The 70,482-nt window shown below is 46.5% G+C and overlaps 3 protein-coding genes across 4 annotated transcripts; 1 reads left to right on the forward strand and 2 right to left on the reverse strand.

Annotated features, from left to right (window-relative positions):
* Positions 1-11,315: 11,315 nt before the first annotated feature.
* On the reverse strand, positions 11,316-36,389 carry CDC25A (cell division cycle 25A). 2 transcript variants are annotated; one of them, XM_036869932.1, is made up of 15 exons: positions 35,769-36,389; positions 34,684-34,757; positions 33,134-33,176; positions 32,452-32,488; positions 31,846-31,944; positions 29,650-29,769; positions 26,342-26,476; positions 25,758-25,832; positions 22,904-23,077; positions 18,210-18,308; positions 16,270-16,332; positions 16,084-16,182; positions 15,257-15,387; positions 13,459-13,570; positions 11,316-13,248 (listed from the first exon to the last, which is right to left on the reverse strand). In XM_036869932.1, the coding sequence occupies exons 1-15, from the start codon at positions 35,936-35,938 to the stop codon at positions 13,108-13,110; spliced, it is 1,572 nt and encodes a 523-aa protein (XP_036725827.1). In that variant the 5' UTR covers positions 35,939-36,389; the 3' UTR covers positions 11,316-13,107. The 2 variants fall into 2 exon arrangements, with proteins under 2 accessions (XP_036725827.1, XP_036725826.1); XM_036869931.1 differs by having other exon boundaries at positions 12,613-13,248; positions 31,846-31,947.
* A 16,178-nt stretch (positions 36,390-52,567) lies between these two features.
* Positions 52,568-54,406, forward strand: LOC118903783 (cathelicidin-5-like). Its single transcript, XM_036869227.1, is given in 4 exon segments — positions 52,568-52,765; positions 53,372-53,482; positions 53,626-53,697; positions 54,305-54,406. Coding segments are annotated over 4 exon segments (483 nt in total).
* Positions 54,407-54,900: 494 nt separating this feature from the next.
* LOC118904274 (zinc finger protein 124-like) lies at positions 54,901-63,237 on the reverse strand. Its single transcript, XM_036870178.1, has 3 exons — positions 62,937-63,237; positions 62,313-62,422; positions 54,901-54,906 (listed from the first exon to the last, which is right to left on the reverse strand). The coding sequence occupies exons 1-3, from the start codon at positions 63,235-63,237 to the stop codon at positions 54,901-54,903; spliced, it is 417 nt and encodes a 138-aa protein (XP_036726073.1).
* Between the last annotated feature and the right edge of the window lie 7,245 nt (positions 63,238-70,482).

Here is a 70,482-nt window from a genome sequence, read left to right on the forward strand (position 1 = left end):
TCTCTAAGGCCAGCTCTGTTGAGAATAGGGAGAGCCAGAGAAACACGAAGAGAATAAGAGAAATGGCAGCTAAGATAAACATGAAATAAGCGCATGGAAAAGCCCTTGGGAGAGCAGAGGAAGAGGTGATTAATGCTGCCTGTGGGGCCTGAGAACGCTGGGAAGGAGGACCGAACCCAGTGAAAAGGATCGGCAAAGCGGGGGAAGGAAAGGTGTTTCACGCGAGGGAACAGAGTTCAGGGACACAGAGCTGTGAACAGGCAAATCACTGAGGCTCGCTGAGGATGCATGGGAGGCAGGAAGCAGGGAGGAAAGGCCAGCAGGGCAAACCGGAACGTGAGACCTTGCTGTGACCTTCAGACAGAGACCAAACTGCTTGGGAAGTTGAGGCATTTTGCATTTGAAAGGAAAATGAACATTTGGGCTGAGAAATAAAGCTGTGTATGGAGTGCCTCCTCTGTGCCCAGTGGCTTACAGGCATTTTCTCCACATCACGCAATGTGCACGTTTTATAGGGGCAGACACGACAGAGCCATGGTTTTTCTACGGTATAAGCCCTGTCCGAGGAGGGGGCAGGGCAGAAGGGAGCTCCGCAGAGCCATAGCAGCTCCTTAAGGGTGACGACCCCCTTACACGGAAGGAAGCAAGTTGGAGCTTATTAAAGAGTTCACTCTTCTGATCTTAAGACCTGAAACCTGGGTCCGCACTCTGGGCCACCATAGCGCCCGTCCAAGGTCACCACGCCCAACACCATGAATGAGCCACCTGTCAAGGAACACCCACACTGAGGCTTCTCAGTGGCAGGGCCCATGTGCCTGGTGCCTGGCAGGTGCTCAGTGATAGCTGTTGGATGAAGCTTTCTGTAAAGAATTCTTTTGGTTGTCTCCTGGCTTTGGCCAACACCTCAGGAAGTAACTCCCAGTCTCTCTGGTTCACCAAAGTCATTCAGAAGAGGAAGGGGCCCCTCCACTTCCACGGGGCCGCCCAGCGTGGGAGTGCCGCCAGAGCCCTGCAGGCAGCTGAGTCAGGGTGGGGGAAAACTTCCTGGAGCAGGAGAGGCCTAGGTGACCCCACCGGGGTGGGGACGGGGTAAGTGGAGGGGGCAGTGGGAGGTGGGCTCAGGAGTGAGGACCGGTCTGGTGGAAGCCACCTGGGGAGGCCTCTTGGAGGAAGGAATGTCGGCGCCGCCCCACCTCTCAGGGCTTCGTTTCCCTCTGTGAACGGCAGCTTCTCCTGCCTCAGCAGCCTTCTCCAAGGTGTTGGGTTTAAGGAGAGGGTGGAGGGAGGGAAGGAACCAGCTGAGCCGGGGTATGGACCAGGTCCTCCTGCTATGTGCCAGCCTCAGGTGTTATCTGTGGTGACTCACAGCCCCTCCAGGCCTGTTTACCCATCTACAAAATGGGCTCCATTATGGGGTTTCCTGAGGACTTGGTGTTAGGTGATTTTTGTTGCTCTCTTGATTTTGTCTGTTGTTTTTGAGTTCTGTGGAGGATAAGAGATGAACTAACTGGACCCTCTGTGTTGGACTCACCATAGTCAGACCTGGCATTTTTGAGTACTTGCTAGAAATATTCTAAGTTCCTTCTATGTATTGTCATTTCATTCTCAAACCACCCTGCTATTATCCGCATTTTGCAGATAATGAATGTGAGCTTTCCATCCACCCATTCCCTCACCCAGCACTGCTCATCAGGTGCCTAGTGGCCTGGGCTCCAGGTCAGCCCACACTTGTCAGCACACCCGGCCTCCCAAGACAGCCAGATGTCTGGGCAGGACTTGCAACTCTTAGACCTGTCGCCACACCCTGTTTCAGCCCCGACTGGCCTCCTTCCCTACCTGCCTGGATAGCTCGGCAGCTGCCAAGGCTTGTCATGCTTCCCCCCCAACCCAGTTGTTTGGGTGCCGGCAAATGCCAGGCAGGTGAGGAGCACCAGCTTCCACCGGCCCAGCTGCCCTCACCTTCCAGGTGCAGGGTAGGTGTGGGGCAGGGAGTAGGGGAGAGACAGGGTAGGTGTGGGGCAGGGAGTAGGGGAGAGACAGGGTATCTCCCAGGCTCAGAATTGCTGAGATGGAACCTCAACTGAATCACAGCATTAACTCATCTAGAACTGGGGCTCAGGAAAACAAAACACCTGTGCGTGTCCAGGGAGAGACCCGGCATCCTTGGAACATGAGTGGCCAGGAGGTGTCCTCCGCCCAGGTGCAGGCGCAATTTACTTTCCTCTTCAAACTTAAATCAAGTGGTCCCAACTTCTCTCTTTTTTCAGAACTATTTGTTCAGGACCCATCACGAGCCCAGGAAAGAGAGGGAAAGTGGGGCTTCCTGCATAAATTAGGAAATTAAGTCTCACAGGAATTCAGCAATGTTGCAATCACCCAGAGGTGGCTTCTGGGCTCAAGAAGCTGAAGCCCAGATCCAGAACTGATGGTCTTAGGAAGGGGACTTGGACGTAGTAGGAGAAAGTCAGGAAAGAGTCTTGGACTTGGAACCTGAAGCACAAATGTCTACTCCCACCTCTGCTGTTTGGTGGCCAAGTAAGCGAAAATGACTCACCCATCGATGAGCACGAGTGTCCGCATCCCTGAAATGGGGGCAACCCCACCTCATGAGAATCTAGCGAGAATGGCCACACAGGAGAGAAACCAGCGTCCACAAAGCCAGTCCTCAGGAACCCAGCTCCATGGAAGAAGGGCTCTGTGGGCAAATAGGTTTGGAAAATGCTCTCTCCTCTCCTGAAATGTGCGCCACAGGTGAAGGATTCGGAGAAGCCCTGCAATAAGGAAAGCAGGTGGAAATTGTTTAACACAGCGTTTCCCAAACTTGGCCCAGGAAAGAAGTGTTCTGTGGGGTGGTGCTATGAGTGCCCTGAACGCGAACATTAAGTGGCTGTGGTGTTTGGAAAACGGCAAGTAGCCCACTTTCTTGGGGGAGAGGATTCAACCAAGAGAAGGATGACAGCAACGTGGAAACCAGGGAGGCCTTCAACACGCTCCTACACAGTGGGTGGAAGTGGACATGAACATGGCTGCGTTGAAGACAGTTCGACTACACTGATTAAAATGTCAAAGTCTCTACCGCTTGACCTGGTAATTCCACTTCTAGGAAATTATCTTGCATAAGTACTTGCACTTAATTGTATGTACAAGAATGTTCACTGAAGCATCACATGTAAATATAAAAAGAAAAAAAAAAAGAAGTAAACAATCTAGACATCCAGCCTTAGGGGAGCATTTGAGTGATGACTGTTCTGTGCATATGGCAGCCTGGGCCGATACCACGGATAAAGCGTGGCTGCGCACTCTGACATGCAAGACCTCCTAGATATGCGTTTCAGCAGAAAAATAACTTTGTTTTCCTCTCTCTCTCTCTCTATGTATATACACATAGATATAATATATGTCTGGCTTTTTATATTTATGAATAACACTTCAGTGGACATTCTTGTACATATAGCCCATGTAAGTATTTATATAGGATAAATTCCTAGAAGTGAAATTGCCATATAAAAAAAAATTTAAGATATATATATAGAGAGAGAGAGAGAGAGACAGACAGAGACAGAGAGAGATACAGACATATAGATATGGATGCATGTATGTATCCATATATCTACACATATTTATTTGTGTAATATGTATATATACACATATGTAATATATATGTAAACACACATATACACATGCAAATATGTATATATACATATATTTATACAAAGATATATGTGTGTATATGTATCTAAATAGAAATGACACATCCATATCCATATGTACCACATATCATATATTATAAATACATAGAAAAGTGTCCAGAAAGGGACATGACAAAGTTAACAGGGGCTTTCTCTTCAGAGGGATGTGGGATTAGGAAGAAGGGTGGGAAGGACAATGAGACTTATCAGCATTTCCATGCTGTTTTTATTTTTTACAGTGAACGTGCATTACTTTCGAAATTTTGAAAAATATGTCTTTTATTTTTTATTTATTTTTTTAAAATTAATTAATTTATTTTTGGCTGCATTGGGTCTTCGTTGCTGCACGAGGGCTTTCTCTCATTGCGGCGAGCGGAGGCTTCTCTTCATTGCAATGCGTGGGCTTCTCAATGCGGTGGCTTCTCTTGTTGCAGAGCAAGGGCTCTAGGTGCGCGGGCTTCAGTAGTTGTTGCACGAGGGCTCAGTAGTTGTGGTTCATGGGCTCTAGAGCACAGGCTCAGTAGTTGTGGCGCACGGGCTTAGCTGCTCTGTGGCATGTGGGATCTTCCCGGACCAGGGCTCGAACCCGTGTCCCCTGTACTGGCAGGCGGATTCTCAACCACTGCGCCACCAGGGAAGTCCAGATGTCTTTTAATTGGTAGAAAAAAACACTAAAACAAGGCTCAGGAGGATAGCTTTTCTTTTGTAGCCAACTCAAAGCCTTTGTTTTTTTGTAACCTGAAGCCATGGGTGTTTGTTATGAATATAAGCACTGAATGACTGTTGGATCCCCAGATTCACTGCTTTTGGTTTCAAAATAAAAACACTTTTTTTTGCTTGTTTGTATTTGAAAAATACTGAAGATTGCAATAATGTATAACACGCCACTTAAAAAATATCTTGAAAGAAAGATGTCAGAGCTACCTTCGTTAACCTGACCAGTCCTCTCTCTGGAAATAACCCTAGTAATAATCTCCAGTGAATAGGGTGGCGCAGATTCTGCAGTGGATTTTGAATGGAAGTATTGTGATGCTGTGGGGCACCCTCAGAGTCAGTTTGTCTGTTTTTCATTCATAGTCCCCGGTCTCTGGAGCACACAGCCTAGAGGGAGCATGTGAGCCAGCAATGCCCACCTACCCTGTTCCCACACTCACATCTGTATGTTTATTATTGTTCTTTTCCTCGGCCCCTGTTGCATTACTGACCTTCTGGGATCCTTTCCCATGCTTTTGAAGTGTATCCTTTAGAAGTTCACCTAGTTCAGTTCTCTTGGTGGGGAACTCATTTCTTTTGTTTATCTGTGATTCTCTTTGTTTTACTCTCATTCTTGCAAGGTGGTTTTGCCAGTTACACCATTCTAACTTGACTTTCAACAGGTTGTGCACAGCCTCCCAGAGTCTTAAGTCTCCCATTGTTGCTGGTGAGCAGCTGCTGAGTTGTCCCTGTGTTAAGGGCTCTAGTCTTCGATTCAGTGTGTGCTTAAGATCCTTTGTCTTTGGTATTCTGCCCACATTACATGCCCAGCAGCGGATTTCTTCTTATTTACTCTGCTTAGGATTCATGGGGTTTTCTTGATTTTGTGGATTCTAATTTTTCATCAGGCACTCTTTCTTTAAAAATTAACATTCCTCCATTTTCTCTCTTCTTTCCTTCTGGGACTCAAATTTGATGTAGAGAGACCTTTCCATTATGTTTTATTTCTTCTCTCTTTCCACCTCTTTCCTACTCTCCTGATCAGTGTAAGTATGATAAATACCTGTTTTACAGTTACATTCTAAATAATTTCCTAGCACATTTCTCCAGTGCATTATCTTTTCAATTGGGTCTAATCTGTAGCTTAACCCATCAATTGAGTTTTAAATTTCAATGATTATATTACTCATTTTTACAAAAATAAATGAATTCTCTGGAAAAAGAAGGGCATTCCCCAGAGGTGTCAGCAAAGGTGAGAACATGAGTGCAAGAATGGGAGAGGAGCGATGGGGGTGCTATCCAAGCCCATTCTTTATTGATAAGACCTCTGAAGTCCAGAGAGTCACACAGGGGTCACACAGCTAGCTAAGGGCAGAGCCAGGATTGGAACATAGGCCTTGTTCTTTCTTTCTTTCTTTCTTTGGCTGCATCAGGTCTTAGTTGCAGCATGCGGGATCTTCGTTGTGGCATTTGGGATCTTTCGTTGCGGCACGCGGGCTTCTCTCTACTTGTGAGCTTCTCTAGCTGCCACGCGCGGGCTCTAGAGCACACGGGGTCAGTAGTAGCGGCACCCAGGCTTAGTTGCATGTGGGATCTTAGTTCCCCCACCAGGAATCGAACTTGCATCCCCTGCATTGGAAGGCGGACTCTTAACCACTGGACCACCAGGGAAGTTCCCGCCTTCTTATTTCTTGATTAGAGTCTAGCAATTGGTCAGAACCATGCAAGAGGGAAGGAATTAGGTATTGAAAAGACTGAGATGGATTCCACCCTGTGTCGTCCAAAATAAACTACGAATGAAGTATAGAGAAACGCAACAAAAGTCAGTTGTTCTTCCATGATAACTACTTTGACGTATTTATTAAAAATATACACTGATAAACCACCCGAATCCTCCTCTTTTTGTTTCCCTTTTTGGTGCCCCTGCTTTGTGGTACATGAAACACACGCTCAAACTAGGCTACTGGGAACTGCAGCCTGAAAAAGAAGCCACAGCTTTGCCTGCACTGGGGCAGGCAGGATGTCCTTGAATGCAGCTGTAAGGCAGGGCGCGGTGCGGGGCTCCCGCGGACACCCCCAACTCCTCCCAGTTGCTGATTCCGGGAAGAGAGGCTGGAGGGCAGATGCTTGAGGAGGCTAACCTTGGGGCACCGTCGCCACCTGGTGATGTACTCCGGTTCTTGCAGTGGTCGCGCCTGCAAGCGCCGCGAGGCGAAAGGAGAGAACAAAGAAAATGTGGGCGGAGGGGCCAGGGTGGGCTATTTGACTTTGCCCGAAGACCTGACCCGCTTTGTCCATCACTGGAAGGTGATGCGCCCCCCGGAAGGGCTGAGCTCCCTGTCCTGAGAGTGTGCAAACAGGGAGCCCTAGACTGGGCTTTACACTACTTCCAGGAGTCATCACTTGGAAATTAGAAAGGCCAAAGTCTTAAGATCTTAGAATCATCGAGGAGGTAATCCCCACTCCCACCCCTGCCGCCAGGTCACAGTCACTGAGAACTGCCCGAGATCACTCAGCTCCTGCTGTTCCTCCGCCCCCGCCCCAGTGTGGGCAGCCTTTGTTCATCAAGGTCTCAGAGACATTCCGGCCACAGGCAGCAGAGTTTACCTTATCTCTGTGATCCTCCCTAGGGCACTTGGCCTGCAGCTCCACGCCCTCTCCTTCCCCCTCTCCCTGAGATCTGACCTCCCTCCCGCCTCCGGCTCCCCTTCCCTCGGGTCCCCGCCCCCACTGGGACCTCTCTCCACCTGTCCTTTCAACTGCCATTTGCATGCCTGGGACAAGTTGCTGTCACCAGCCTGGATATTTCTCCAGAGGAATCCCCGCACGTTCACCCCCTGACCACCCAGGAATCTGGACAGTCCACTGTCCAAATCCGCCCTGTCCACATAGGAGGAGCTCAGCACTGCTGTCCCCTCCTCCTAAAATGTTTTCTTTTGAAATATAATACTTACAGAAAAGCTGCAAGAGTAGTACAAAGAACTCCCCTACCCACTTTACCAAGTCATTTATTTTTTAACATTTGCCTCATTTGCTTTCTCCTCTCTCTGTTCTTGTCTCTATAACACACACACACACACACAGTTTCTTTTGTGAAACCATTTGGAAGTAGGTTACATCATAGTCCTTAACCTTAACCTCAGTGTGTTATTTCCTGAAAATAAGGATATCCTTCTATAATTACCAAATTCAGGAAATTTAACATGGAGACAATATTTTAACCTAATCAATAGTCCATATTTCCACTTGGTCAGTTGTCCCCAAAATGTCCTATCTAGCACTTTTTGCTTTTTTGTTTGGTCCCAGATCCCATCCAGGATCACGTATTTCATTTACTTGTCATGTCTCTTGAGTCTCCTTAATCTGAACAGTTCCTTAGCCTCTCCGTTGTGTATGACACTGACATGTGTGAAGAATCTAGGCTGGTAATTTTATATAGTTCCTCAGTGCAGATACTTCCTTTCCTCCTGCATTTTTTTGCTCTAAGTGCCAAGGGTCTACCCAGTTCCTCAGGTTAGGAACCTAGGTCCCTCCCTCCCTCCCGCCCAGCCCTCATCAGGTCCTCATGCCCACTGCCCTTCTCTTCATCGCCCTCATCCTTCCTCACCAACCAGCCATCCTCCACCCTGCCATCAGCGACTGTACTGCTTCACACAAGCTGGCTGTTTAAAGTGTGGTCCAAGGACCTGCAGCATCAGGAGCTTGTTAGAAATGCAGAATCTCAGGCCCCAGCCCTACAGAATCAGAACCTGCATTTTAACATGTTCCCCAAGTGTTTCTTCTGCTAAGTCTGAGAAGTCCTGCTCTCAGAGATCCCTGAAGCAGACCCCTCAGCTCCATATTGAAGGAGTGTCCCTCTCTACCACCCCTGACCCCCAAACTTCATTCTTACCTCACCTACGTTCATGAGGGTATGCTGTCACCTTTGTACCATTTAGTCCTTCTTCCTGGAATGCCCTCTCTCTCCTGAGACTTCTACTCGAGATTAGGCTTAATGGTCACTTCTGTGGTGTGCTTCCTGCCACTCCTCTTGGGCGCCATTTCCTCTGAACCTGTCTCTTATCCTAGCTTCAGTTACATGCAAGTGTTACTCCCAAGGGCTCCTGATCTTTAAGGAGCTCCTCCTCCCATTAGTTGGTGAGCTCCCTGAGGGAAAGCCTGCATCTCACACACCTCCTTATCTGCAGTGCCGGGAACAATTTGAATGTCTGTTGAATGGGCATGTAAAAAACCAGCTCTTCTTCCACAGAGGTACTTCTTCCCAGTAGATCCTGAAGTGGGTACTGGGGTATCCAAAGGGCCATCCAAATACCTGAGCCACAGAATGTTGGGACAGGGGTGGCCACAGGGAAACATCTACTTCAAATGCCCTTTGTGATCCATGAGAAAAGGCCCCAGAGGAGGAGGAGTGGCTTACTTGCAGTTTCATCCCCTGGAGTGGTTGGCCCAGCGAGTCACTATTGACCCATGTTTTGACCTTCCTGGAGCAAAGTGCCCTCATGTGGTTTAGTGTGAGAAGCAGAGTAGTAAAAACCAGAGTTGCAGATGAATGCGCACAAAATGGAGAGACTTATGTAGAAGTTTTAAACATGAAAAACTATTCTGTATCTTCTTGCTTAGGAAACAGTCATGCCAGTGAAGGATAATGGTTACCTTGAGGAGGATGCAGGAAGATTAGAGGGTTTATAACCAAGCTGGGGTAGGCAGCGGGGGCGGGCTTCAGCCATGCTGTTTACTCCTAAGCTGTGTGCGGAATATGAGTGTTTAATTATTTTTTATACATCCTTATGTCCTTTAAAAATTCTTATCTGAACCAAGGGATCACGCCTTGCACACAGTTGTCCTCAAATTTTTTAATGAGTTTTTTTGCTGAAGGTTTTCAGTTAACCAGCCCATAACCTTGTGGGTGCCCATTAGGTTTTTTTTTTTTTTTAATAGTAAATGTAAACTTTCTGCATGGCAGGCTTCCAGCTCTAACAAGCAAGGTTCAGAGGGCAGGGTGCATTCTGGAAAACAGAATACCACCCTGTTATTGGAGCTTAATATGAACACAGATAAGGCTGGGGTTATATCTTAGCACATGGGCTAGAGTTCAGGTTTCATTTTATAGGCAAAGAAACACTAAATTCTCAAGGAAGAATGGTTTGAACGAATTATTCATTTTAGCAAGGTGACTGTGGCAACAACGGGCCAGACAGGAGACCAGCTAGCTTTGGCAACAATCCAGAAGTATTACCGTGTGGCTTGCGGGATCTTAGTTCTCCAACCAGGGATCGTACCCCTGACCCCTGCAGTGGAAATGCGGAGCCCTAACCACTGGACCACCAGGGAATTCCCTCAAAGTAAATTTAAAAAGCAAAATGGGGTGAGGTGAAGAAGAGAAACAAGACTTGCTCTGAGTAGATGTTGAAGCTGTGTGATGCGCAGAAAAGGGGCTTCTTATTCTTTTATGTTTGAAATTCCTCATGATTAAAAAAGGTAGTGATCTTGTAGAAATCATAAATATACACTGACGTGACAAATGAAAAAAACCCTAATTACAAGAAAGGATAGTTGGTTTTGGCATAAAGTTTTTCATAAATGAATTAGAAAAGTACTGTATCACCTCAAATACACGATACAGAAATAGCCCATGATACAGAAATAGATGTTGAAGAGTTTAAATAACAATTCATTCTGAAAGATTGAGAAAAAGCAGCATATCTAAATTAACATTTATATGCTTTTAAATGTGTACAAATAATATATTTATAGCTATAGTAGATATTTAGCTATTTCCGCCATGAAACTTAGTTTGTGGTCTAACTAATCAAAACTTTCGAATCTTCTCATTAGGAATATGGAGTCTTGTCTTTGGGAAGGTACTGTGATATGGGATGGATTAAACAGAGTACAGCCATGTGATTTTATATGCAGTTGAAAATCACCTCTAGATATTGTACATAACTCTCTTTATATATGTACATGTATATATACCTACATATATATACTGTTTAAAAAAATGGTGTGACGAAAGTTGAGTGGAGAGTAGGGTGGCCGTGCTTAGACATGCAGTGTCTCTTTGGAAGGGTTAATAAACCATCTGGGAGAGGAAGTGGGGAGATGAGGGAGATAGTGCTCTCCCCTCCAAATCTTTATGAGCACGTTAACAGTAACACTCACTGGAGGTTGGTATCACAGGGGACTTCCTTTCTTCACACATTGTCTTATAATTTTTTTTTAAAGGCTGGAATAATGCCTCTACTATAGAGGCAAATCAGAAGGGGACTATGTCTAAATGAAGCTTGAGGGAATCCCCTGGTGTCCAGTGGTTAGGACTCCACGCTTTCACTGCTGAGGGCCTGTGTTCCATCCCTGGTCGGGAAACTAAGATCGCACAAGCCACGTGGTACAGCCCAAAAAAAAAAAAAGAACACAAATTACTTGCTATCTCGGCACCACTCTATTTTGTAATAGACTTTTGCTCCAGCTGGTATCCATTCTGGCAATAGCCCCCAGCATTACAGGTCCAAGTTTCTCTGGTTGCATGTGGGCCCGTGACTCACCATCTGCCTGATTTCCTTCTGCAGTATCCTCTCTGGCTCCTTCAGAACACAACTGAAACTCCTATCTCCTTTACAGTGGTCCCTCCTTTGGTCTGTTGCTCAATCCTATGAATTAATACATCTTGTAAGAGAATGTCAGAGGTTCAGGCAGGCTTTTCATGTCCCTACTGCATCTTGTAAATCAACCTGAATCACAAGTTTGTTTTTGGACTCAGAGTAATAAGTGAAGGTCATCTGGCCATCCCTGACGCCAGGCCACATGACAGCTCTTTGGCCTCTTAAGGAAATATCGCTGCCCCAGCCTCTGGTTTTAGTCAAGTGTGGTCCCAGAACTTTTAAAGGGACTCACAATTCCCTTTAAATACATTATGAAGTAGGCAGAGAGCATGGGTTCAAGATTGTTTTTATTTTCAGAGCCTGCAACAGTTGGTTACCAATGTTACTAAGCTGGTACATTCTAAAGGCCATCCCACCTCCCTTTTCAGGCATTCAACCAACAGAATCCCTACAATAAAGATTACAGACTAATTAAGATGTGTCTCAGTGTGTGTGGGGGAAGAGGCCTTCTCCCCCTGCTCCCCTCCTTCCCACATACTTTTTCTAACAAGATTGTTTTATAGTCAAATGCAACTCAAACCCATAACACAGCAACCAGTCATCTCCAGTATCACTGATTCTCTCCCCGCCCCCAGAACAGGAAGCCGGGGCAAGAGGGGAGACTGAATCTGCTATATAAGAAAAACTTCGCTATACCCCAATGGAACAAAGATGGTGAGGAAGCCAGCACCTAAGGGTGGGGATGAACAGGAACCAAACAGGCCTGTCTAGAGTCAATCAACTCAGCCCCAGCTCCCTGGGAGGTGTTCCTTTGAGACCCCCACTTCTGTGGGATGAGATGAGGGGCAACTGGTGATGATCCATCTCTCCCTGTCCCTCAAATTGAAACATGATAAACTCAAAGTTTTACCTTCAAAATCCACCACGCTGCCTCCTGAGAAACACATTCTATAGTCATCTCTGCCAGCACCCACTCCCTTCTAATGCCCAGGGCTTCCAGCCCCTCTCCCCAGCCTTGGGTGGCCCAGCCAACACTGATTTGATACTCCTTGATCATAAAATGACTATTTTTAAAAAATTAAAATAGAAGCGATCAAAGAGTATCAGAGCAATAGAAGAAAGACACTCAATATATACTCCCTTCCCTTATCTGGCAGAGCCCCCCATCCCTGCCCGCCTACACTGGGATCCCTGCTCTACCATGTTCCAACACTGACCTGGGGGTGGCCCAATGGAAGCCGCCTCAAGTGCTTTCCTGACCGTGACTCCTAGACCAGCAACATCACAGCGAGCAGGGTCACCCCAGTAGATCTCAGGGGCCTTCGAGGTAGGTCTGGGAGGTTTAGCTTATGTCCTGTAGCCAAGCCTGAGTCTGGGGCCTGCTCCCACCAGTATCTCAGTCCTTGGCTGTAAATAGCAGCAGCCCCAGTACTGCAGCGCCTCCTGGGGGTGACAGAGTGCCTAGTTCTCTGTCCCACAACTCATGTCCCTCTTCTTCCCCCTCCCTTTTTCTTTTTTTTTTAAAAATTAAAGGCAGAGGTAGTCCCTGGGATGATAAAACCCCACCTAGGATGGCAGTATTGTAACTTAAAGAAGCAGTTAAATAAAAGTCTCCAGGAGTTGATTACAAAAAAAGAAAGAAAAGAAAGTGACTGATGAAGTTGAATAAATTAATGATATGGGTTATCCCACAAAGACCTTTCCTTCGCAGGCCGTCTTTGGTATTTGGCCAGCAGCATTTGTGAGTCTTCTCTCCACTCAGACTCTCCTACCCCTCCCCTCAGGGGAGAAGGCCAGTACCCAACGAGGCCCAGGCAGCTCATCCAGCTGTGGGGGATGAGGAGTCAGAACATCTTGACTTGGTGCTTGGAACTGTGCTGTGGCACGTGACAGCCTTGGCAGACCGTCCTGTTGCAGAAGGACGACTTACAGGGACAGAAGAGCCAGCAGAATGCTCTGGGCTCCAACCCTGGGAGAGTGGGAGGTAGGTTTAAGACATGGAAGCCTCAGGCCTTCTCTCCAAATGTCACACGGCTGGCCCCTTTGCTCAAGTTTCTCTGCAGCAAAGAGGGGAGGGGGGTAGGGAGGGAGGCTCAGGCTGCTGCTGTCTGGCACTGAGACCTTCAGAGCTTCTTCAGACGGCTATACATCTCTCTCTTGCTCTTTTCCCCGGCCCAGGTCCGGCTCTTGGTGCGAAACTTCTTCAGGTCTTCTTTAAAGTCCTCGTGGTGCATGGGCCGGTAACTGGGGGGCTCGCAGTGAGACTGGCGGGAAGACAGGACGAAGTCAGGGCACACCTGCTTCATACGCACACTCTTGCTCCCTCCCTGAGGGGGGCTGCAAGGCTCTGCTCAGCAAGTTCTAGGGCCCTTCTGTGTGCAGGGCAAATCCCCAGACCCCTGGCAAGAAACACCCATGACCACCAGACATCTGGGTGGAGGGGCGGCCACTGCCCTCCAGAGAGTCCATCTTACCTGGCATTTCAGGAAGAACTCCTTATATCCGCCCTTCAGGACATACAGCTCCGGGTAGTGGAGTTTGGGGTACTCGTTACCAAGCCGATCTCTCTCTCTCACATATCGGCACCTATAAAGGGGAAGGAAAGCCAAAGCATGGTTAGCCCTACACAGTGAAAGCAGTGTTCCTTACACACATCTCCCCAACTTTACCTTCATTCTTGGAAACAATCAGTGTCGACTTGTGATTTCCTGGCCACCTGTTATCTTCAGGAATAGTGTTCACAGCCAGTGCCACTGCCTCGTATTGGCAGGTAGATGGTCTCTTCCCAACTTTTCAAGTTAAACAGCCCTAGCAACTGATCTCTGCCCAGCATCTTCCCTGCCACCACCAGCACCTAATCTTCGGTGACAGCTTCTCAGCCAGCTTCCCTCTGCATTCTCCACCCTCCACGACCAGTGTCTCTCCCTTACCTCCTTCTGAGCTTTGCTCCTGTCTCAGGGCGCCTACTTGCATCCTGTACTAAAATGGACTATTGTGTAGTGTACTGTATACTCCTATAGTTATGTGTGTGCAAATGCAGCAAAATATCACCAGTCGATGAAATCAGGGGAAGCATGCACTCTTTCTGAGCTTGAAATGGTTCCAAATAAAAAGGTGGCACAAGAACTTGAACCATGAGAAAAGTCTCTCTTGGACCCTCCTAGTGAAGCTGCACTGCTCCCTGCCACCTCTGTCCCCGTTTGCTCAGCATTTGTCACAACCATCTTCCGTCTCTCCACTGGGACCTCCCCTGCGGCAGGTCAGTCCTGTTTGCTCACTGCTGTACCTTCATTGCCTCAATAGGCCCTGACACGTCCAGGCTGGCAGTCCTTTCTGAAGGGACCTAGCACAGATGGGCAGCTGTTTGGCCTTCCCCCTAGTTTTTTAATACCACCACTCACTTCTGACCACATTTTCAGAACCAGTCCCGTCACCATTAGTGAGAGTGTGGAAAGATGTTGTTAGAGCATCAGAGTATTATTTTAAATCTGAAGTGATGTTGTTTTATTGTAATTATACTTTCACTTATTTTGGTATAAAACTTATCTTTGTAGTAAACTATAACAGGGCCTTAGTCACCAAAGCCCTAACAGAAGTTCTTATTAATAAGGGGTGGGGATGGGGGGGGCGGGCGGCATTTCTTTTCACCTCTAATGTGGCGATAATGTGAAGGTAACATAACCCACTCCTTTGCAAACGTGGATTTGACAAGTGTTCGAGAGCATCACATCAAGTTTTGCAGAGAGGACATCACACTTTTCTGGCATTTGCATAAGGAGCAACCACACTGTACCTGAAGGATGTCACCTGAGAACAGTAGCCCCATAGGTAGAAATAAGGACAGTGGGGGAGACTGGAAGAGCCAGAGTTTAATTCAATACAAAGGAAGGTTGGACAGTGAGCCATGCCCAGCAGTAGCCAGGACTAACTCAGGAGTGGGGGTGATGAAGCAGAGGCCAGATCCTCGGGGGATGTTGCACAGGGAACACCTGTGTCACAGGCTGGACTGGGGAAGCCAGAAAGCCCTCTACGACGACTACTGTGAAACTGTTAGGGCAAGCCTATAAACTACACTCCAGGAAGCTGTTCATGAAATCAATTGACTGCAAAACAGGTAAGGATTTGAGAGAATACCTGTTACACGTGAATTGATACTTTTACAAAACTAGGTATTTACACACCATGTGTGTAGGCTAAGGCATGGAAATGACTTTCGATGTGCAACAGGCTGTCCCACAAAAGTATGGGGGCCATGCCCTGGAGCCCACTCACATGCGAGGGCCTCGCTCAGAAGAAAACTCGCAGTGGAACACCACGATGACACGCTTGCCATCCGTAGGTACGATGGGCTTCTTGAGTAAGAAGTCTTCAACCTCCTCTTCCATGTGCAAGTTCACTGCACCCTGTGAAGGCACCAGAGACTCACGTTTCACACTCGCAGTAATGATTCTCCAAGAGTGGTCTTCAAATGGGCACGTCAAATTCTGTTATGACTGTGTGCACTGTGTAAGTGATATTTGTGAATGCCCGGGACTTTCACGGCCATGACAGTGGCAAACACTAACACTGTATTTAAAGTACCTCCTTACCGTATTTCAACACTATATTATTGGTTAAAAGATTAAAAGGGCACAACCAATTACTTTCTTCCTGGGAAAGTATGTTCCAACACCCACCTAACCAGGCAACTATAAATGTAAGAGGCATCACTAGGCTTGGCACAGACTGGGACATGTTGCCAGAGACTGGCTTCTCCTCATGGCTTCATGTCCAGGCATGGCTTAGAAGTCAGTGGGTACCATTTAGAAATGCCCCTGATGGTGATGGTGATGGCCTGAGGGACAGAACAGGAAGCAGTTGCTGTACAGTGTGGTAGAGATTAGTGCAGACCAGGGAACATTCTTTCAGTGCACCAGGAGTCAAATGCCTTTCACGCCCACTGCTGCTTTTTACAATTCTCATAACCAGCATGTGAGCATTATAATGAGCAGCCAGGTGTCACCTCCCCCTTTAAAAAAAAAAATCACAGATGCTGTCCAGGGCTCCTGCTATGCCTCCCACAACAGCAGGGCTCGCCCACAAGCCTCAGGAATCCATACCTTGATGTGGCCTCCCTCATATTCATATGGGTATCGGCAGTCAATGATAACAAACTCTTTAATGAGGTTGGCAAACTTGCCACTCAAAACAGACGCTATCTGTGGAGAGAGAGCCAAGGAGAATCAACTCTGGCTGCCAGGAACATGGAGATTCCATGTGTGGCAGGTTCCAAAAGGATGACTTACAATTTCTGGAGAGATGTATTTTAAATCCTGATGCTTTCCAGCAACTGTATGAAAGAGGTAACACTTAAAAAAAAAGAGAGAGAGAGAGAAATACTTAGCAAATCCAAAAGCTTAAAAATGCAACATTTTTGTATTGCTTGCCTTCCTGGTAAGAGTCAGCTTAAAAACAAAAACCAAACATTAATCTAATAGAATATGTTGGTTACTTGTCTAGGCACTTCATTAATATCCTGACATTGAATTTTCACACAGACCTATAAGGCACATTATCCCCATTTCCATATGTCAAAGCTAGGTACCTTGTCCAAGGTTAGCCAGCTAGTAAGCCAGACTTGAATACAGAAACCTCAGGTGATTTCCTTTTTCTCCCGCTTTTGGAAGGAACCCTCACCTCAGCAGCCAGACTGTGTGCAGCACATAAAGGACACAGAGAGGAATGACTTCATTGTTTACTGAGCACCTGCTATGTCCAGCATGGTGCTAGACATTGGAGGTGGAATGAGTGAGGCTGGGCCCAGCCTTGAGGGGGAAGGACGGGCACATCAGTAATTACTCACTAGGGCGGACTGGCCGAGTCAAGTGCTCACCCAATCCCGTGGCCATGTGTGGGGTCATTATGACAAACACAACCAACAGCTTCAATTCAGGCGCAAGCTTCTACTAGCAAGGACACACCACACCCAGGTCTTTGCTTGCTCTTCCCTTCAGACTACAACTGTCTTCTATTTTTTTTTAATTTTATTTATTTTTTAACATCTTTATTGGAGTATAATTGCCTTACAATGGTGTGTTAGTTTCTGCTGTACAATGAAGTGAATCAGCTATATGTATACATATAGCCCCACATCCCCTCCCTCCTGCGTCTCCTTCCCACCCTCCCTATCCCACCCCTCTAGGTGGTCACAAAGCACCAAGCTGATCTCCCTGTGCTATGCGGCTGCTTCCCACTAGCTATCTATTTTATATTTGGTAGTATATGTAAGTCCATGCCACTCTCTCACTTCGTCCCAGTTTACCCTTCCCCCTCCCCGTTGTCTTCTATTTTTAGTCCACTTATTTCTCCCACCTGGTTGAAATATCTAGCCCAGATCCAAACCTTCCCCAATCGCCTAGCTGAGACTGAGACAACCCTTTTATTTCTTAGTCTGCTGCTTTCATTGCACTGATGTTTACTTCAATCTACCATGTGATACATGAGGTACATGTCCATGTGGCATGATGTCTTACTGACCATATGTTAAGTGTTTTGAGGGAAGGAACTGTGTCTCATTTTGGAATCTTTGCCTTACACATAATAAGTGTTTCCATAAATGTTAGCTACATTAATACGTAAAAGACTGGTCTGGGGACCTTCAAGTCATATGTGGCTAAACAAGCTACTACTGACACAGGAATGTGTCACATTTCACCACAGCTCAAAGGCAGCCAACCTGTATCAGGCCATCAGCAGACCTTCCTCTGGACCTCCCTGAGGGCCTTTTCCCTCGAGGGCCATGCTCCTCTGGACAATGGAGAAATTTAGTCTCAATCCTGGACATTCTAAGAGGACCTTTTGATATACAGACTTATATACAGTGAGGCTAGAGGTTTATTTCTGCTTCTTTACACTTTTCTGCAGTACTGCTTTTATAATCACAAACACAGTTCCCAGAGAGCCTGGTCTTTGGGTTGGTGTCAAGGTGGCTGGCGGGTGGCTCCCTGCTTGAAACCTCTGACCAGCACCAGTAAGTTCTACAGTCCCACAGAGACTGAGATACACCTGATCATGAATGTGTTTCCTTATCTTAAAAAAAAATTTCAAACTGCGTCCCCTTGGCGGGGTGGGGTGGGGTGGGGGGAACCCCAGGAGCCACTTCAGGGAGGGAGGAAGGCTGAGCAGGGGCGTTTTAGGTACCGCCCCTGCCAATCCTGCATCACAGAGCAGTTCTGCGTGCAATTACCTTGGAGAAGTCTCCTATAAGGTCCCTTGGGTCATTATCCAAAATATTCTCAATGGTCCCTTTTGGGGAAGATACCAGGGATAAAGACTGATGTAGAATCTGTAACAAATCAAAGGTGGAGAATGAGGCCAGGCTTCTGAACAGAACTTCTGAAAACATTCACCTGGAACATGTCAGGAAGAAGAGACTGAAATGTTAAAGTCCATATTTAGCAAAAGGATACCTTTCTTATTTGACTGAATCTAGAGTGAAGAAAAGAATATGGGTTACTGACTAGGTATACTATTATTTGAACTGAATTCAATTCTAACTGAATTGCTCTGAAACTTCCTTTTTTTTTTTTTAAAAAAAAAAGGAGGATTAAAATTAGGGCTAAGTCTAAAAAAAGTATTTCTTAGCTCTACCCACTGAGAAGCTCCAGGGTTGCAGTAAGTAGCCCCTCGGTCAGTGTGCTCTCTAAATAATACAGCTGACCCCTGAACAACACGGGGGTTAGGGCCACCATCTCACATCCCCGAATTCAACCAACCACAGATCGTGCAGTACCACAGTATGTATTTATTGAAAAAAATCTGCGTATAAGGGGACCTTCACAGTTCAAATCCATGTTGTTCAAGGGTCAACTGTATTTTCCACTAAAAGAAACCAGAGCTTTTTGATTGACTCCAGGCTGGGACAAGAAATGTACAAGATAAACCTGGAACACTTTGTCATTAGTCAAGGAAGCACTCATATTTCAAAGGACATGTCAAAAGGGCTAATCGGGGGGAAGTAAGGATTTCTTTTATACACTTAGTGTATTTTATATTTATTTATTTGGCTGCACCAGGTCTTAGTTGTGGCATGCAAACTCTTGGCTGCGGCACGTGGGATCTAGCTGCCTGACCAAGGATCAAACCCAGGCCCCCCGCATTGGGAACGTGGAGTCCTAGCCACTGGACCACCAGGGAAGTCCCAGGATTTCTTAAGCAGTACACAAAAAACACTAAACGTAAAAAGACTGATAAATTAAAACATGTTTAAAAAAAAAAAATCAAGAAATTCTGTTCATCAAAACAACAAGATTAGGTAAGAACAGGCAAGCCAGAGTGGGCAGATATGCATTCATCTCAATAAAAGATTCATCTCTGAATATATAAGACATTCCCACAAATAAGAGACAACCCAATAGAAATATGGGCTAGAAACTTGGCTGAGTAATAGAGAAGAAAATCTAAGACCAAGAAAAATAACTATCAGGGAAATGCAAGTTAGAATCAGATACTACACACTCACCAGAATGGCTAAAGTTAAAGGGATGAACAACACCGTATACTACTGGTAAGGATGTGGAAGAACTGGAACTCTCACACACTGTTGTGAGTACAGCCAGCCCTCGGTATCTGTGAGATTGGTTTCAGGACACCCAAGGATGCTCATGTAAAATGACACGTAGAACAGCTAGTGCTCAGTAAGAATGCATTGCAAAGTTGGTTAAATCCATGGATGCAGAGCCCCCAGATACAGAGAGCCGACTGGACAACCACTTTGGAAAGCTATATGGCAGTGTCTGCTAAAGCTAAACACATGTCTAGCCTAGGACCCGGCAAGTCCACAAGAAAAGTGAAAGTGCATGTTTACAAAATAAATTGTATAAATACCATCAACTAGTATTTGACAAGGGAGCTAAGAATGCTCAATGAAGAGAAGATCAGTCTTTTCAATAATAAATCATGCTGGAAAAATGGAATATAAACATGTGAAAGAATGAAATTAGACCCCTATCTTACACTACTCACAAATAATAACTTGAAATGGCTTAAAGACTTACATGTGAGACAGGAAACCATAAAACTCCTAGAAGAAAACACAGGAAAAAAGCTCCTTGACATGGGTCTTGGCAATGATTTTTTTAGATTTGACCCCTAAGGCACAAGTAACAAAATAAAAAATAATTGAGACTACATCAAACTAAAAAGCTTCTGCCCATTAAAAGAAATCAACAAAATGCAAAGACAACTTACAGAAGTGGAAAAAATATTTGCAAACCATATTATCTGATAAGGGGTTAATATCCAAAAAATATAAGGAATCCATACAACTTAATAGTGAAAACACAATCTTTTTTTTTTAACATCTTTATTGGAGTGTAATTGCTTTATAATGTTGTGTTAGTTTCTGCTGTACAACGAAGTGAATCAGCTATAGGTATACATATATCCCCATATCCCCTCCCTCTTGCGTCTCCCTCCCACCCTCCCTATCCCACCCCTCTAGGTGGTCACAAAGCACCGAGCTGATCTCCCTGTGCTATGCAGCTACTTCCCACTAGCTAGCTATTTTACATTTGGTAGTGTATATATGTCAATGCTTCTCTCTCACTACATCCCAGCTTATCCTTCTCCTCCCCAGGTCAAGTCCATTCTCTACATCTGCATCTTTAAAATAATCTGGTTTTAAAAAGTAGGCAAAGGACCTGAATAGACATTTCCCCAAAGATACACAAATGGCCAACAGGTACATGAAAAGATGATCAATATCACTAATCATTTAGGGAAATGAAAATCAAATTATTGTACAATGAGATATCACTTCATGACTATAAGAATGGCTATCATCAAAAAGACAAGAGGGGGACTTCCCTGGTGCTGCAGTGGTTAAGAATCCACCTGCCAGTGCAGGGTACACGGGTTCGAGCCCTGGTCCAGGAAGAACACACATGCCGCAGAGCAACTAAGCCCGTGTGCCACAACTACTGAGCCTGCGCTCCAGAGCCTGAGAGCCACAACTACTGAAGCCCGTGGGCCTAGAGCCTGTGCTCTGCAACAAGAGAAGCTACCGCAATGAGAAGCCCGAGCACCACAATGAAGAGTAGCCCCCACTTGACGCAACTAGAGAAAGCCTGCGCGCATCAACAAAGACCCAACGAAGCCATAAATAAATAAATAAGTAAATAAATAAAAATGAAAAAAAAAAGAGGGAACTCCCTGGTGGTCCAGTGATTAGGACTCCGCACTTTCACTGCTGCGGGTCCGGGTTCAATCCCTGGTCAGGAACTAAGATCCCGCAGTCCCCGCGGTCATGCCAAAAACAAAAAACAACAACAACAAAAACAAGAAACAAGTGTTGGCAAGGATGTGAAGAAAAGGGAAACTTTGTACAATATTGGTGGGAATGTAAAGTGGGATGGCCACTATGGGAAACAGTATGGATGTTCCTCAAAAAAATTGAAAATAGGGACTTCCCTGGAGGTCTAGTGGTTAAGAATCTGCACTTCCAATGCAGGGGGCATGGGTTTGATCCCTGGTCAAGGAACTAACAGCCCACCTGCCGCGCGGTGCAGCAAACAGAAAAAAAAGAAAAAAAAAATCAAAAACAGAACTAACTAGGAGCTAACAATTCCACATCTGGGAATATATTAGAAGGAAACGAAAACACTATGTCAAAGAGATATCTGCACCCCCATGTTTAGAGCAGCATTATTTATAATAGCCAAGAAATGGAAATAACCTAAGTGTTCATTGACAGATGAATGGATTACAAAGCTGTGATACACACACACACACACACACACACACACACACACACAATGGATTATTACTCAGCCGTACAAAAAGAAGGAAATCCTGCCATTTTCGACAACATGAATGGACCTTGAGGGCATTATGCCAAGTGAAACTGAAATAAGTCAGACAGAGAAAGACGAATAACTATGTGACATCACTTATACGGGGAATGAAAAAACTTAAAAAACACAATACAAACCATCACCACAAGCACCAAAACAAAAACCAAACTCATAGAAAAAGAGATCAGATTTGTGGTTACCAGAGGCAGGCAGTGGGGGAGGGGGATTGGATGAAGGTGGTCAAAACGTACAAACTTCCGGTTATAATATAAATAAGTACCAGGGATGTAATGTACAACATGATGACTATAGTTAAGCCTGCTGTATGGTATATATGAAAGTTGTTGAGAATAAATCCTAAGAGTTCTCATCACAAGGAAATAAAAGAACTAAAATACCTAGAACTAAGTGACAATGAGAAACACTTCAAAGTTGTGAGACAAACCTAAAGTAGTGGGAATTTATAGATCTACATAGAACAGGACACAAAAAAAATTAAAACTAACATCAAGGAAAAAAATTTATGGCCCTACTCCATGGCCCGACAAGTAGGGAGCTTAGACTTCCACCCCTGCCCAGCTGTACTTAAGTGTCCCAGTCTCTACTCCACTGGGATGGTGTCAGCGGAGGCCTAGAAGGGAGCCTGAACTCCGAATCCTGCCCAGCAAACGTGAGGCTTGCCCCACCCTAGGTGGCATATCAAGGGAAACTGAACTTCCATCCCCACCTTCCTGCAGTACCAGAGGACTAACTGCTAAAACAGAAGAGTTACATAGCCTCATAATACCCAAAGAATATAGATATAATTGAAAAATCACTTGTCATACCAAGAACCAGGAAAATCTCAGCTTGAATAGGAAACGACAATCAACAGAAAGCCACACCAGAAACAGACGTTGGAATTGCCTGACAAGGATTTTAAAGTGGCCATTATAAAAATGCTTCAACAGGCAATTATGAACATGATTGAAACAAATGAGAAACAAGAACAGCAAGTCTCAGCAAAGAAAAAGAATCAAATGAACATTTTAGAACTGAAAGATACAATATCACAGTCCTTGAGCAAAAAAGAACCTGCATAACTAACCTCCTGGGGCTTCTTTGGACTAGCTGCCTCTTCGGGACTGGCCCCAGCCACGCTCTTCCTCCGCTTCCTATTTCCACGTGGGGACTCCTCTTGCGATCGGTCTGTTCTTTTCAACGTTGACAGGATGGTGGAGCTACACGTGGAAGGGGAGTCAAACAGCTTGCAACGATTGCCCTTGGTGGGGGTGGGGGGGAAAGAGACCCATTTAATGTATTTCATTAACATACACTCACTTGAATGGTAAAGAGAATAGACCAAGGACTTCCTGGGATGGTTTAAGACTGATCCATCCTAAATTAGGAAACAGACACTGTCCATTTATCTAGTTCCCGGCACATTGTAGACACCAAGTCCCTGGTGTTCAATGAACATGTTCTAAAGCTGATATTATATGGAAATGAGGAAGACTATCCATGCCCTCAAAAGCCTACTGTCTGCACAGGGTCCTAAGAGTCAAATAACTGTTACCTACCTTCCAGCCAGGGACACATTTTTGGCTTCCTCTTCCCTTCTAGTTTATTACTTGCACTTTGCTCGAGCAGCTTGAACAGGCTTTAACAGCCCACCTTAATCCAGAAGGGTGTGAGGTAGCTGGATTATACTATAAATCAGAGCCAGTTAAGGTGGTAAAATAGAGTTGAGTCTAAGTTTGCAGGGGGCGGGGGTGCCTTCAAAACTGTGTTCAAAAGTCGTTCTCTCTACTTGGTTGTTTTTCTTTCTGGATTGTACCAGAGCATTTTAATTCAAGACTTACAAAGCCAAAGGAAATACAGGAAGATGTGCTATAGCACTTGATCTTTTAAAGACTAATTTCTCAGTTTGAGGGCAGCCCACCTGACTAGTGGTAGAGACAGTCTGACTTCAGCTCTCTAAACTCATCTTAGCCCGTTCACAACTCAGTGTTCCTTGGCAGGGCTTTTCCTTCTGTGCTGAATGCCCTTTCATACCCTGTAAACCACTCCCTTTCAAGCTGATACTAAAATTTCAGTGTTGCCTCTTCTTTGAAATGTTCCTGATAGTCCCCCAGCAAGTATGTCACTCCCACACTGGCTCTCCTAGAGACCAAGGATTTTCCCCTTATTTTTCTGAAGTTTATTTTAACAGAAGTTTATTTTAACAGTATGTTGTTCAGAAAAGTAAGGTCAGTTTTGTCTTGTTGTTGTTGTTTTTTACCTAGGAGAGCTGGAAGCATTTTTGGGAAGAGGGCCTACTGCTTTTAATAGGATCTCAGAGGAACTGTAAGCTCCTCAAGGGCAGAAACCCCAGTTCCAGCTCAGCCCCTGGCAATTGTAAGTCTACTATGATTGTGAAAGGAAACCCCTCACTGTGAAGGGCCCATACATACTATTCATGATTTTTAAATCCAACTTATAAAACTGATAGCCATTTCCTAAGCATTCTCACACTGTATATAATTTTGTCTTTCAAAAGGACCTAGTAAATTTCATCGTAACATTTGTATTGGGGTAGCCTATTCCCTCAAAGCTTTGCATATTAATCTACTATAATGTGTAAGTGGCTTCAAGACTGTAGTTCATTTGTTCCATATTTATAGTTCAGGGGCACTGATACTTAAAAATATACTTATCAATTTATATGTATACCTAAGGGTGTATAACTGTATTTGTATTGTGATACTATCTCACTTTCCCTAGGTGTTTGAATAAATGAGGATATGTTCCTGTACAGGCACAGCCTTGCGTCTGACTTTGTTTGAAAGTGTCCCTGATGGAAACAGAAGTCTATAGTCTATATAGATAGGTGGGTATTTAAAAAAATATATATATATAGAGAGAGAGAAAGAGACATTTTGTGAGTTACTGTTGTTTGCCAAGTGTGCTGATGCTAAGGAATGTAAATAAATGAGAAGGATATTAAAAAAGTAAACAAACAAACAACAACAAAAAAAGTAAACAGTCTTCAGACTAAAGGCTTCAGATTGAGAAGGTTTTTTCAGGGAATTCCCTGGCAGTCTAGTGGTTAGGATTCGGCGCTTTCAATCCCTGGTCGGGGAACTAAGATCCTGCAAGCCGCGCAGCGAGGCCAAAAAAAAAGACTAATTAATTCCTCTTCAAATGAAGCCTTTCTGTCCCAACTTTTTCAACCAGTCCATAATATCTATCACAGTCTGAGTCTCCTCCTTCTACTGGGTGTTCTCTGAATGTGCTCCAGTCTCTCCACATTCTCTCAGCTGTGGAAAGTAAAACAATATGGTAGTCCAGTGTGTTCTCTCCTTCCCCATCAGAATAGGGCAGGGCTAGCATCTCCTTTTTCTGTTCTGGGCCAGGGTTCTCCAGTCAACACTCTTAAGGAAGGATAGCGCTATCTGCTACAGAGCCATCGGCTGGGTGGGTACAGATGGTACCTGTAGCAGAAGTCTTTCTATTCCTGCTGCCTGAGATCAAATTCCTTGTCAGATACAAACTGCTCACCCATGAAGCTGTCAGTTAAAATCTAAGCTGATACCAAATCTGACAGAGTTTGAGAATAACTGAGTCTCTTAAGTTCAATTTAGCAGATATTTTCCAGCATTATCCAGTGATCTTAAAGAAGTTAATAGAGAGGTCAGAGTTGTATAGAAAAGACATTAACTGACCAAGAACAGTTGAGATGAACTAGAAATTATAAAAACAAGAACTGCATGCATTTTATATTACCCAGACTTCCTCACACACCAATGAGGACAAAAACAAAAACAAAAAAACTCCAAACAAACAAACTTGAAAAAACAGTGTGCATTAACACCAGGAAACACTAGCGACCAGTCAAGGGAAAGGCCCATAGACCCAACCACAGGATCTCAAAAGAAACAATTTTGATTCCTGTGGCTCCCTCTAGACACACCAGGACTTACCAGGTTTGTAGTTCTTCTCATGACAAGGGGAGCTGTCCAGAGGCTTGCCATGCAGGACGGCGTCTCTTCATCATTCTAAACAAAGAAAAACTGTCACAAAGGTCCAGCAGAGACAACATTAGTTTAAATGCTTTAGAATTCTTCCTGCAGAATACCAGAAAGACTTGGATAGGAAGCATTCTAATGTTCACCCCCTTCCCCGTCCCCAACATTTTAAGGTCAGAAAAGAGTAACACTTAACAGTCCCGGTATCTGAGCATAGCTAAAGGTATGCCCCTGAGGGGCCGTGAGGAGGCACCCTGTTCTCCTCAGCTTTACACCACGTGGCAGCTATTCTTCCACTGTTCCTGATTCATATCTCTTGCCAGAAAAATGGATTGTCAGCTCCTTCAGGGTAAGAAGGATCACATCAGTGTCTTCATTTGAACTCCTCCATAGGATTTAATCAGGCTAGAAGCAGAGTCTCAATAAATTCCCAACAAATGAATAAAAATATCCGCCAGTTGGGGGATCACTGTTCTTTTTCAGATGACTTCTCTCCAGGGTAGTTGTAAAATGGATGGGAAAACACACACACATAGTACCTTCAGATTCTCTCCATCGAGAAGATCCATGAAGCCATCATCCTCATCAGACAAAGTGGCAGTCACAGGTGACTGGGGCATAAAAAAAGGAGTGAAATGCCCTGGTTCACTGCCATCTCTTTCGTTTGAGGAAAGCTACAAGACAGAATTCATGGCTTGTTAATAAATAATCAGCTTTGATTTCCTTGGATGGGTCACTAGTTTTTAGGAGGAAAACATATTTCTTGTAAGAAGCTTTAGCAGCTCTAATCAAAGGAAAATGAAACCTAAGATTATAAATGAATTGATGTCCACACTCAGTTCTGAGTAGAGTCAGGCCAAGTAGTCTTCACAAAGAACTCTCCCCAGGAGCAATTCACCTTACAGTGAGATCTGGGGCTAGCCTCTTGTGAAGGGCAAGGTTTGTTTTTTCTGAGGATTATAATTGGTGAACAGGGATCAGCATGGGGGTTGTGACAAAGTGATAATCTGCTAAAATGAGGAAGGGTGAGAAGATACCAAGTCTCTATGGAAACCACAAAATGGACTAGAGAATGCTTCTGTAACTCCAGTTCTGACAGAGGGATATAAAGTCAAGAAAGTTCTAGAAAGTCCATCCTAGGGACTTCTCTGGTGGTCCAGTGGTTAAGAATCCACCTTCCAATGCAGGGGATGCAGGTTCGATCCCTGGTTGGGGAACTAAGATCCCACATGCCATGGGGCAACTAAGCCCAAACGCCACAACTAGAGAGCCCACGTGTCGCAAACTACAGAGCCCACGCGCTCTGGAGCCTGTGTGCTGCAACTAGAGAGAAGCCTGCAAGCTGCAACGAAAGATCCCACATGCCGCAACAAAGAAAGTCCATCCTAGACTTGGAACTGGAATTTAAATGACAGCTGCTCAGTTTTAACTGAGGAATTACTTGTGCCAGACACTAGGATATAACCTTTTATGTATAATCCCATTTAAGCCTCACAATACACTAAGGGTAGTTAATCCTTTTCTTTTTATTTAACAAATCAGGAAACCGATGCTTAAGAGAGGTTACCAAGATCACACAGCTCACCTGTTTGACCACAAAGCCCAAGCTTTTCTCCCCACTATACCCTCCCTAGGAGAGACCATTCCTGGAGTCAAAATATAGAGTATATCTCATTAGGCAACCCTATCTTGTTTTTCAGGTAAAACCCCCATTATAAAATGAATATATATTTAGTATAGAAAATTTATAAAAACCACTCAAAAATCTACCATCTAGAGATAAACACTGCTAATACAAACATTGATGATAATGAATTATTTCTTTTCCAGGTACTTCCCAAAGCCAGGAAAAAAGTTCAGAGATAGATTTTTTTCTCTCCCATAGCAATGAATCTCTTTGGGGTATGAATGCATTAATCCTCAAGCAGCCCTCTGGTTTTCTGAGTAGATACCTCACCTAGAGGTCCTCTCTGCAGCTGGCCTACTCTGGGTTCAGGCACTAGCTTTGCTTCACAATATAAAACAAGTTCTGGGTTGCCTCTCATCCTCCACAAGTGTACCTGAGCACACCTTGGGCACACTGGCAGTTTTTCAGCGAGCAGAGCCTAGGAGCAGATAACTCTATCATGGGGCAGCATCCACTGAAGGCTCACACTATGGTATAATACCAATTTTTGTAACCCAGCTTCTGGCGTCCCCAGGTGCAGATATGCTATAGAAAATGACAATCTCTGGACAGGAACTAATTCTTTCTCCATGATTCCTACACCAAGAAGCCATTATGAGGAAATATAGATGGTGCTTGGAGACTAAAAGCAAGGATACAAAAGAACTACCCTCTGGGACTTCCCTGGTGGTCCAGTGGTTAAGAACCCACCTTCTAATGCAGGGGACTCAGGTTCAATGCCTGGTCCGGGAACTAACATCCCACATGCCACAGGGCAACTAACCCCGCACGCTCTAGAGCCCACGTGCCACAACTAGAGAGCTCGCGTGCTACAACTACTGAGCTCACACACTCTGGAGCCTGTGTACCACAACTAGAGAGCCCACGTGCCGCAACTAGAGAGCCCACGTGCCGCAACTAGAGAGCCCACGTGCCGCAACTAGAGAGCCCACGTGCCATAACTAGAGAGTCTGTGCGCTGCAACTACTGAGCCTGCATGCCACAACTAGAGAGAAGCCCCGTGTGCCGCAACAAAAGATCCCACACGCCACAACAAAGATACTATATGCCGCAACTAAGACCCAATGCAGCCAAATGAATAAATAAATATTTTTAAAAGAAGAAAGAAAGAAAGAAATACCCTCTGACATGATCAAAAGCCAAACCGTTGAGCTTAGCACTGGCTTTCTTTCAGTTTGTACCTTCAGCACCTACAATTAGGGATGGCCAAGTGATCACAGGAAACCCTGGTGCTGTGTTCTTCAGGTGTACACTAGAGATATTTCGTTTTGGACACCCAGCTCTCAGAGGGTTACTGTGTACTTGGGAATCAGCAGACTGTTTAATTCTGGTCTTCATTTATCTGTGTCCTTTGGAAAATTACCCAACCTCCCTGACCACACTTTCCCAATCTTTAAAGTGGGGTAATTCCAGGTACTTCACAGGCTTATGAAGATTAAAGACAAGAAAACATAAATTGCTTTGTGCAAATGCTAGACAGAGTAGCAATACTAGCTGAACCTGAACCTCAGACCATAAGCCAGACTGGAAAGCTGTATTTTCAGATGCAAGTTCCCAGGAAAACCTGGAAACCGAATGTGGTCATTTTGCTCAAGTTGGGCCTCTCTAGTCCATAGCTGTCTGTCAGATCATCAGTTGGAAATTAGGAAGTAATGACAGTCTCTGGCAAGTAAATAACTGTGGGACAAGTGGCCCCAAATACTGTCAAGGAGCCTTATAGGCAATGGGTTCACTGGAATACATAATAGTTCTTAATAAACCAAGTTTGGAAGAAGACAAGTGCTCTCTCCAAACAAAATCACTCTGGGAAGTACCTCTCAGCATTCAGGACGCATCGTAAAAGACAAGTTTGAAGTAAGACGTATAATCCCACCATACATACATTCAGAAGAATGACCCAGGACGCCTGCAGAATTCCCATAATTGACAAGGTCAAATATTCCTTGCTCAAGTCCAATATTTCAAACATATCACCTCTCACTCTGCTCCTGACTGTCTGCTCTCCAGACACAGCAGAAACACCAAAAATGTGAGTCTAGTTTCAAAAAACAAAGTCAAGGTAAAGACAGCAAGAGCTGCTGCTTCAACTCCAGGTTAAAGAGGGTGCTTTCATCTCTTCCCATCAGGAACTCCCAGGACTGTGAAAGCCAGAGCACGTACCATCCGAGCTGGGGCAGAGTTCTGCCTCTGTGTGAAGAGATCTTTACCCTCCTGCAGTCCATGAGCATGCAGGCAGCCTCGAGATGCAGGTCTTACTGGCTTCTTAAACTCAAAGGCTTCCTGCAAGACAGTATAAGTTGAGACATCATCCACTGTCTATGAAAACCAGCTCTAGGGTCTCGGCTATAGCTTCAGGAGACAAGCAAGGGAGTGGGTATTGATCACCTGCCTCCAAACCCATTTCTGATCTAATTCCAATACTGGATCTGTGTAATTAAGAATTTCAAAGATTCTGTCAAAAGCTAACTTCTAATACAGCACTTTTTTCTCTTACCACAAACACTTTATTTCCTAATAAACACATGAGTATCTGCCAGGTACACAAAACACTATGAGTTAAAAACTAAATCAACAACTTTCTATCAACTATACTTCAATTTAAAAAAACTTTCTAAAATCGAAAGCAATTTCATTTCAATATAATTGAATAGGAATAAAAACTTTTCAGTCGAAACTTAAAAGAGACCTTTATATTTTCCATCTTCTTTCTACCAATAGGAGATAATTAAGTGGAAAACACTTAAAGTTACTGCTTTCCATACTAAAAGCAATGGGGAAAAAAAACTAACGACAACATCATGACTATAGCTAACACTTCTGGATGATAAGAGAGTAAATCCTAAGAGTCCTCATCACAAGGAGAAAAGTTTCCCTTTTTCCTTTCTTTTCCTTTTACTGTATCTATATGAGAAGATGGATGTTAGTTGAACCTACTGTGGTAATCATTTCGCAATACATGTAAATCAAGCCATCATACTGTATGCCTTAAATTTACAGTGATACATGTCAATTATTTCTCAATAAAATGAGAAAAAAAACCCAAAAACCCTTCTGGTTTATTCAACCACATGGATGAATCTCACATAATGTTGAGTGAAAGCCAGAAGTGATAGAATACATACTGTATGATTTCATTTACTTAAAGTTTAGCACTAATAATTCCCCTACCCTAAAATATCCACTGAAGAACTTGTTAAGCACAGCTAACATCACAGAGTATTTACATGCCCATACAGTGCTTTCAGTGCATTAACTCATTTATCCATCCGATCATCCCCACTTTACAGATGAGGAAACTAGGCCCATAGGTTAAGTGATGTGCCGAGAGATCTGGCTTCGTAACCCGACTGGACAACTCCAGAGCAAGAGCTCTTTAACCTATGCTGTTTCCCCTCCAGAATGAAGCTCCAAGCAGGCAACCCTGGGAGAAGCCAACCTGGGGTTGTGGGGAGAGAGACCAGGCATGGGTACAATAGCATTGGACTGTTTGGTTAAATGTACTACACAGAAGGAGACGTAGTGTTCTAAGCACTCAAGGCAGGAACTCATTTCTGTACTTCCCTCAGGACATCTTGCAAGTTGCCAAAGGAATCACTGGGAGAGTTCATGGAAGCAGTAGGTTCTGGAAGTATTAAGTCCAGAAGATTATAAGAAGTATGAAATGTGGCATTTTAGCAGGGGATGAAGAAGGGGAGAAAATAGATATGGAAATACAGTGAGAAAGAAGACTGGGAAAGTTGAGCTGATTCACTGAATTCTTTTGGTGCCTACTCTGTGCAAGGGGCCCCGCCAGGTGTGAGAAAAGCCAGGCCAGGGTGTTCTTGGACTTTTGGCTGCACTACCCCAACTCACCCTCTAAGCTACCATTTCAGTTACTCTGAGATCCCCTGGGACTTGTTGGCTCTGTTCTTTCAAATACTGTCAAGAAGCCTTTCCCTAAACTTCTAACTCATCCCAGGGTCAGCACAAAGAAGCAAGGAAGGCCTGGCCAGACCCTTCCAGATAAAGTGTTCATGGATATAATTCCTCCTCAGAGCTACCTTCTGAGCAACTCCTACCTGCCAGGAACCATTTGAAATGCTTTATCTACATTATCCTTATTTAATTCCCACAATAATCCTACAAGGGACTGTTACTCCTATTTCACAAAGAAACAAAGAAGCCTAAAAAAAAGCCAAGGTCACAGCTAGCAAGCAGTAGGATTCAAATCTAGGTTTTTCTGACTCCAAGACCATCATGACTTTGGTGAAGGTTTAGTCTCCCAGGAAGCAGCCAGCCCAGCTACTTCTCCATAAGCCACAGACACTTGTGGGTTTGACCTCTGCCCCCAGGGGAGTAGATTAATGCCACACTCACGTTTTCCTTGTTCTCATCCTGGTCAATTAGCTGAAAGACATCATGGTCAAGAGAATCAGAATGGCTCCTCTTCAGAGCTGGGCTACACCCCAAGAGCTTCTGCTATCAAAGTGAAAAGAGGAATTAGGGTACATAAATGAAAATTCAATGGAAACTCAGTTCTAAAAGAAAAAACATATGGTGGTGGTGGGTTGGGGAGACCTAGCCCCTCATACACTGCAGTGGGTAACCAGTAAATGTGGCTAGGGCTCCACCTTGCGAGAACACAAGATAGAAGTTCCCACTACATGGATTTACACCTAACTTCACAACGTCTACAGCCCTCTCAGCAAGGACTTAGGTACCAAATCAACCCCAAAATAACATCACTTACATAAAAAGAACCCCCTTCCTGGTTGGATAAAACTCTAATAGTTAGAGATGGAAGAAAAAGCCCTCAAGAATTAGCCACTATTGAAGTTGCTTTAGGTAGAGTGTTTTGAATGTTTATGAGACAAAGTAAGGAAAAGCAGTCTGTATAAATTAAGGGCTACTATCAAGGTTATACTGGTAGCTAAGGGGCAGATAATAGGTATTGGCTCAAAATAAACAAGGGAACTAACTTACAGGCAGGGAATTTATTCTCCTCATGGAATTTTCAAGGCTGCAATGAAATCAGAAAGTAAATAATGAGAATAAAGCAAGTAAAGAGGTATATATATTAGCAGATGCAAACCTACAGTTTGGTGGGGTGAGGGGAGAGTCAAACATTCCCATTTTAGGCAAGATGGAAGAATAGATTTCTGAAGCTGTCCTGTTCTCATAAGCATCCCCACTGCTGGGTTTCTAGTGAAAAAAGCAAGCCCAGGTCTTCTCTTAAAATATACACGTTCTAGGGCGTTCCCTGGTGGCCTAGTGGTTAGGGTTCCAGGCTTTCACTGCCATGGTCCGGGTTCAATCCCTGGTCAGGAAACTGAGATCCAGCAAGCCCTGCGGCGCAGCAAAACAAAACAAAACAAAAAACAAACAAACAAAAGGTTCTCTTAAGACAATGATGTCAGAAGGCGGAGCAAGGATGTGGGTGAGACTGGAACAGAACACCAAAATTACAGCTAAAATAAAGGAAGGGAAGTTCTGAAAACCGCTGACACAAACTACTCATTCTCAAAAGATACCAGACTGTTTATAGGATCCAGGGGTCTTACTAGGGATAGCTAAATCCAGAGCTCCAGTCCAGAGCATGAAGAATTTCCTTAAAAAAAATTAAACTTTCTCTAAGTACAAATATTTAAAAGCAGTGAATACATACTTTTCTTTACTATCCAAGGGCCCAGGAGAATCCAGACAGAAGCCTGTGGGAAATTAAAACAAACAAACAAACAAAAAAAAAACCTCTCAGGATTTAATACATGATACACCACTTTGTCATTGAAATAAATAAATAAAACTACTAGTACTGTTTCTTTAAGGCCATCAACAAAGGCTCATGGCTTGGACTTTTGCCAGAATTGAAGTTGAGTCTCCATGATTGCCAAAACTTCGTATTTGTAAAAGTCTAAATTTTCATAGTATATCTACTCATCCTTTCCTAATTGCAAATACCATCATGGAAAATAGAATTTGAGGAGAGTGAATTAAACCAAACCTCATGACTTATTTACAAAACAGAAACAGACTCACAGATGTAGAAAACAAACTTATGGTTACCAAAGAGGAAAGGAGGAGGTGGAGGGGATAAATTAGGAGTTTGGGATTAGCAGATACAAACTACATATAAAATAGATAAACAACAAGGTCCTACTGTATAGCACAGGGAACTATATATATTCAATATCTTGTAATAACCTATAATGAAAAAGAACTATATATATATATAACTAAATCACTTTGCTGTACACCAGAAACTAACACAACATTGTAAATCAACTATACTTCAATCAAAAAAAAAAAAAAAGTTCCTAAACCAAACCTCATGATTGCTTCGTTATTCAGATAGAGGTTACCCAGGCTAACTTTCTGTGAGTTCCAACCATGGAAAGAATAGGTACCCGTTTTCTGGAATAGTTTTGATTTCAAATATCTTATATCCTGTCAGATCATGTGCACAACTCAGGGGGTTGGAAAATACAATTATGTCCTCTGACAAGCAAGGCAAGTATTTATTGCCTTCAACAAAATAACATCAAGTGAGGTGCTCAACTCACCAACAGCAGCAGAATAGAGGAGACACTGCTCAGCGTGGCCCAGAGCCACCAGGGCCTGCCTAGCGCACACCTTTCCTCCATGATGTCTAAATAATCGTACAGGAAGTTAGGTGTTACCGCTCCTGACATTCTCCCTTGCCACACTGCCACAATCCTATCCCTGGCTCTTAAGAAGCCTACATTTTAAGACTTTTGTTCTTGCAGTTCCCTAATCTAAAGCATCTGTGCAAATATACCTTGCAGTAACATGAACTTACAAATTACAATAAAATGCACTGGCACAGTTTCTCCATAGCAGGCTCAATGAAATAATTTCATTATACTTCCAATAATTTGATGCAGCATTTTAACCAATAAGATTTCCTGAATGCCACGTAGAGTGGTATGGTTAATTTCACACTACTACTCATCCTCAACACCAAGCACAAACCACCTCCTTGTGGCCACTTGACACGTTTCTTCTCTTCATAAACTGCCACAGGGGCTCCTTTGTACTGTTGTTAAGGGTGTTTGTCACTCAATGCCGGACTTTTCTGTTTACTATCTCAACTCACCAAACTAAGTTTCTAGGTGAAAGCGCACATTTCAGCAAATTCCAAGTATTGCTTCCCACACGGCAGACACATGATAAAAATGTTTAAGACTAAAAGAATACCTGAATCAGTTGATTCGGAGGAGCCCATTCTCTGCAGACTGCTATTCCTCACCTCCAGTGGCTGTTCATACTCACTGAAACCAAGAAAAGTAACTCTCTCTATAGCTCAAGAACATAATTAAAAGGTTACATACAGGAGACAGGCCATGACATGGCAAGTGGCCATGCTGCCATCAACCATCATTACTTTTAGGCCACACCACGGAACACTTGGACACCCAGAACACCCAGTTAGCACTTGAGCATAAAAGGAGATGAGAAAAGAGTGGGTTGGCATGGCCTGGGTCACACTATAGGACAGGACGACAAAGATGACTATTGGAGTATTTCCTGAAATGAGAGCATGTGTTCTAGGTACTGAGCTAGCAGCAGGGGTGAACAGGACAAGTTCCTGCTTTTCAGAGATTGGAAAAGACATGTGCTTATTTAGAAAATGTGACGTCCAAGATTGAAGAGAAAGCAGTTTCACCAGAAAAACGGTGGGATGCATTTTTTGCAATAAGGAAAAGAGCAGGGAGATTTGGGGCATGGAAAGTTGAATAAAAAGACCTGGTCTTAGGAAAGCATCGGGGTGGACATCAGGAAGGTGCACGGGGCGAGGGATTGCGACGATTTTGCAAACGCCAAGAAAGAAAATGCCACGTCCCTTTGCTGAAAAGGAAACAAAGCTCACAGGAAACTAAGCTTCTACGAGGTGGTTCAGCAAAGGGTGGAAGTGAGCCCCTAGGAGGGCCTGCTCTTCCCGCGTGGAGGGAGATTTCAAAGAGCTTCCTGGGATAGGGACAGAAGAGCACAGGGCAATCTGAAAGGGGTGGCGAAGGTGGGGAGTCGGGGCCGACCCCACCCCCTACCGGGCCCGGCTCGGGGCTGAGGGCGGCCCTGGAGGGTCCGAACGGCCTCTCCCGCCCAACATTCGGCCTGGGGGGTGGGGCGGGTGCACATGGCAGGCCCCCGCCGGTGGGGCCGCCCCCAAGCGGCGGAAAGGCAGGTCTCGCTCTTCTCCCGGCCGGTTTCCCGGCCCGATCTACCCGAAAGCCGTCTGGGAGGCCAGCGGCCTGAGGCACCGCTCGTCGGTCCCTCCTCACCTGCCCAGTCCCTGCAGCTGGTCCATGGTGACCGTCAGGTTGGTGACAGGCGACAGGCCCCCGGCGGCTGGCGTGCTGAACAGCGCCTTCACGACGGGCTGAGGTGCGGGAGGGGGGCTGCAGGCGAAGAGCAGGCGGCGGCGGTGCGGTGGCTCCGGGCCCAGTTCCATGGCGGCGCCCTACCTCCCAGGGATCCTGCTCCCTCTTCCTCCGCCTCCGCCGCGCCCGCCCCGCCCCGCCCCGCCGGCACTGGCCTCGGCCGCGCGCCCCGCTGCCGGCGCCCGCGAGTCAAACACAAACACGACCCCGCGGTTCAGGGACGCGGCTGCCGCGGGCAAGCGAAGAGGACGGGTGGTGTCCGGACTCGGCAGGCGCCAGCCACAGGCTCGGGTGCTTCCCCTCACTCCGCGAGGCCGGCGGGCGGGCGCCGGCAACCTGAAGATTAAATCCAAACAAGCGGGGCAGGTCGGGGAGGGAGAGCGGCTAGAGCCGCGAGGCAATGGCCTGGTCTCACACTCTCTTCACTCTTCTTTCACTCTCTTGCCCAGCCCGGGAGTGCAGAAAACCAGGCCGACCTTCACCTCCCTCCCGGGCTGTCGCTGCCGAGGTGGCCTTTCGCGGTAATAGCTGCTCACTGGGGCCTGCCAATGCCCCGCCCTCCCTTTCCTAGTTGGCGCCAAACGGAATCCACCAGTCAGTAACCAGTTCTCCTCCTCGCACAGGAATGGCAGCTAGGCTGGACCAATCAGAGCGGAAGAAGGAAACAGCTCGCGGGACTCCGCGAGGTCACCGCTCCTCAGAAAGGGGAGGGGCCTAGAGGGTACCTGAGCTCCTCCGAACCAGAGGGGCTCGGAGGTCAATGAAAACTCCCAGCTGAACCTGCGAGGCGCCGGGGGAGACCGGAAGGCCCCTCTTGACCCATTGCATGCTGGGAAGCGTAGTTTCCACAGCCAGCGGCAGTCCAGTCACTTCTTACCCCCGTTAAGCCAAAGCTGTATCGGCCTCCCCGTCCCGTGCTCCACAAGCTGAGGAAATGTGGAGGGTGGAGAAGGCCGTCCGGGCCCCTCTCCCACCCTGGGCCTCCAAGTCTAATTTTATCACGAGAGAGGGAAGTGAATGACCCAAGGACTGGGCTCTGCCTCCTGAACACCAGGGCCCAACGCTGGACCGCTGACTCCTGTCCAGCCAGTAGTTCTGGCCATGAGCCGCTGACCACAAGACTTAACCCTACGGCCTGGACTGTGGGCCTCGGCACTGTTTGCTCACCTCCATTTTAGCTCTTGTATATTTTCTCAGAATCATTTCCTTCTCTCCCACCCTTTCTTACCTCATTGGGATAGCAATACCGTAAATATAATAATAGCTAACGCTTATGTAGTGCTTAGGTCCCCGTGTTCCAAGGGCTTTATCTATTAATTTGTTTAATCCTTTTTAAAAAAATTTTTTTATTTTTGGCTGCATTGGGTCTTCGTTGCTGCGCGCGGGCTTTCTCTAGTTGTGGGGAGCAGGGGCTACTCTTTGTTGCGGTGCACAGGCTTCTCACTGCAGTGGCTTCTCTTGTTGCTCTAGAGCGCAGGCTCAGTAGTTGTGGCGCACGGGCTCAATAGTTGTGGCTCATGGGCTCTAGAGTGCAGGCTCAGTAGTTGTGGCACATGGGCTCAGTAGTTGTGGCTCACGGGCTCTAGAGCGCAGGCTCAGTAGTTGTGGCGCATGTGCTTAGTTGCTTCGCGGCATGTGGGATCTTCCTGGACCAGGGCTCGTACCCATGTCCCCTGCATTGGCAGACAGATTCTTAACCACTCTGCCACCAGGGAAGCCCTAGTTCGTTTAATTCTTTTTTTTTTTTTTTTTTTTTAAACCAAAGGCACATTTTGGCCAACCCAATTTTTTTTAAAATTTTATTAATTAATTAATTAATTAATTTTTTTATTTATGGCTGTGTTGGATCCTCGTTTCTGTGCGAGGGCTTTCTCTAGTTGTGGCAAGTGGGGGCCACTCTTCATCACGGTGCGCAGGCCTCTCACTATCGCGGCCTCTCTTGTTGCGGAGCACAGGCTCCAGACGCGCAGGCTCAGCAGTCGTGGCTCACGGGCCCAGTTGCTCCGCGGCATGTGGGATCCTCCCAGACCAGGGCTCGAACCCGTGTCCCCCGCATTGGCAGGCAGATTCTCAACCACTGCGCCACCAGGGAAGCCCCCAATTTGTTTAATTCTTACAACAGTTCTATGAGAGAGGAATTGTCCCCATTTTATAGATGACCAGATTTGTTGTTATATCCCCTGTACCAGTGGCGACTCCTAGAATGAATGATTTTATGAGAGAGGCAGAGGTACAGCAATCAGTCCTTAAGAGGACTTGTCTTTAGATAGCATGTTTAGAGCAAATACTCTGCTTATTTAGATTGTATATTTATTTTAGGTGTCTGGTTGAGATTATGACCACTACCTCTGTTTTGGGCCTACCGTTAAATTCATTAAATATTTAAAAAGCTTTTGCTGGGGTGGAGGGATAAATTAGGAGGATGGGATTAACATATATATACTACTGTATGTAAAATAGATAACCAACAAGGACCTACTGTATAGCACAGGAAACTATACTCAATATTTTGTAATAACCTGTAAGGGAAAAGAATATGAAAAAGAATATACATATGTGTAACTAAATCACTGTGCTGTACATCTGAAACTAACATAACATTGTAAATCAACTATACTTCAACTAAAAAAATAAAAAGCTTTTGCTTTCAAAGTTTTGTATTATGCAAATAATACAAAATAATTACAGCCTTAGAAAATACAGATAGTTATAATTTTAAAAAATCATCCATAATTCTACCATCTTCAAAGAAACAATGGTCAACATTTTGAACTTTTTGTATGGACATACATTATAATTATACAGTCAATATTTGTTTCATGGTTAAAGGAATGGAAAGTCCTTGCCTGAGCAGACATTTCCTGAATGGGATTTGCCCAAGTAGGTTGACATACTGAAGCATTTCCACCAGCAATCCAAGTATTGGAATGAAAACAGTGTCAGAAATGTTAGAGAACCTTTTTTTTTTTTTTCCTTTTTAAATGTTGTTGGGGGCTTCCCTGGTGGCCCAGTGGCTAAGACTCCGTGCTCCCAACGCAGGGGGCCCAGGTTCGATCCCTGGTCAGGGAACTAGATCCCACATGCCGCAACTAAGAGTTCACATGCCGAAACTAAAGATCCCGCACACAGCAACAAAGATCCCGTTTGCCGCAACTAACACCCGGTGCAGCCAAATAAATAAATAAATATATAAATATTAAAAAAAAAAAAAAAGTTGATGAAGTGTTGAGGATGACTTTTTTTTTTTTTTTTTTTAATGTTTGGGTCCATGGATTGTGAAATAAAAGCAAAAGAAAAGGAATAATTTAACCAAACCCTTTTCCCCATTCACTCAGGAATGCTCTCCAAAGTCCTGGAGCAGCTCTGGGGGGAAGGGAAGAGCCCTGCGCTGTGAATTGAGAGGTCTGAATTCTAATCTAGCTCTGCTTTGGGGCAAGTCAATTTTTGTTCACTCGTTCATTCAGTCTCTACTGTGAGCCTACCAATTTGCCAGATCCAAACAGACAGGGTTAATGCTTCCTTGGAGATTTGCCTGGAATACTCTTCTTCACTCAGCTAACACCCACCCTTTTGAGAAAGCTCTACCCTCAGATACCCTCACTGACACATTCCCCTGTTACCATCCACATTCCAGGCACCACGTGTTTACACTGGTTTCTGTGATAATTTAATCCCCCCGCAAAAAAGATTATAAACTCAAAAGGATAGGGACCCCCGCCTTTCCTTTCCTCTACTCTAGTGCCTGATTCAGGGAAACCCTCAGTACATATAGATCGAATACATGCTATGAAGAAAAAGTGTGACTGCTTTGAGAGTGTTTAAGAAGGGAATCTAATCTGGTCTGGTACCATCAGGGAATTCCTGAGGAAGTGTCCGGGAGGATAAGTCCTTAGGAGGTGGAAGAAAGCGTGTTCTGGGCAGAGGGACAGACCCTAAGCAAAGTCTCTGAGGCTGGGAGGAGGTCGCCCCTCCCAACCTTGTGGCAGAGAACAAGTGGGAGGGGATGTTGCAGAGGGCGCAGACGCTGTAGGGGCTTGTAGACCACATTCTGCAAATTTATCTCAAGGGCAATGGGAAATAATTGAAAGGTTTACATTTATATTTGAAAAAGATAACCCTGGCTGATTTAATGTTTTACATGTGCCCATTCTTCTTTCACCCACCTGTGCTGTTAGCCAGATTGGATTTATTCTGCATGGTTACCTGAGGCAGCGTGAGCCTCCCTGGAGGCTACAAGGTTTCAGATTAACACTAAAAAGGAAAGTCAGAACTAACAAAGCTTTCCAAGATGGAATGAGCAGTCCACAAGTCTGTATAACCAGGGTCTTAGATGCTGTGGGGGTGAGGAGTACCTAGCATCGAGGGTTCCCAGATCCTAGTTCTACATTACAGTTATCTGGGGAGCTTTGACTTTTATTTAGTTATATATTTACTGAGTTCGCAATTCATTTACATGGGACAAATTCAAATGATACCAAAAAAGCCCTAGACTAAATCTCCCTCCCATCCCTGTCTACCCTGTTTCCTCCCCATTGGTCATCACTGGCCAGTTTTGTGTGTGTGTGTCTCCTAGACCCTGTGTCTGTGCTAACAAGTGCATGTACATATTCCGCCACACATACTTTTTATTTTTCACAGACGGTAACAACATGTTATAAACACTGTCCTGAATCTTGCTTTTTTCCACTTCATATATCTTGGAGTTGGTTCCATATTAGCAGATAAATTTCCTCTTTTTTTTTTTTTTAATGGCTACCAGTTTGGGGAGCTTGTTTGAAAATAGAGATTCTCTGGTCTCCCTTGGATATTTTGATTTCATAGGCTTGGTGTAGGGCCCTGCCTGGAATCTGTATAATCAGAAAGCTCTATGAATTGTTCTGAAACAGTTTTGGGAACCACTTAACTGAATGACTTTTAACGCCACTGAATTCCAGAGATCCCACACATTATTCTAATACATAATTTGTGTTTATCCTGGTTTGTGCTGGGTAACAAGCTCTGTAGGATGGTGTTCTGAGCACAGGCTAAATCTTGTGGTTAAATGTCTGCTCTGGGATAACAAACTTTTCTAGCAGAAACCGCCCCCCCCCACCCCCATTCTTTCACGGGTGCTTCCCGAACAGTGAAACCCACCCCCAGTACTTTTTCGGCCTCCTGTCTTATGGCAGAGAACTCCCAAATTCCCATTACTGATAGGAATATCTTGCCTGAATTCCTGCCCCACATCTGAATTCACCTAGAATGGCCCGCCGGCAAATCACAACTCTACTTACCTCAAGTCCACTTACTTCTCTCTCTTTCCTTCCTAACCGGACTTGTGACCCTCCCTAGTGCCCTTGGCAGGAAAAGGCACCGGCACCTTCACCTGCCTGTTTTTCCCCCCGCTGCTGACCTGATCTGGCTGGACTCCCAAGCCCTTGACTTGTAAATGCTCTTTCTAAATGCAAATCTGATCTCCTCTCACCCTCTGTTTGAAGCCCTTTCCTGTACCCCCCAACTGCTTAAAGCAGGGGCTCCTATACGTTTTGGACCCATGACCTGGAACACACATATCAAAAAGTTTTCAATACATCATTTACTCAATACTACCTGTAATACACTGTTTTCTCTTTTATTTTTGTGACTTAAAAAATCCTAGCTATGAAAAAATTTAAAACTTTTAAAAAATCCTAGCTATGAGTCCCTAAAATAAATGTGTTATGATGGCCTGTGACCTACACTTTGAAAAGCAGTGGCCGACAGGCTCAGTAAGCTAATAATGGTGTCAGCAGGACTCCTTTCATCTCAAAAGCTGTATGAAAAAATAATGTGGGAATTCCCGGGCAGTCCAGTGGTTAGGACTCGGCGCTTTCACTGCCGTGGCCTGGGTTCAATCCCTGGTCAGGAACTAAGATTCCTCAAGCTGCCCGCAGAGCGGCCAAAAAAAAAAAAAAAAAAAAATCTCAGAAAAATTCCTTCCCATTCCTCTTGTTTTGTGTAGTTTATTACTTGGCTCAACATCCCTGTTCTTGCGTTCATTCACTCAACAAATGTTTATTAATTGCTTACTGGGACAAACCTTGTGCTAGAAATAAAATGCTACAATCCCTACCCTCAGCCAGCTTACATCTGCCAAATAATGTCTCACAGAGGAATCCTTACAGTGAAGAAAGTATTATCATGATAATGGATGCTGTCTGGGGCAGGCTGGTGGAGCTAGGAGGAGGGGTGGAGATGGAGACTCAGAAAGCTGGAGTGGGGAGGGAGGGGGCACTTCCCAAAGGAGATTAAAGCTACTGAAGCTTGAGGGTGTAGGTTTTTGGAAAAGGGGGATTCGGGATGGGGTGAGGTGGGGTGATTTTTAAGGAGAGGAAAGAGGCCTCAGAAGCCAGGAGGTGGGGATACTACTTCTGCAGAATGGGCTCGTGGGAATGGCTGTGAGGACACAAGTGGGAGAGGAAGGGGACAATTCTTGAAAGATTGAGCATGCTGAAGGGATTGGCCTCATCCTGTGGACAGGGGAGGGTGTGGAGGGTGGATGAAAATTGCTGCAGGGTGGATCAGTGGGGGAGAGTGGGGAAGCCTGGGGAACAAGGAAGGGGCTGTCCAAATAGTTCCGGTGAGGAATGGCAAGATCCTGAACCAAGGCGGCGGGAAGCAGGGTGAGGGCTCAACAATGGGAAGAGGGGTGTGAGTGACTTCAGGAGCTGAGGAAGGAGATGGAGCCACTGGGTTTTCATAGCTGAGTCATTGAGGTGGGGGAGGGAACGGGAGGAGTCTAGAATGATTTCTAGGAAAGGACTTAAGCAGCTGGGTGGGTGGTGGCATTATTTCAACAATAGGAGGCACAGTTCTTGGAGGAATCTGATGAGCTCAGTTTTGGGCTTGTCTACTGTCTGGTGCTGGCACTCGGGAGAGAGATTTGGAGTTCATTAGCATAAGGATGATAATGTCCACTGAGAGTGTGCAAGGAGTGTTTTAGGAGGCTGGCTCTGGAGGGCACTAGCACTGAAGCCTGGATGCAGCAGGAGAGGCCCAGGAAGGTGGGGCTGGAGAAGCCACCGCAAGGCAGGAGTGGCCAGTCTATGGTTCAATCCTGGTGAATGAAGGGAGTCACTGAAGGGGGCCACGCAGAGGTCTTCATCGTGTTGAGTGAGTGGTAGAGGTGGGAGGTGAGGAAGAAGCCACAGGAAGGCTCTGGGATGGCAAGAGATGGCACAGAAGGTATAGTACGGTTCAAAGTGCACCAACAAGCACTTAAACAAATGTTCATAGCCATGTTATTCATTTTAGCCCCAGGCAATGAAAAGTAAAAACTACACCATTGGGACTTCCCTGGTGGCGCAGTGGTTAAGAATCTGCCTGCCAGTGCAGGGGACATGGGTTCGAGGCCTGGTCCAGGAAGATCCCACATGCCGCAGAGCAACTAAGCCCATGCGCCACAACTACTGAGCCTGTGTGCCACAACTACTGAATCCCATGCGCCTAGAGCCCGTGCTCCGCAACAAGAGAAGCCACCCCAATGAGAAGCCCGGGCACTGCAACGAAGAGTAGCCTCCACTCTCCGCAACTAGAGAAAACCCTCGCAAGACAACGAAGACCCAACGCAGCCAAAAATAAATAAATTTAAGAAAACAAAAAAACAAACTACACCATGGATGAATCTCACAATCGATGTTGAGTGTAAGCCAGACGTGGAAGAGGACATACTGTTTGTCTCCGTGGCATAAAGTTAAACAAAAAAGAAAGTCCTGCTTTTTAATCTTGGTGAGAGAAGTTAAGGTCCTGGTGATCTCTGGGGGTGGTGGTGACTAGAAAAGGCCATGAGGAGGACTTTTTACATGAATGTGCTCACCTTGTGGAAATTCACTGAGCTGCATGCTCCTGATTTGTTCACTTTCCTGTATGAATAGTATATTTCAGTGAAATGTTTCCTGTTAGTAACAAAATAACTTTCCCTTGACCCCACTTTTCCCTCCAGCTATATTCCTTTCCTTCATAGTAAAATGCAAAAAAGTTGTCTCTAACTTCTCTCCTCCCATTTTCTTTTTTTTTTTTTTTTTGGAAAAGTATTTTTTTATTAGTTATCTCTTTTATACATACTAGTGTATATATGTCAATCCCAATCTCCCAACCTCCCATTTTCTCTTCAACCCACTCCAACCAGACATTCACCCCGCCGACTCCATGGAAATGGCATCTGGCAAGTTCTCCAGGGACCTTCATTTTGCTGAACCTAGTACCAATTCGTATGCCTGTCTTACTCTGCTCAGCAGCCATCTGTTATAGCACTGGACACAGTTCACTACTCCCTTCTAGAAATATTTGCTGCACTTGGATTTCAGGACACTCTACTCCAGATTTTCCACCTCTGTCCAGTTGCTCCTAAAAAAAAAATAAGATGCTTTAACAACATTATAAATCAACTATACTCCAATAAAAAATTTTTAAAAAAATTCTTTGGAGAGGTCATGACAGAGGAAGCCATTTGGCCACTCAAGGGTGGGAAGCAGGCACAGGGAGGGAAAACAGCCTTGAAGTTCTTCTGGGGCATGGCGGCCTCTTGTTCCAAGTAGCAGCAGCATAGAGCCTGGCTCGTAGCCAGAAGGAGAAATGTTTGTGGTGTAAATGAAAACTAAGGATGTGAATGTTATCCTGAAGGCAGTGGGGTTAGAAAGGGCCTCTGAGACACCATCATTCCTCTCCACTCCTCTCCCTGCAAGGAAGATGAACTGAACTTATGGCTTGGGGTGGTGAGGCAGGTCACTGGGGTCCCTTTTCTCTTCTGAAAATGTTGACTTTTTCTGCTGCTCTTCCCCGGTGGACATTGGCATAGCACCCAAAGAGGCCACCAGAGGGCACTTGTTTCCCAGGAGAATATTCTTGGGGACCGAATTGAGGAGTGTTGTTGGTAGAAAAGGCAGCTAGAGGGACTTGCCACGTGTGAAAAAGTGAATGCACCCCAGTCTCTGGGGCTCTGCTTCTAGAGCCTTTTTTTTTTTTTTTTTGTCTGCGTTGGGTCTTCGTTGCTGCACATGGGCTTTCTCTAGTTGCGGAGAGCGGGGGCTACTCTTCATTGCGGTGCGTGGGCTTCTCATCGCAGTGGCTTCTCTTGTGGCAGAGCACGGGCTCTAGGCGCGTGGGCTTCAGTAGTTGTGGCTCACGGGCTCAGTAGTTGTGGCTCTTGGGCTCCAGGTGCGCAGGCTCAGTAGTTATGGCTCGCAGGCTTAGCTGCTCCACGACACGTGGAATCTTCCCGGACCAGGGCTTGAACCGTGTCCCCTGCATTGGCAGATGGATTCTTAACCACTGCGCCACCAGGGAAGTCCCTCTAGAGCCTTTTTCAGGGTGGGACAAGCTCAGGGCCAGGAGCCCCAAACCTGTGTTGCTAGTCTTAGCTGGCCCTTTATCTTATGTATCAGCCTCTTGATCACTCTTGGTCTCGGACGCACCCCTCCAGGATATGGGAGGAATGACTCCTGATCAGTGTACCACACAGAGACATTAGCAAGAGAGAACAAAGCAAATAGTGTAAACACTTCTCAGAAGTTTGAAATAAACTTCTGAAAAGTGAGTCTGACTCCCTCTGGAAGTCAGAGGTCCTGACTAGCAGCTGGGCCCTCCTTACAGCTTGCACCTGGGTGCTATTCACCTCACAGATTGTCCTGGGAGGAGAGGAGACACTTTGTGCCAGGGGCTGGAAGGGGCTGGAGACCAGGAAGCTGGACCTGTGGTAACATTGCCCTGTCCCAGTCTTTCTCAATCCCTGGGCCTCCGGGAGGTGAAATTGTTCCTGGGGTTCCCTCCTGTCCTGGTTGAGTTAGAGCCTCTTGTGCCATCCTGCTGCTGACTGGTTGACAAAGGCCCCCATTAGGCAAGGTGCCTTGTTGGGGGGTGGCAGATAGAGGAAGGGCTCATGGTTTTGATAAAAGAAATTTTCACATATTGAGGTATGGGGGAGTCATTCTGGCTTATACATGAGTTAACTTGAATTTTATGGTAACTGAGACAGCCTGTTTGTGGCCTATCAAACATACATTGTATATCTGTTTTAATTATTAAAGAAAAGGGCACATTGACCAGAAGTAAAGAATGCCCATGTTAAAAATAAAGCTTAGGGTTTATTAAAGTTCCCTGGTAGCCTAGTGGTTAGGATTCCAGGCTTTCACTGCCGCAGCCTGGGTTCAACCCCTGGTCAGGGAACTGAGATTCCACAAGCCGTGTGTCCAGGGGTGGGGGGTGAGGGGTGGGGGAAAGCTTAAATGCTTCCTTTCCCGGGACACCAATGCTGGTACTCCTCCTTTGATGATAAGGCTCCCTTCCCAGGTGCCAAGGCCATACTGACTCGCTGTGGACATGCTGGTCTGTTTTTTTTTGAAACCTTGAAGAAATGTATCCCCGACTTGTTTAATGTTCTTTGTTCTGAGAAGATGTAAAACTGTGCTGAGAGCCACGCTTCTCAGGAGCAGTTTCTCAAAGTAATCTGGGAAGCTGGTTTCCAGGCTATAGTCCTCAGTTTGGCTCAAATAAAACTCTCTTCTATTCTTATTATAGATTGTTTATTGATTATTTTCATTGACAGTTTCCAGGACCTAGACCTGAGCAATACCTGCCCTAGAGGACTTGGGGCTGGACCCATTCCAATTCTTTGAGCCTAAAATCCAGACTCCAAGGCGTGCCCTGGGCCTTCTGGGATGTTTGTGTGTTCTGTGAAAAAAGGGGCACAACTGAGGAAATCAGGGTTAATCAGAGTGAGACAGGTTCCTTTCCTGCAGGACTCTCACAGCCTTTAGTAAGCTAACGTGTATTGTGAGTCTCCGGGAAACAGCAAGGGAGGGTTCACATACTTCTTTGACCATGAGACCCTTTTCTTGGGAATCTTGCACGACCCCTAGTCCATGGAACATGCTCTGAGAAGTACCCACTTAATCCATGTAGCCCTCACATTCACTTCACAGAGGTAACGGAAACACAGAGTGGGCTAGGGGCTTGCCCCAGCCCCAGGTTGGTGGTCTCCTAAGCGTGGCCGGGGCCTCCCTTCCCTGAGTGCACTCAGAGCCTTCCTGAGTGGGCAGGGAGGGGGCAGCTACAGAGCCACTGCTCTTCCTCACCTTCACCCCTTTCTCTCATCTTCAGTGGCTCAAGGGCCAGTTCATGTGAGCGTGGGCTCTGTGGCCACGGAGAGCTGGGGACACTGAACAATTGCCCACACATTGCCGGCACTTCCTTCCCTACTCTGCAACTTTTGAAACTGAGATATAAATTATCTACCATAAAATTCACAGTTTTAATGTAACTATTTCAGCTTTGGCAAACACGCACAATCGTGTAACCATCACCACAATCAGGATGTAGAACATTTTCATTACCCCAAACGTTCCCACACGGCCCTTTGCAGTCTATCTTGTCTTCCTAACCCTGGCCCCTGGCAGCCACTGATCTATTTCCTATCACGATAGTTTTTCCTTTTCTGGAGGTTTCATATAAATAGAATCATGCAATATGTGATCTTTTGCATCTGATTTCTTTCACTTACCATAATGTCTAGCATAATGTTTATGAGGTTCATTCGTGATGCGTATATCACCAGTTTGTTCTTTTTTACTGGCAAGTAGCATTCCATTGTGTGGATGTCCTGCAATTTGATGGACTTGCTGATGGACGTCTGGGTTGTTCCTGGGTTTTGACTATTATGAAGTTGCTATGCACGTTCTTGTACAAATTTTTGTGTGGAGGAATGTTTTCATTTCTTGATGGTAAATACCTTGGAGTGGAATTTCTGGGATGTATGGTAAGCGTGAGAGCTTACCCTTTTCAAGATGGTTTCTGGTTGTCCTCCCATCATCTGCAAGGAGAAGAGGGGGATGAGAGGGTGAGCTGAAGCTGGGAGAGGTTGGAGACTCAGCCTTACATCTGTCTCTGAGTAGTTTGGTACCTTGGGCAAGTTGCTTTATCCTGGTCTGGGCTGGCCTCAGTTTATTCATCTGTGAAATGGCACTAGCACTATGATTCTCCCTTCGTGTCCCAGCGGATGTTCTGTGGATGAAAGGAGATGAGCAAAGTTTATCTCTAGAAGCTGTGAGAGGACTATACTCTGAGGGGTGGAGCGAAGGTCAGCGGTACTTGCAAGGAAGAACATGGTCCTGGGACAAAGGCCTCCCTTTTTTTTTTTTTAAGGCTTCCCTTTGAGAGCTCTATTCCTTCTCAAGTCAGTGTGGACAGGACAACAGTCAATTTCTGCAAATCCTAAGAGGTTCCTTTTGGTCCTGAGCTGAGTGGGCAAGGCCTAACATTTTTGGGGTTGTCAAAGGCGATCCTCTTGCCACAAACACCTTGGAATATGGAGCTGTAAAGAAGGAGAAAAATTATGCAAGGAGACCAAAGAAAAAAGGATCTTTACCACTGTCGTATATACATGTGGCCACTTAAATTTAAATTAATGAAAATTAAATTAAGAAGTCAGTTCCTCAGTTGCACAAGTCACATTTCAAGTGCTCAGTAGCCATGTGTGTTTAATGGCTGCCATACTGGATAGCACGGATATAGAATATTTCCTTCATCACAGAAAGTTCTGGTTGAGACTCCAAATCCTTCCCTTTGGGAGGGTCCGTATTATTAGGACATCTCTAGTAAACTGAGGCAGGCCCCATGGAGGTCAGCTGGCTTACAGATAAGGACCCCAGAAGATCCAATGGGCAGAACTCACTGTGAGAGAGCTGGCTGCACGGGGACCCTGTGGCTGGCTGGTGGGCATGGCCCCTGAGATGGACAGCTGGACATGGTGAGGGCCGTGCACAGGCAGAGGGCTGGGATGCAGCCTTGGCTCTCCAAGGGGCTGTGGAGGGAGGTGGGGTGGAAGAGGAAGTGGTTGGCTGGAGCAATTGTGGGAGCTGGCAGGTTTCTAGCATAAGATGTGGGAGCTCCATTTGAGGGGTGGGCAGTGGGCCTTCTGGGCGGGTCAGACATTCGAGAAATGAATTGGGCCTAGGACTGAGCTGGGCCTCATGAGAGCACCTCCTCGGCCAAGGCTCCTGAAGAGGAGGGTACTATGGCCTTCTTCTGCCTGAGCCCGGCTGTCTCCAGGAAGGCAGCCCTTGGCTGAGTACTCTCAGCAAGACTCTCAAGGGTCGGTGTTGTGTGCAGGTCTCAGACTATCAACAGCCAGTGTTGTGACAGGACCAGCCCTTGGGGTTCTGATTATGACTGCAAGATGCCCTTCAGCAATCGCCATCAGAGAACTTTGAAAAAAAAAAGTTTCATTATTTATGGGACTGGGAAATTATGTGGCATGACTGGGGCCACTCAAAGACATCTAGGGTAGAGAGAGAAAGAGAGTATAGGCCTGGGGTCCTGCTTTTATTGCAGTTGAGGATGGGGGCCTAGGGTTTCTAAGGGCTCACTTTTTATTGGTGAATTTAAAACATAAGAGCAGGAATTTAAAGCACAGGAAGAGAAAAAACAAGTGGCCCAAATGGTCAGTTAAAGAAATCTGAAACAAAGGACCCTCAGTAGGGGGAGGTGGCCTGGCTTTTTTAATCTAGTCACGTGGCTGACAGCATGTTTATTGAAGATAGCCACCTTTGAAATGGATGCCTGGCCGTCAAAGCTTAAGTAAGGCACTTGCATTACAAAAAAGAAAAGAAAAGAGAGAAAGAAAAAAACAATCAACTGTCAGGGTTTACACTACAATCCACCAAGTGATGCCTGGGCATCAGAGTCAATGGTGAGGACCTTAACTACCTGGGTAGTTGATATGCTAAAAGTCAGAGGTTATAACCCAGAAACACACATCTAAATAGGATTACAGTAGCAAATTTTTTTTTAATACATCTCTATTGGAGTATAATTGCTTCACAATGGTGTGTTAGTTTCTGCTGTACAACGAAGTGAATCAGCTATATGTATACATACATCCCCACATCCCCTCCCTTTTGAGTCTCCCTCCCACCCTCCCTATCCCACCCCGCTAGGTCATCACGAAGCACTGAGCTGATCTCCCGGTGCTGTGCAGCAGCTTCCCACTAGCTATCTATTTTACATTTAGTATTATATATATGTCAGTGCTACTCTCTCACTACGTCCCAGCCTTCCCTTCCCCGACTGTGTCCTCAAGTCTGTTTTCTACGTCTGCGTCTTTATTCCTGCCCTGCCAGTAAGTTCATCAGTACCGTTTTTTTTTTAGATTCCATATATGTGCGTTATCATATGCTATTTGTTTTTCTCTTTCTGACTTACTTCACTCTGTATGACAGACTCTTGGTCTATCCACCTCACTACAAATAACTCAATTTCATTCTTTTTTACAGCTGAGTAATATTCCACTGTATATATGTGCCACATCTTCTTTATCCATTCATCTGTCAATGGACATTTAGGTTGCTTCCATGTCCTGATATTTTAAATAGTGCTGCAATGAACATTGTGGTACATGTATCTTTTTTTTAAAAAAATAGATTTATTTATTTATTTATTTATTTATTTTTGGCTGCGTTGGGTCTTCGTTGCTGCCCGTGGGCTTTCTCTAGTTGCAGCGAGCGGGGTCTGCTCTTTGTTGTGATGCGCGGGCTTCTCATTGTGGTGGCCTCTCTTGTTGCAGAGCACAGGCTCTAGGCACGCGGGCCTCAATAGTTGTGGCGTGTGGGCTCAGTAGTTGTGGCTTGTGGGCTCTAGAGCGCAGGCTAAGTAGTTGTGGCACGTGGGCTTAGTTGCTCCGTGGCATGTGGGATCTTCCCGGACCAGGGCTCAAACCCGTGTCCCCTTCATTGGCAGGCAGATTCTTAACCACTGTGCCACCAGGGAAGCCCACATGTATCTTTTTGAAGTATGGTTTTCTCTGGGTATATGCCCAGTAGTGGGATTGCTGGGTCGTATGGTAGTTCTATTTTTAGTTTTTTAAGGGACCTCCATACTGTTCTCCTTAGTGGCTGTAGTAGCAAATCTTATAATAATTATACAGGCAATAGTCTGAAATCCAGTCTAGAGCCATTGTCCCAAACTTGAAGGTTTCAGCCATGAAAATAGGTCAGTGATCTTGAGGGTCCTAGGAATTTGTTCAAGGATTTGCATAATATTGTGGAAAATGTTAATATTTGGCACCATCCTGTGAAATAGGTCTGAGCCTGTCCAGAGTTGGTAGGTTGCTCCATATCTCATCGAACCAGTCTCTTAGTCCTGAGAATAGATCAGTTTAGTTAAAAGGTCGTGCCTCGTTTTCGGAAGCAGTGATGCAGGTGGGTTCCCCAAGTTAGGCCTACAGAGTACAAGCAATCAGGTATTTAATGAGAGGCATTTCTATGGAAACAATCAAAACAAAAAAATTAAAAAAAAAAAACAAAGGTGAGTGACTGGAGCAGATTGTAGTCCCAATTTCTGACTTCTGAAGGCAGCCAGATTTCTAGGTGTTGGGCTTAAATCCTCTTCAAATGGAGTGAGAGCAGACAGTAGCAATCTAATAGATTTTCCTGGGTCACAGTTTGAATCTCTGGTGATGCTTCTGAGTGGCCCACACAGCAACAGACATGAAGATTGTCCATACATGAGCTGTTATAGTGATTTCTCTGATATTTATATTAAGTTGTCCTATTTTAGCCTGCATCGCTTCAGGAAAAGGGCAGTTTTAGTTCTCAATGATTCCAAGTCAGGAGGATGGGAGAAAAATTAGAAACATTAGTTTGGAGAGTTGTAGCCAGATATTAGAGGAAATGAGGAGAAATCAGTATCCAGACCAATTTATAGGTAGACAACAAAACCTCAATGACAATTAACAGAACTAGTATTTAATATCCTCATGTACATATTAAATCTTCTACTGAAACATAATTTTTCTGTCTACAATTACCCCCATTTTTATCAAAGATAACCAGCATAAGACTAATTTGCTTGCAAATTAAGTCTAGTTTCAATAAACTTGGCCTGATTATTTATATAAGTACAGCAAGAAAAAGTGACTGACCATACAGGCTCCTTTAAGTCTGCTTTGCTGGAACTTTTCATAAGGAATCCCAGATTGAACTTTTAAAATTCTACATGACTCTTCTTGAGGCTTGGTTGGGAGGGGCCAGGGCAATAGGCCACGGCTGGCAGGGACGTGGGATGGGACATTTTTAGAGTGAGAAAGTCAGTGGAGAAGAATCCAGGAGAGGGGACAAATGGAGCCAAGCCCCTGACTGGCTGAGGGCTGGGCCCAGAAGACAAGATGGTGTGGGGTTGACTGTCTGCCTAGGGTTTGGCTAGGTGTGTAAGGCTCTAGAAGGGGCTGGGTACAGTCATCCACTCATCAACATTAACTGATGACTACTGTGTGCCAGGCAGTTCCTAGAGGAGGAGATTGAGTGCTGAATACACTCCTTTACCCTATTCCTGCGGAGGCAAGAGTGTGGAGGCAGAGGGGACGTAAGACAGAGACTGGTCCTCCCTCTCCTGGAGGACTCAATGCTCTTGAGCAACCCTGCCTAAGACACTCCCCATGGGCCCCAGGAGAGGCCAAGATGTTGTCAGGGAGATGGAGAAACCATTTCTTCACCTTCACAGGAGGCTTCCCTCACCCACTGCCCAGCAATCCCGTGAGGCAACAGCAGGGGCTGAGGCAAGTCCAGCTCACAGCCGGGGAGGAGATCAGGGATGGGGCAGGTCAGGAAGACACGTGGTTGAGCCATTGCATCAGGCCCAGGAGGGGCATAAAGGAGGGTCCTGCATGCTGGGAGGAGGCCGACTTGGGGACCATGGAGACTCAGAGGGCCAGCCTCGCCCTGGGGCGGTGGCCACTGTGGCTACTGCTGCTGGGACTAGTGGTGCCCTCGGCCAGCGCCCAGGCCCTCAGCTACAGGGAAGCTGTGTTTCGTGCTTTGGATCAGCTCAACTAGCGGTCCTTAGAAGCTAATCTCTACCGCCTCCTGGAGCTGGACACGCCTCCCAAGGCCATGAGTCAGGAGGGGCCTGGGAAGGGGGCCACCTCCCACCAGCCCTGGCCACATTGTCACCCCCTCTGCTCAGGCTGTACCTCCTGTCAGGAAGGTGGGCTCCCACCTCTTCCGGGAAACCTTCCCAGAGCTGGGTCCCCTCCCAGCATGAGGCTTCCTGACTTAGCATCTCTACTGTGGGAACAGGTGCCCTGGGCTCCAGGGCTTTCTGGGAGCTCCAGGGATGGGGGGGCAGTTACTCGGTCTGTGATGTGACTTCCCTGCTTTAAGTCCCCTCTTTTCCTTGTTGTCTCCCTACCAGGGAGGGCTCTGCTCAGCCTGGAGGTTCCAGTGACAAGGTGTTTCCCTGCAGGTGGTCCCTGACTTGCCTCCGCCCCTCCGTGGGGAAGGTGTTCTCATCAGAGCTGGTCTGAGGTCCCCTCCTGCTCTCTGTGTGCCCACGAGGCCAGAAGTGGGCTCTGCCCCCTTCCCCTGTGCACCCAGCACCAAGCCCAGGGCCAGGCACACAGGAGGGGCTGGAGAGGCTGCCGTCTAGGTGGGGGCAGGGAGACAGATCAGAGAAGGAAGCATGAGCTTGCGCCCAGTCATCCCACTTTGATCCTTGACCAGGACGAGAACCTGGACACCCCAAAGCCTGTGAGCTTCACGGTGAAGGAGACCGTGTGCCCCAGGACGACCCAGCAGCCCCCGGAACAGTGTGACTTCAAGGAGAATGGGGTGAGGTTGGGGGCTTAGAGTGCTGGTGGATGCTTCCCAGGGAGCTGAATAGGGGGGCTTCGGGGAAGATTTCCAGCCCCTGGGCTGAGGCTGGGAGGCAATGGTCTGGGGGTTCTAGTTTGAACTCGAGCCTCCCCTTACAGCTGGTGAAAGAGTGTGTGGGGACAGTCATGCTGGCTCAGGTCAGGGACAACTTTGATATCACTTGCACTGTGGTGAGTGGCCCGTTCTGTGTTGTGGAGCTAATAACAGGGTGGGTTGTGGAACATCCTTTGGACCAAATACCCACTGCCCCTTCCAGGGCAGAGAAAGGCCCTCCTACCCTGGTCCCTCCCTCACCCGAGCCCCAGGCCTCCAGGACTGGCTCTGCCATCCCTTAGAGCAGTGGTTCTCTAAGTGGGGTCCCCACCCGGGAACCTGACAGAAAGGCAGATTCCCAGGCCCCACTCAGACCTCCTGAATCAGACTCTGGGCTGGGGCCCAGCCATTTGTATTTTCACCAGGCCTCCAGGGGATTCTGACTGCTGAATTCTGAGAGGCACTGACTAGAGTAATGTGCTTTCAGCCCCTGCTCCCGTCCAGCTTTGATGGGATGGGCTTGTGACCCTGGGAAACCCCTTGCCATCTGTGGGCCCCAGTTTCCCCATATGTCTGTGTGTGTGTAGGGTTTCAACCACATGCTCTAAAGGTCACAGTCAGAAAGTGAACTGGGGCCCAAAGTCTCCTGAAGTCACCCACTTAGTGGGGATGTCCACGTGGGGAGGATTCTGGTCTTACCCTGGGCCCATTTTCCATAGTAACTTGTTTCTTCCTGTTGCATAGCCGCAGAGTGTCCGGGGACTGCGAAACCTGGGTAGGAAGATACTAAGAGGTTGGAAGAAGTATGGCCCAATTATCGTCCCAATAATCAGATTAATTGGGTGAATTGTGAGCCCAGGGAAAAGTCCTAAGGGTCTGCCTGCCCTGGTTCAGACTTCTGGACTCTGAGAAATAAATTCTTGTGAAAGCAACTTACTCCAGGCCTCAATTTCATTTGTCTCCCCTCCTCCCACTTACCAGGACCGAGTCCTTAACTCTGGGAAGCCTCTTTTGGGTGTGTGTGTGTGTGTGTGTGTGTGTGTGTGTGTGTGTGTGATCACTCCTGTAAACACAGTCATGGGGGACACCCCTGTTCCTTCCAGGCGGGCATGGGGAGAGGCAGCAGGGCCAAGAGGTCCAGCACAGCGTCTCCATTCTCGGGTCCCTCCCATGCCCTTCACACGCCTCTGCCCTCCTCCTCCAACCCCCAGTAGGGACTTAAGGAGACCTGCTCTGTGTGCAGTGCTGGTGGGGATGCTGTCCTTGCTCACATGGAGGTGACAGTCCGGAGGGGCCAGGCATTTGTTAAACACTCACAGAGACGCAGTTCAGTCTCAGGGCTAAGCCTACAGGTACAATGCCCATAGCGTTTCACTTCTTCTTGACAATCTTAACTCTGGAAAGCCCACCCCTCCTTGCTTTTCCTTTGGCATTGAGACACATCACTGTTTCTTCAGCTGGGTCTCAGATTTCTGTGGTGGGCTTGTGTGTAGGGATCACATGGTACAAAAATTTGCACCATTAAAAACAAGCATGCTGCTCATCTGGGTGAACAGCTCTGCATGAATGTGAGAGACACACAGAGTGACACACGGGTCACATCTCTGTGTGCCTGGGTGTTTCAGACACTGTGCACATCCTGTTCATCCCATTCTCTAGCTGACCTTTGCTCTGGGGCAGACTGGAAACATTGGGGAGTTTGAACCCAGGGAGCAGCCTCAACCAACCACTGGGGGGACTTAGTGGAAAAATACCTCCTCTTCCTCACTCCTTGGGGGGCCCACTCCCAGACGTGTCACACCTCCCCCTGAGGTCCCCAGCTGGCTTGAGCCCCTGTCGCCCACTTCTGTGACCTGTTCATTGACACGTCCTCTTCTGACTCGGGTCCTGCCCTGTCTCCCTTCTCTACATTCGTGCTGGAGCTTTCTGGAATCACCTCCCAAACAAACTACTTCCACTAAATGCTTGTCTTAGGTCTGCTTGTGGGCCAACCTGAACCAAGACACAGATTCCCCTCTCTGAGAGGGACAGAGGACAGGATCTCACAGAGCATTTACTTTGTTACCTGTCAGGCTTGTCTCCTCTTGGTGAGCAGGTGGGGCTGATTTCAGGCAGGCTAGAGGAACCTCCTGCTTCTCACTCTACATTAACCCAAGTTGAGGGAGGAAACTTTACAGAGGACACCCAGGGGGCTGTGTTGTGTCTGTGCCAGAGGATACAGGCTTGCCAGAGCCAGTTGTTAAATGGTCAGGATTTTTTTGAGCTCGTTGTTAAACTCTTGGTAGCTTGAAATTGGCCTTGGTGGAAGTATTTCCATCATGGAAATCAGCAAATGTTACCCATCAGTTTTGTCATAGCTGGTACATCACTGCCCAACCTGAGAGACGGATCACTCATCAGGATGATATGGGCCTGTGCTGATCACATCTGTTTCCAATTTCCTCCCGTGACTGCCCATCCTGCTTCCATGACAACCCACCTATAGCCTCAGCCCTGTCTTGTCCTTTTACATTTTACATGGATGTTGGCCAGTTGTCCCTTGCCTGGGACCAGGCCCTCAACATGCATACGTGACCACTGATAGCAGAAAGGAGATGATGCAAACATTTTTTCCATTGCAACCTTTGAGAAGGAGACATAACAGGCAGGGAGGCATGGAGGCCTTGTCAGTGCCTTCTACAGTGATTGACTGGTGAGAGAGTCTGCCGTTTGACCATTAGACCTCTTACCCCTGAGAAAACAGGTAATAGACTTTCATGAATGGCATAGAGCATCAGTCCATGGCATGCTTCGTTTGTCAGTCCTCCCTGAGAGTAAAACTCTGGATGGTGAGTTCCATTTGCATGTGATGGCTACAGTGTGATGGGTGTGCAATGGAGGGGACCTGAGCCCAGCAAGGGGGAAAGAGGGTGTTCTGGGGAGAAAACTGCTTAGGAAAAGCAGAGGGACTGGCATGGTAGAGTGAGAAGTGACACTCAGTTCAGTGCTCAAGGGAGGCATGCAAGGGGGTGGGTCAGGGTGGGACTGGAGAGATGGACAGACCCAGGTCTGGAAAAGCAATAATGAGCCAAATGATTTTAGAGGGGGAGAGCAGATCCTTGTCCACATTAGCCAACACCCTGGCTTCAGTCTGTGTGTGTGTGTGTGTGTGTGTGTGTGTGTGCGCATGCGTGTGTGTGTGTATGTGTATTCACGAGGGGTGAATCATCAGGGAGCCCAGCAAGGATGTGTCCCCCCAGGGCAATGGCCAAGGGGAGAGGAGGGAAGGGAGAATAGAAGGAGGGTTGTCCCAGAAGCTGAGAGAGTGTGGGGCTGACTGGGATGGAGTCACTGCAGAGGGAATGAGGCAGGTTGACTCCCTGACAGGTTGAACAATGGGGGGGGGTGGGTTCTGAGAACATGATCACGGGCTGGTCAGAGTCCTGGTGTAGATATGAGATGAGTGTGGGGAGAGATGACAGTTCAGTTTTGACCACATTGGTTCTGAAATGCCAGGGGCATGAAGTGCCAGTTTCCCTGGGTGGGGCACTGGGCAGCAGGTGCTGTGAGTGCCCTGCCCAGATCCCCCTCACTGGGCGGCTGCCCCCGGTCCCACAGCTGTTTGAAATGTACAATACGGATGCTAATGGCTCACAGGTGCCCCCTTCACAGCTGCCTTCACAGCCTCCCAGGAGATGCCTGGGGGGTTGTGTCCGCTCTGCCCTCAGCCTGTGGATGGGGACTGACTATGAGGGGACATCAAAGCCCAGCCCCCGCCTCAGTCAGTCCTAAAGCAGGGGTTCCAGGCTTTTGTGGGTGAGGCTGAAGCTCGTCTCAGGGTAGAACACGTCCCTGCTCAGCTCCTTCCTCTGCCCTATCCTGCTCCCCTCCACCTCCCTCTTCCTGACAACACCCCTCAATAAATCAGATGCCTCTCACTTCCCAGCTGAGGCTCTGCTTCTAGGGAACGTGGCCTGTGATGGTGGTGGAGCTGTGCAGAGTTCATCCACTCGTCCCAGGTGGGTCAGGTGCGGGGCCTGATGTGCAGAGAAGAGAGATGAGCCCGAGGCGTCCAGGGTGGTGGTGCAGGAGGGGAGTGGGGTGGGCGTGGTGCTGTAAGCCAAGGGGCATTGAGGATTTTACAAAGTGGTCAGAGTAGGACAGGAGCCCACGAGGCCCAGGGAGATGACTCAATATTTTCCTCTTGTTTGTGCAGATGTGAAGGCCACTAACTTCAGTGGGGGGCAGCACAGAAGCCAAACACAGCGAGTGGAGGAGAGCAAGAGGTAAGGAAGAGGGAGGGAATGAGTGAGGACAAGGAGGGGTTTCTCCATCCCCCAGACCCCTGCTGTGCCAAGGGGGGAATCTGGGCTGTAATCAGGCAAGGTCCTTGTGGACCCTGCCCTTGAGCCCCACCAGTGAGGTCTCAGGAGTTAGTTTGGGGGCTCCCGAGATGGCACAGGGCACTCCAGGTCAGCCTCAGTGGGGCAGAGGAAGAGAATTCTGAGGGGTCTAGATGTCTGAAAGGAATTGCTCTCCTGCCTGTGTGGCCCTGACCAGGAGAATTGATCTTTCTGGGCCTCTGTCTCTCTATCTGTAATTGGGAACAGCATTATCTCCTTTAAGGGTTGGTCTGTCATTTAGGTAGAGAAGGAAGTTCAAGGACCTCATAGGGGCCGAATGTGAATTACAGAGGGTGAGAGAGCCAAGGAGACAATAGTTAGAGTGTGTTAGTCTCAGGGCACAGTGCCGGCTCATCTGTCAGTGCAGGGACCCAGAGAGACACTTGGAATCCCCATCAGAGCAGGAGGAGATGAATTAAGTGCAGCCTGTGCACACAGCGGACTTCCCTGAGGGCACTGAACTGGCCCCTCTGCACTAGCCTTTCCCATGTGGCCGTTAGAAGGTAGCAGCTGGCCCAGTAGGGCGGGGGACCCTCCAGACCGCCTGTGCTCTGATGCCTGTGGGTGGGCTCAGTGATGCCCCTGCCAGTCAGAGCCCAAAAGTCTTGTCCCTCAGCCCCCATGGTTTCTTTAGCCTCAGTCCGAGGGTGAGGGCTGCCCTGGTTCCTGGGGTCCTACTTGCAGCCCCCTGTTCTCCTGTGTGCCACTCTGCCTCTGTGTCATCCCAGCCAGAGCAGGGCAGGACGCTGGCAGGGGAGACAGAGGGCTACATTGTCACTTTCATGGGCCCTAGGCACTTTCACCGTCGTGGACTCATTCATCCACAGAAAAGTATTAAAACTCACATTTTATAACTGCATTCATGTAAAGATGGATATAATCAAGGCTGCATTTTATATTATATATATATTTTTCCTGAATATTCATACATAAAATGGGTACCTTAATATATTCTTTGAGGAAATGAAAAACAACATTTGTTAGCTAATGAAAGCTTCAAAAAGAGTTGGTAAAATATTTGAAAGGACTACAAAAACGACTGTTTCACAAAAAACTCAAACAGTTTTAATCATGTAAAATAAAATACAATAAAAAACATATTGGGGGGGCTTCCCTGGTGGCACAGTGGTTGATAATCCTCCTGCTAATGCAGGGGACACGGGTTCGAGCCCTGGTCTGGGAGGATCCCACATGGCGCAGAGCAGCTGGCCCCGTGAGCCACAACTACTGAGCCTGCGCGCTCGGGCCGTGCTCTGCAATGAGAGGCCGCAACACTGAGAGGCCCGCACACCGCAATGAAGAGTGGCCCCCCCTCGCCGCAACTGGAGAAAGCCCTCGCACAGAAATGAAGACCCAACACAGCCAAAAATAAATAAATAAATAAATAAATTTATTTAAAAACAAAAAAAACATATTGGGGGATTATGTTCAGCTACAAGCAACAGGAAACACCCACAGCCATCTTGACAGAAGGAGGTGCTTATTGTCACATGGAAACAATGGGTCACCGATGCCACTGCACAGTGCAGCAGAGAAACAAACTCCCATGTCATTCTTATTAGCGGCACCATTGTGAATGTCGTGGTGAGTCAGGAACACATACTTACTAGTATTATTAACAACATAAAGTGTTTCCTACACATATTAGACACTATAAAGATATAATCCAGGGAGGAGTGGAATCAGAGAATATTTCCAACCATAAAATATAGAAATAACTTTCGAAGTGGACACAAGAGGCCTTACAGAAAAAGTTCAAACTCTGATGGATCTTTGATGTGTAAGCTGTGAAGATATCAGGGGAGACTACATGTTTATAAAGATGGAAATCTAACATTTGTTGGTGGTGTTGAGGGCACTCTTGACTACAAGGGCACAGAATCTGGAAAATAAGCTGGGAGATGGTGTCCTTGAAGCTCCTATGTATCTACCTCTCTCCCAGTGTGCGGGCCCCACGATCTGAAGAATGTCTTCTCTGCATCTGCTTTAAAATCACACACAGGTGAGCTGTTGGTGAATGCTAACATGGAAGCACAGAGGGGATAGATTCTGGAAAGTCTAGGTCCTAATATGACTCACAGGTAAGATATCTCCAACTCCAGATTTTTTGTATTATCACAAGTCTCACAATCTATTCAAAAATACCAGTCAGAAGGAAACACAAAAAGCAAATAGGAAAAATCATAATTTACATAACAGTATACTCTTTGACATCCTAGTCATACATGAAATTTATTCCAAGTGTTTAATAGAATGGAAAATGGGAAAAGGCTCCTATACGCACCACCATCAAAAAGGATCTTTCTCAGTAAAAAGGGTACAATATATACAACAGATTATATATCCAGGAACTGCCACACAAAACTACTAGGAAAATCCCAACAAATACCAAACTGCCATTTTTCAATGGCCCATTAACAGAGAATGAATAGAACATTAAAAAAACTTAAGCCTCACTGCATACTAGAAATACACTTAAATTCATCCATGGATCCAACAGGCTTCAAAAGTAAATAGAACAAAATAACTATCCAATTAAAGGAAAAATCACTACCTTTAAATGTTATGTACTATTGTTGAAAGACAATTTACAGAATTAATTCACATTAATATTCGTTTGTGAAATTAGTAGAAATCCACCATTGAAGGATACCCTTGAAGAAAGATCCTGAGTAAACACAGCATATTTATAAACTTTTTTTGTGTGTGTGTGGTTGCATTGGGTCTTCGCTGCTGTGCGCAGGCTTTCTCTAGTTGCCGCGAGCCGGGGCTACTTTTCGTGCGGTGCGTGGGCTTCTCATTTTGGCGGTTTCCCTTGTTGCGGAGCATGGGCTCTAGGCACATGGTCTTCAGTAGTTGTGGCACACAGGCTCAGTAGTTGTGGCTCGTGAGCTCTAGAGCGCAGGCTCAGTAGTTGTGGTGCACAGGCTTAGTTGCTCTGAGGCGTGTGGGATCTTCTAGGACCAGGGCTCGAACCTGTGTACCCTGTAGTATTGGCAGGCAGATTCTTAACCACTGCACCACCACGAAGTCCTATAAACTTTTTTTTTAATAAATTTATTTATTTTATTTATTTTTGGCTGCATTGGGTCTTCGATGCTGCGCACGGGCTTTTCTCTAGTTGCGGCGAGCGGGGGCTACTCTTTGTTGCGGTGCGCGGGCGTCTCACTGCAGTGGCTTCCCTTGTTGCGGAGCACGGGCTCTAGGCGCACGGGCTTCAGTAGTTGTGGCTTGCTGGCTCAGTAGTTGTGGCTCGTGGGCTCTAGAGCACAGGCTCAGTAGTTGTGGCGCACGGGCTTAGCTGCTCCACAGCATGTGGGATCTTCCCAGGCCAGGGCTCGAACCCGTGTCCCCTGCATTGGCAGGCAGATTCTTAACCACTGTGCCACCAGGGAAGCCCCCTATAAACTTTTAAAACAACTCTTTCTGGACTTCACTGGCAGTCCAGTGGTTAAGACTCCGTGCTTCCACTGCACGGGGCACGGGTTTGATCCCTGGTTGGGGAACTAAGATCCCCTGCATGCTGCACAGCCTGGCAAAAAAAAATAATAATAAATAAAAGTAAAAACAACTCTTTCATATTGAAGGTTTTCTGGAACATTAGGCACAGATTACTTTCCATCAAGTTATCTCATGTTACTTACATTTATCTTCTCCATGGGAGTTTTTACATGTAATGATATTGGCCAATTGAAGTGTTTCCCAGGCTGTTCACAAACAAGGTTTTATCTAGTAAATCCTTTTATGGTTTCATAAACTACTAAGATCAGAAGAGCCATTCCCACATTCGTCACATTTTATATGATTTCTGTCTGGTGTGCAGTCTCAGGTCTTTGAAGGACTGAGAGACAAATGAAGGATTTCCCACATTCCTGTCATTGATAGGGTTTCTGTCCAGTGTGAATTCTTTCATGCACTTGAACATATGTGGAAGTGAAGGTTTTCCCTTCATTTTTACATTCATAGGGTTTTTCTTAAGTATGGGTCCTTTGATGTATTTTCAAAACCGCTGGATATCTATAACTTTTATCACATTGTTCACATTGATATTGTTTCTCTCCAGTGTGAATCCTTTCATGTATTTTAAGAGAACTGGGATTAATGAATACTCTCTCACATTCTTTATAAGGTCCATCTCCAGTGTGTGTTATCATGTGTTTCTGAAGGGTTATTTTCCATGTGAAGGCTTTCCCACATTCCTTACATTCATAGAGCTTTTCTCTGGTGTGGATTCTTTCATGACTTTGAAGAGACCTGGCAGTATTCAATACTTTAGAACATGTTTTACACACATACAGTGTCTCTCGTGTGATGTCTTTTGTGTAGCTGTAAGGAACTGAAATGATTGAAGGTTTTACCACACTGCTTACATTCACAGAGTTTCTCTCCTCTGTGAATTCTTTCATGTATTTGAATAGTTTCAGGACTTTTAAAGGCTTTCCCACATTGTTTACATTGATAGGGTTTCTCTCCATTGTGACTGCTTTCATGCATTTGAAGACAACTGGGATAAATGAATGCTTTCTCACATTTCTGACATTTATAAGGTAAATCTCCAGTGTGTGTTACCATGTGTTTTCGAAAAGTTGTTTCCCACGTGAAGGCTTTCCCACATTCCTTATATTCATAGGGTTTCGCCCCTGTGTGAGTTCTTTTGTGTAGTTGGAAGGATTTTTGATATTGAAAGACTTTTCCACATTGTTCACATTCATAGGGTTTCTCCCCAGTGTGATTCCTTTCATGTGTTCTAAGAGAACTAGGAGAAATGAATGCTTTCCCACATTCTTTACATTTATATACCTTCTCACGGTACTTTTGATACTCTCTTGGTTTGTCGTCAATGTGACATTTCATGTGTCTATTAAAGGATGAATGATGCATGAAGACTTTTGCAGATGCACTGCATTCCCATGGTTTTAAACCAGGAGTTTTCTTCTTCAGATTGAGAGTTGGAATAAGGGTGAAGTTTTCTCCACAGGAACTACTGTCTTTACTTTCAGAGAGTCTCTCTACCATAGGACTTCTTAATTTTCTCTCCTGGTTTTTGTACTGATCTTCAATGTCATGATCTTCCTGTTTTCTTTCTACTGAGACCAGGTTCTGGAAGTTTTCCCGCATCACATCTCTGTAGAGTTTCCTCTGTGAGGAATCCAGTAAAACCCACTCCTCCAGGGTGAAGTTCACAGCCACATCCTCAAAGGCCAATGAGTCCATTTCAAGGTTTCCTGGGTCTGTCTGAGTCCCTCCTAATGACTCCAAGGACCAGTGCAGAACACAGAGCAACAGAAGGTACATGATAGTTAATGGGCCAGTGAACTGGACAAGACATGTGACCTCCTGCACTCTGTATTATACATTCATTATATATTCGTTCTTCTCATTGTAAAAAAAAGTATTTAAAAGTATTTTGTGGGCCCCAAAAGTATCATGGTCCCTAGGCAGTGTGCCTACTGTGCCTAATGGATAAGTCGGTCCTGGGGAAGTGGTTTTCCTGGTAGCAGGGCAGCCACCCTGGCAGGGAAATAAATGCTGCTTCTGTCTGGGGACAGTGGGCACTTGCTGGAGCTGCTCTGAGATCGCCCCCGCTGGCCATCTGTGGGTACTGCAGGGTAAGCGGGAGGCCTCATGGTGACTTTGAAGGCAGTGCCTTGGGGCTTCCCTGCCCTGGTGTCTTGTCAGGCAGAGGACTAGGAGCTGGGGTTCCCCTGGGGTACTTTATCGTCTCACTCCTGTTTCAACTGGATTTCATCTCTATTGAATGAGATTTTGTTAAGACTAAAATCACACCTCTCCAGAACACTGGCGCCATAAATTTTTGTCAGTAAAACTGAGAACTATTACATAGAATTGTTTTGTGCTAGGACAAAGGAATTGTCCTAGCTGAGAACTAGCTTTTACATAGAATTATTTTGTGTTAGACAAGGAAATAGAGACACAGAGAAGTTATTTAAAGCTGAGGTGATAGAGCTGGCTGTTTACCCTTAAATAACTCCATTTGTATTTCTTGAGACTAAGGGTAGCCTCTTATATAACTACAGAGCAGTTATCAACTATGTACATTTACATGGATACAACATTTTTTCCTACATGCTGGCCCAGTCCCATTGTGTCAGTTGATAAAATAATGTGTTTTAGTTTACAGCATTTTGTCACCTCTGGTATAGGATTCAGCCTAGGGTCAGGTGCATCAGGAATTTGTGACTTCCTATTAGCCTCCTTTAATCTGGAACATTTCCACAGTTTTCTGAATTTTTTTTTCTAAAAAAGTTTATGTGTGTGTTTGTGTGTATGTGGAAAGAGGTTGTTGGTTGTTAAGGTGTCAAGGTGTGTGTCATGTGTGAGGTGTTGTGAAGTGTATTTGTGAGGGTGTTGGTGTGGGCACAGGTGTGTTTGCTTGTGTATGTGTAATATATATGGTATGTGTGGGGTGTTTGTGGCTATGTATTTGAGTGTAATTTTTGTGATATGAGGTTGTATAGGAGAAGTGTGGGTGTGAGCTTGTGGGTGTGTGTGTAGGTGTCTGGGTGTCTGAAATGTGTTCGGGGGATGTGTCTGGGTGTGTGTGGGTATGTGTGAAGTTTATGAAGGTGGATTGAGTTTGCATGTGTGTGGATGTGTGTGTAAGAGGAGTGTATAAAGTGTGTGTGTGTGTGTTTAGTTCAGGGGTGTGTATGTGTGTATATGGCTGTGCAGGGGTGTTGTGAGTGTGGGTGTGCAGGCTTATATGTGATTGTAGGGGTGTATGTGTCAGTGTGGTTCTATGGGCATTTGTGGCAGTATGTTTGTGTGTAATTTATGTAAATGAAAATTTTATGTATTCACTTTAATCTCCAAAAGTTATATTTATACTTATTAAAATATACTTTAAGCAGCATAAACAGAAATAGTGTTTTATTGACTCATTATTCCCAAGGGAAGGGGGCAGCTATGGGGGAAGAATTTGATTGAAGAGTAGAAGCAAGCTACAAATAGAATGTAATGCTTATCCTATTATCCTATACTCAATGTTGTATCTTTTTTTTTTTTTTTTTTTGGCTGCACCAAGCAGCTTGCTGGATCTTAGTTCCCAGCAAGGGATCTAACCCATGCCCCCTGCAGTGGAAACGTGGAGTCCTAACCACTGGACCGCTAGGGAATTCCCTCAATGTTGTGTCTTTAAAATTAAAAAAGACATTTTATTTGGCAATAATTTCGAACTTATGGAAAATATCAAAAATAGTACTTAAAACTTTCCTATTCTCTATTCCCAGGGTCACCTACATTTTGCCTAAATTGTTTGTTTCTCTCTTTCTCTTTCCCTCCCTCTCTCTTCCTCCCTCTCTGTCTCTGTCTCTCTCAGTGGTTTCTATGTCCCCAGGGTTTGGGTTTTATTCAGCTGTGGAGCCCATCGCCGGTGCAGAGCGAGTTTGCTGCTCACAGTTCCCGGAGGGAGGAGCGGGTCGTGCTGGCCCACAGGAGAGGACAGTGACAGGCAGAGAGCCAGGGCGGGGCACTGCGGGGAAGCCCGTGTGATGTTCTCCAGGGAAGGAATGGACGAGGCTTGAGGGTGAGGCTGACCAGGTTTAGGATCGGCTAGCTTGAGTAATTTCAGTGAGCTGGGGCTGGGGTGTAGGGGCTGCCCAAGTTGTTGATGCCTGACCCTGGGGCGATTAGGACAGGGGGTTAGAGTCTCAGCAGCAGAGAGGGTGGGGTGGGGTGCTGGTCAGTTTGCATGTGAAAGGCGAGCTGAGGGAGAGTCTGCTGTCTCTAGGCATCTGCTAACCCTGGGAGGGGATGTGAAAACATCAGAAACAGAAAGTAGAAAACCTGGTTAACACAGGGCTACTTACATAATGTAATCACTGACACATCTGGATTATAACCTCATATCTCAAAGCTCTTTTATACATTCAATTAGTACCTTATTTTTCCCTCTTTTTCTGCCTTCTTTTGATTTTTAAAAAATATTTATTTATTTATTTATTTATTTTTTAAGATTCTGGCTTGTGGGATCTTAGTTCCCTGACCAGGGATCAAACCCGGGGCCCTAACCACCGGATTGCCAGGGAATTCCCCTTTTGAATTGTTTTTATGATTCTTCTTTATGTCTGCTTTTGGCCTACTCTTTATACTTCTGTTTAAAATACTTTTACGTGATTGGCCTAAGGTTTACAGAATACATCTGTAATTAATTCATCTGTATTCAATAATATGTCACTTCAACATGGAGTGGAAGGAGCTTCCCACAATGCACTGACAACATTGTCCAGTGTTTTCACGTGTAGGTGATGTTTTGTTGGTTGGGAAGCCAAAGGTTTCCATCTGATGCCTCTGCCTTGTGTGTTATCAACAGTGCAGGAGTGACTGAAAAATAACAATACTCAGAGGCTAGTTTCAAGTTTCAAGTTTCTTGACACTATGAGGGTGAATCCACAAAACTGAATCCCTCCAGCATCAAAGTGAAATTGCTGCCTTTTGCAAAGTAACGAACTTGATTGTCCTGGTACTAGGACTACCCCTGTGCCAAACTTGAAATGCCTATTAAAACCTGCCCATTTTTGGTCTTGTAGTAGAAAAAGCCACACTCCACGGGGCTCTGACCCTATGCACTCCTAATGAGATCTTTGACCACTTCTCTTCAGGCAAGGGTGGTGCTTCAGGCTGTCTTTTTTAGGTTACAAACGTGCCGCTTCAGGACTTCCCTGGTGGTCCAGTGGTTAAGACTCTGCTCTCCCGATGCAGCGGGCACTGGTTTGATCCCTGGTCGGGGAAGTTCCACATGCTATTTGGTGTGGGGGAAAAAAAAAGTGACTTAATCCAGCTATAATGCAGTTAATAAAAATATATATTTAAAAAAAAGGTGCCGTTTCAGCCAACACTGGCCTTACCATGTACTTTAAATTAATCTGTGTTGTTTCATTTGGTGGACATTGCACACAGTCAGGTAGATGATCTTGCTGAATGGCTGTGGAGATAGAGGTTTTAGGATGACCACTACCTCTGACTGTGAGGGGTGCTGCCACCAGGGAAAAGCCACGGTTAGGATGGTGACATTGGGACAAGTGCACAGTGGGTGTCCTCCTGGCTCCCCTGCGCAGCCACATGGTGGCAGCAAAGCAGTTTAGAAGAGAGGGGTGGAGGGGCCAGGAGATCACCTCATGCCAACTAAAGAGCTGTGGATGCACAAGTGCTTAAAGAAAGCAACCAGCAGGCTGTACAGACTGCCTCCCGCTCAGGCCAATTTGTCCTAAAGAGCCTTTCCAATGACAAGTGTTGGGGACTGAGAATTATGCAGCCTGGAATGGGACACTACCACCCATTCAGGAGGCATCACTAGCTTGTTATTGGGCATTAGCGGATGTTAAAAGCCTAACAGAGAAACACTCCTATCATGGGAAGGGTGAAAAATGAAAACACCAACAAAATGACTATTTCCCAGAGAAGAGGTAAACGGGGTATTTGGAGTGAAACATCTAGAGGGAAACGTGGCTGGTCACGTTCCAGATGCGGCTCTCTCAGATGTGGGGTCTGTGTCAGAGCTTCCTGGGGACTTTGGTCCACCCAGGTTCCTGAAAATGCCTGATCCTTCAAGGCTGAATCAGCTAAGTTAAAGGCAAATGTGTGGGCTGTGCCACTGCAGCTGCTCAGCCTCAGAGACATCTGTTTACACCTGTGCATGTACAAGGGCCTGCTGTTAGAGTCTCTGACCCTCACCTCCAAGTTCGGATGGGAGGAATTTCTCCATGGGGGAGAGGAGGGCTTTCTGTGCAACTGTAAGAAATCTTCCATTTTACAGACAAAGAGAAGGAGGGGCAGCTGGTGAAAGTCTGGTTTAAGTTGACATAGGTGGTCAGCAGGTTGGGCAGAGGCCGGAACCGGGGGACCAGAAGCCAGGGCGCTCAGCCCTGGCCCTGCTCCTTCTCTTAACCACTCTGCTCTGTTTGCCTGGAAGTCCTGGGCTCTGGGGCCGGGATGAGGATGTGTCTAAACACAGGTGAGGCTGTGCTTTGTCCATTTGGGGGTTTTAAGTGCAGAGCACGATGGGGAAGGAAGGCTGGCTCAACCAGACTGGGTGGGGAAATAGAGGGGAGCTGGGAAAAGTGGGAGCCCCAGGTTGGGGACGAGGTGGTGACAACACTCTTGCAGCAGCCTCTGCAGGAGCCTCTGCTCCCATCTCTTGGCTGGTGTGTCCTCTGTTGGGTTAGGAGGGGGCGTGGGGAGAGTGCCCAGGGCCCAGCCTGACCATCTCAGGGCACAGCTACTGTGGCCTCAGAGATCCTCCCTCTCTTGATGCTGCTCCTTTATCCATCCCACCTCCCCCCGCTTCCCTCTCCCCCTGCTTCTCTCTCTCTCCCTCTAAGCAAGAGCCCGGAGAGAGAACTGCAGGAAAATGGAGCCATGTGGGTTTCTCTGAGGCCGTTGGAGTTGGGTTCACTCTCCCTTGCTGCTGAGAGTTCCACCAGAGCAGAGTATTTGCAAGGAAGTCACAGCTGGTGAGAGGCAAACCAAGAATTCAAACACACGTCTGCCTGACTCCAGAGTCTAAGGTCCTGGGTAGCCATGGGGACGGCTTTCTGGCCTGTTGATACTAATAGCTGCTCTTTATGGAGCATCAGTTATAGGCCAGTTGCTCCCAAGGTCTTTCCCAGGGTTGATTCCTTTATCAGACCTTGTCCTTGAACAACCGGTTGCCTGTTCCCATGGAAGGATAGGGAAGGGGACCTCAGTCCTAAGGTTTAGGAAATGCAATGGTGCAGAGGCAGGAAAGCAAAGGGAGGATTACAGACACCCAGTAACCATGTGAATTGCTAATTATTTTCTACTGTAATCACCTCCTTTTCTTCCCTTGACCTGGGGGAAGGACACAAATTGACCAAGAGGCCCCTGGGGCAACACCTGGACTGTGAAACCAGGTTGCACAGAAGCCCAGCTCTCCTTCCTTCTCCAAGGCTGAGTGTGCAACCAGCGCCATCCATCCAGGCTGCCACCTTCTGAGGTGCCCTGGCCATGCCCCCAAGAGTCCTGCAGGCAGGCTGAGTCCAGGAGCTACTCCAGGCCTCACAACTACATGGTCATTCCTCCAGAAAACTGTACAAGAATCTCCTTCTTGGCCTGTGGCCCCTCTATTGCTTTGGCCCATGATCTTTCTGGCTGTGTTCTCACCACCTCCCACACTGGCCCCCGCAGCCTGGTGTCTGATCCACAGCACTGGACAGGGAGCCACTGGGGGTCAAATCAGAAGAGACTTCCTGAGGCTGTGGGAGCCAAGAGGAGGAGGTGCCATTTCTGGTTGGAGGTCAGGGAAGCCTTCCCCAGGAAGGGCAGCGCAAGCAGAGGGATCAGGCGCAGAGACGGGGAAGAGCAGGGGGCTCAGCGCTGTCTGAGTGGTTGCGGTGGATGGGGCAGCCTGACACCTGAGGCCTGCAGGGCAGGGGCTGAGGGCAGCAGGGAGCATCAAGACCCAGACCCTGACGCCCCTGCCTCAAGGCAGCGGGGGAAATGGCCACATCAGTGCTTGCCGTGAGCCCCTAGACAATGGTGCAGAGGGCGGACAGTGGTCTGGGGAGAGGCTGGAACCAGAGAAGGTGGAGTCCGGAGGCTGTGGCTACGCTTGAGAGGAGAGAAGACGGTGGTAGGAGCTGGGCCGGGCTGGTGGGAGGCCAGAGGGAGTGTCCTCAGGAGGAAGAAGGAGCAGGTGGGGCTCCCAGGCTTTCAGCTCAGGGCTCCTGCGGCGGCACCCAGCCAACAGCAGCCAACAGCCCAGTGCGGACAACCAGGGGCACTCATGGGAGTCTTGAGCTCAGAGATACAGACCAGTGATGTGTGTCCTTGATAACTGGTATCTTGAGAAGGGGTTTGGCCAGGAGTGTGTGAGGACTGGGAGGAGAAGCAGCCCGGATGCACCTGTGCCAGCCCTGCCTCTTAGGAGGAGGGTCCTTGGAGGAGACCGAGCAGGAGCCACGGGGGAGGCAGGAGGGCACCCAGGAGAGGGGCATCAGGGGAGAACTGGTCAAGGGCCATTTCAGGAGGACAGAGGGGTCCCCAGAGTCTGTATAGTCGAAGACAAGGCTTGAGTGTGAATTTGGATCCAGTGAGGACTGGCCAGCCTGCAGTGGCCTGGAGTGTGAGAGACGGCAGTGAATTGGGGTCCCAGTGCAGATGACCCCTCCCATGCTTGGTTGAGGAGGGGTCAGGGGAACAGGCCATGTCTGGTGGGGACCTGTGGAGAACTATTTGACCCAGAAAACAGTGTGGATGAATCCAGGACAGGAGACAGATGCAGCCAAGCCCCTGACTGGCGGAGGGCTGGACCCAAGGACAGGAAGGTGGAGGTTGAAGTCTGCCTAGGGACAGGCTGGGCGGGTAAGACTCTAGTAGGGGTTGGTGCTGTCATCCATTCATCAAACGTTAACTGAGTGCCGCTTGGGTTCCAGACAGTGCCTGGAGTTGGAGGTTGGTGCCGAATACACTCCTTTACCCTATTCCTGCGGAGGCCAGAGTGAGGAGGCAGAGGGGACGTAAGACAGAGCCTGGTCCTCCCTCTCCTGAAGGACTCAACGC

Source organism: Balaenoptera musculus, chromosome 11 (genome assembly GCF_009873245.2).
Source record: "Balaenoptera musculus isolate JJ_BM4_2016_0621 chromosome 11, mBalMus1.pri.v3, whole genome shotgun sequence".
Lineage (NCBI taxonomy): Eukaryota > Metazoa > Chordata > Mammalia > Artiodactyla > Balaenopteridae > Balaenoptera > Balaenoptera musculus.

Excerpts from the sequence above, each read along its gene's own strand:
- LOC118904274 (XM_036870178.1), bottom strand. The coding sequence starts at position 63,237 with ATGTACCTTCTGTTGCTCTGTGTTCTGCACTGGTCCTTGGAGTCATTA. Across the intron at positions 62,423-62,936 it reads GGTAGAGAGACTCTCTGAAA|TCACAATGGAGAGAAACCCT; the intron begins GTAAAGACAGTA and ends GCATGAAAGCAG.
- CDC25A (XM_036869931.1), bottom strand. The coding sequence starts at position 35,938 with ATGGAACTGGGCCCGGAGCCACCGCACCGCCGCCGCCTGCTCTTCGCC. Across the intron at positions 34,758-35,768 it reads CAGCTGCAGGGACTGGGCAG|TGAGTATGAACAGCCACTGG; the intron begins GTGAGGAGGGAC and ends TCTTGGTTTCAG. Across the intron at positions 26,477-29,649 it reads ACTCTGCCCCAGCTCGGATG|CTTTCCTCAAACGAAAGAGA; the intron begins GTACGTGCTCTG and ends TCTGTCTTGTAG.